Source organism: Lithobates pipiens, unplaced genomic scaffold (assembly GCF_037356315.1).
Source record: "Lithobates pipiens isolate NorthernLeopardFrog02 unplaced genomic scaffold, aLitPip1_a1.2 Scaffold_1, whole genome shotgun sequence".
NCBI classification, from domain to species: Eukaryota; Metazoa; Chordata; class Amphibia; order Anura; family Ranidae; genus Lithobates; species Lithobates pipiens.
The window spans coordinates 218,798,719-218,870,807 of NW_027507685.1; the positions used below are offsets into that span (position 1 = coordinate 218,798,719).

The 72,089-nt window shown below is 42.7% G+C and overlaps 1 protein-coding gene across 2 annotated transcripts; it reads left to right on the forward strand.

Moving 5' to 3' along the window:
- Window positions 1-14,259: 14,259 nt before the first annotated feature.
- Window positions 14,260-30,149, forward strand: LOC143983302 (uncharacterized). 2 transcript variants are annotated; one of them, XR_013274591.1, is made up of 4 exons: window positions 14,260-14,698; window positions 20,541-20,858; window positions 21,272-21,345; window positions 29,707-30,149. XR_013274591.1 is itself a non-coding variant. In XM_077482829.1 (3 exons), the coding sequence occupies exons 1-3, from the start codon at window positions 14,632-14,634 to the stop codon at window positions 29,814-29,816; spliced, it is 495 nt and encodes a 164-aa protein (XP_077338955.1). In that variant the 5' UTR covers window positions 14,260-14,631; the 3' UTR covers window positions 29,817-30,149. The 2 variants fall into 2 exon arrangements, 1 of the variants encoding a protein (XP_077338955.1); XM_077482829.1 differs by lacking the exon at window positions 21,272-21,345.
- The last annotated feature ends 41,940 nt before the right edge of the window (window positions 30,150-72,089 follow it).

Consider the following 72,089-nt stretch of genomic DNA (forward strand, 5'->3'; position numbering starts at 1 on the left):
TCTGTAAACTCTGAATGCCTGCTGCGTGGCCACGCCCCCCCTTTTCTTCTTTTTTTTATTTTTTTTTTTACATGTTTCGTCACAGACGACTTAATCATGGGATTGGCTACACGGCGTACTCCTCCCTTTATTGTCTAACTTCCTCAAAGGGGCAGAGACGTCCCGCCTGCGCACTACTGGTGTCCCCGACGTCCCCCTCTCTATTAATAATGTTAGTCCTGTCCCTATTGCTCACTCTCACATTTCTACAGCAGGCACGTTTTTCTGCAGGCATAACAGCCCTTAAAATCTATTTTAATAGTCTGCTCATGAGGTGGGTCCAAAATCTTCCTTACCACCCTATCCCCAATGTTCGGGGTTTGCCTTTAGATACATTTAGGTTGAGTCGGTAACACATCTCCCAGATGCCTATCCCTACACAAGATGTGCCAGTGTTTTTTAAAAATGGACTCCACCTCCTTATACTGACAATGAAAATCTGTTAGTAAACCTAAGTGATGTTGGTTGTTCACTATTAAACCATCCTTTTCCTTTAAGCACTGTTCTCTAGGAGTATCTCTCACTTCCCGAATGATCCTATTTAGGGCGGTCTCCTGATATCCTTTTTTGAAGGAATCTTTCTTCGAGTATATGTATCATTATAGTCACTTAATTGTGTGCAATTCCTGCGCACTCTAAGCATTTGACCTTTTAGGTATGTTTTTGATTCAGGCCGGATGATGGCTGCTTCTAAAAACGTTTCTATCCATGGTCTTGAAATATTCTTATATATATATTATTTAGTATTCAGTACATTCCTGTTCATTTCAATCATAAGATCCAAGAATTTTATTATTTAAAATTTCAAAAAATTCACTCTTGATCCCTCCCAGATGAAGATCAGGTCATCTATAAATCTCTGATAAAATTTCAATTGGGGGAGCCTTCTGCCAATCACATAATTATCTTCCCACTCTGCCATAAATAGGTTGGCGATACTGGGGACATATTTAGCCCCCATAGCCACTCCAACCCTCCGGGAAAAAAAGAGTGCATCATACCAAAAGTAGTTGTGGGTCATGCAAAAATCTAAAGCATGACCCAAAAAAACTTTCTGAGCATTAGAGATCTCATCCCTCTTACTGAGTGCCCAATTTAAGGCCAGCACCGCATCCTGATGCTGTATAATAGTATACAGCGCGGCTACATCAGCTGTTACCAAATACGTGGCAGCCGTTGGATGAATCGTTACCTTTTCCAATGCCCTTAGTAGATCGGTGGTCAAGTATGCTCTGGTATCCTTCACGCTAGGCTGTAGAAATCGATCCAAGAATTCACCTTGCTGTCACCGATCCAATGCCGTTGACAATTGGTCGTGCTGGTGGCATTTCTGCATTTTTATGAATTTTCGGTAATGTATAAATCACCGGAATTCTGCAAGCACTTGGAACCAAATATTTTTTCTCCCTCGAATTCAGAGCACCTATACTATATCCCCACTCAATAAGTGAATCCAATTGCAGATGGTACTCATTTGTGGGATCAGATCTTTGATAGGTATATTCATCCCCCAATAATTGCATAAGTTGGTCATGGTAAAAAGATGTGTCCATGACCACCGCCCCTCCTCCTTTCTCAGCAGGTCGCACAATAATATTGTTTCTCACATCCAATTACTTGATGCCCTCTTTGATATATTCTGGATTGACTCATTTTTTCGGTGTCAGTTGTTCTATATCACTTAAAACTTCTATAAAATGATTATTGGAATTTAGTGGATTGAATGTAGATTTATTTTTTAAGACACTTTCAAACCTATCTTCAACCTTATAAATAATAGGCCTAATAATTGCTGGATGGCTTAAAAATTGTTTCTTTATATTCAGAGTGCTCATAAACTTATGCACATCTATATAAACATTGAATTTATTCATGGGTTTCTTAGAGGCACATTTAAGCCCTATATTAAGAATATTTCTTTCTTTTGGATCAAGTTGTACCTTGCTTAACCACTTCCCGACCAGCGCACGACGATGTACGTCGACAGAATGGCACGGGCAGGCATATTGGCGTACATGTACGTCCAATATTCGTTGCCGCCGTGCCATCGGGAGCGCGCCGCCGGCGGCGCGCTCCCGCGCTGGTCGGGACCCCCGTGAGTCCGGTCGCGGGACCCGCGGACTCGATCGCCGCGGGCATCCCCGCGATCGTCTCACGGAGCGGCCGAATGGAGGAAATGCTGTATAAACAACATTTTTCCATTCTGCCTAGCAACTAGTGACGCTGATCTCTGCTCCATGTGATTGGAGCAGAGATCAGTGTACACTAAATGAAAGCCCAACCCCCCCACAGTTAGTAACACACCCCTAGGAACACTTAACCCCTACACTGCCACCCACTGGTTAACCCTTTCACTGCCAGTGTCATTTACACAGGAATCACTGCATTTATATAGCAGTGATTACTGTATAAATGACAATGGTCCCAAAAATGTGTCAAAAATGTCCGATGGGTCCCCCACAATGTCGCAGTCACAATAAAAATCGCAGATCGCCGCCATTACTAGTAAAAAAAAAAAATAATAAAAAATTATTAATAAAAATGCTATAAAACTATCCCTATTTTGTAAACGCTATAACTTTTGCGCAAACCAATCAATAATCGCTTATTGCGATTTTTTTTTACCAAAAATATGTAGAAGAATACGTATCGGCCTAAACTGAGGGAAAAAAATGTTTTTTATATATATTTTTGGGGGATATTTATTATTACAAAAAGTAAAAAATAATGCGTTTTTTTCAAAATTATCGCTCTATTTTTGTTTATAGCGCAAAAAATAAAAACCGCAGGGGTGATCAAATACCACCAAAAGAAAGCTCTATTTGTGGGAAAAAAAGGACGTTAATTTTGTTTGGGAGCCACGTCGCACGACCGCGCAATTGTCAGTTAAATCGACGCAGTGCCGAATCGCAAAAAGTGGTCTGGTCTTTGACCAGCAAATTGGTCCGGTCTGAAAGTGGTTAAATTGTAAATACCAGAATTTATGTGTCCCGCAGCCTTTTTCTTGGATTGTTTTCGTCTGCCGGCACTACACCTCTTGTTCTCTTGGATGAGGGTTCATATTTCTGTTTGGATTTTGTGTCATCCCATTCTTCATCCCTCCCCTGTTTGTTGGATAAGTATTCCCTTTTGTTGTCCCCCCACCCCTCCCCCCCCCCGTTGATCTAAAAAAGGCGGTGGTCCCTGTGGTGAGTAATCATTATAATACCCATTTGGGCCATCCTCTGCTAAGGGTGCATATCTGTTATACACAGGAGTTTGATTTCCTGTGTTATATTGATAATCATTGGGGGAGGGGGTGGGATTTGAATGCCCCCTCTGATTATGCTGAGATTGGTAGTTTAGTGGATAATAGTTTCTATATTGTTGAGTCTGGCGGATGGGTGTTGGTTATAATTTTGCTGCTGTTCACCTCTCCCATACTGAGGCGGTTTTGGTGAGCAAAAACCACCCTCATATTGATTTCCCCCTATTGTTGCGGTGTATCCTTCCACACAGCCTGTGATTGAGGAATATGACCTGATGTACTTTGTTCTCCTTTCCCTTTTCCACCTCTGGTTCCCCCATTCTTTCTCTGTTCTTCCATTGGTGCCGCATTGGGGATAATATCACCTTTCTTCTTTATATTATTCTCATTAGTACTTGGAACAGTCTGTTGCCAAGCATAAATTTTCATATTTTTAAAATCCACAGAGTCTCTGTTGTACTTCTTTACTTTCTTTTTTTGTGTATCCCGAGTAGTGTGCCAGCTAGTGATGTCTCGCCCACTCCTTGTTCCGTGTTCCCACTATTGAATGCGTGTGGCCATTTTTGGTTCTAATATTTTTTTCTTTATTTTTTTTTTTTTTATTTGGAATTTTATATTTTTTTCTTTTATTCTTTTTTTAAATATTTTTGAATTAATATTTAAATGTATTACCCTTTTTTCTTCACATTTTTTTCACAGAGAGTGTGTTTGTTTTTGTTTCCTTTTTTGGGTGCACTGTCTCTTGAGGTTTCTTGAGTTTTTTTCCTTTTATCAATATGATATGAGGCACTTTTAATGTCAAGAGTTTTAGTGAATGTTTTTTGAATACTTTTTGCTGCACAGTATTTAGGTGATATTTAGGGGGTCACTGTATAATCACTACACTATTGATTTGGTAATAGTAGAGTGCCGCTATTTATCCTATTGCTTTGAGAGGTATAAATTTAGATATATTACCCCGGTAAAACTCCTTCATGCCATGAATGCAAATTTGCGTACGGTTGGCATGAAGGGGTTAAAATACGTGAAAATGCATCATAATTTATCTCAATGTATGCATTAAGACGTGATTCTGATGCATGTTGATACGTCATAAGACGTATTGTTATCCTATGTAATGTAATGCATTGCAACACACATAGAAAATGTGTGACAATGCACGCTAATGTTTAGCGACACATGTTTTAACCACTTGCAGACCCATGCACATATGACTGGGCGGCCACGCTGGGCTGGATCATGCACATGTATGTGATCTGGCATTTCTGGGTAGGGGGTAGGGGGAGCACGCACGCCGCCCCATCTGTGCTCTGATTCAGTACAGCACAAGTCGGTCAGCAGGTCCAGGACATAAATCATTGGCCCTTCTGATCAACTTAGCGAATCACAGTACAGAGCCCTGTGTTTATGTTTAACAACACAGGGCTCTGCACACAGAGCAGTGACTTGTTTTTTTGTTTTTTCTCCCTGCAAAGCCACATTAATTAGTAAAAGCAGCACACATTACACATTGTTAGGGACACAGTTAACCCCTTGATTGCCCCTAGGTTTGACCCCTTCTCAGCCAGTGTCATTAGTACAGTGACAGTGTATATGATTAGCACTGATCACTGTATTGGTGTCACTGGTGATGTCAGTTTCAGTTAGTTCCCACCCAATGTAATTTAGTGTCAGATTGACTGCCGCACTATCACAGTCCCACTATAAGTTGCCACCATTGCTATTGTATAAAAATAAATAAATAAATATTCCAATATACTGTATATAATATTATTTATAGATACTATAACTTTCACGCAAACCAATCAATATACACTTATTGCAATTTTTTTTTCTTCTTTTTACCAAAGACCTGTAGCAGAATACATTTAGCCTAAATTTATGAAGAAATTAGATTTTCTTTCTTGGATATATTAGCAGAAAGTAAAAATTTCTAAATTTCCAATCTTTTTTTGTTTATATAATTAAAAAAAAACCCAGTGGTGATCAAATACCACCAATGGAAAGTAACATTTTTGTGACAAAATTGACATAAATATAATTTGTGTACAGTGTTGCATAACCGCTCAATTTCCAGTTAAAGTAGCACAGCGTGGAATAGCAAAAAAAAAAAAACCCTGGTCATGAAACCTTCCTGAGGTCAAGTGGTTAAAAGAGAAGCTCATAAATAAAATATAACAAAACAATAATCATGCTCACCTAGATGGCCGCAGAACTCATTCCAGCTGCATCTGTCCCCTGCCACTTCTACACCGAGAACTTTGCAATCAAAAAACGCTCGCTGATCGCTCAGTTCTCGGTATTCAGTCTGCAGAGAGCTGGTGACTGTGAGTCACTGGCTCTCTGCTCTGCCCTTTCAACACTCAATGGAGTGCTGGGCTGTGGAAAGGATGGGAGCGGCTGGCTCAGTGTTCCAGCAGCTACCAGTCAGGCATCATTAAAGTCAGGATCTCTCCAAAGTCTGGACTTGGGTTGCCACCTGTCTGGGATTCACCCAGACAGTCTGGGTTTTGAATCATGTCTGGGTCATGAGTCCGCTTGAAACTCAGATACAATATTCAGACAGGAATGCAGCTCAGAACAAGGCCTGACAGGAGGGTGAGAGGGCACTACATTACTCTTTGGAGCACCCAAAGGTGTCCAAGGTCTGTTATGCCCTGTACACACGGTCGGAATTTCCGATGGAAAATGTGTGATCGGATCATGTTGTCGGAAAATCCGATCGTGTGTGGGCTCCATCTGACTTTTTCCGTCTGAATTTCCGACACACAAAGTTTGAGAACAGGATATAAAATTTTCCGACAACAAAATCCAATCGTTTAAATTCCGTTCATGTGTACATAATTCCGATGGACAAAGTGCCACGCATTCTCAGAATAAATTATGAGACAAAAGCTATTGGCTACTGGCCTCTTTATAGTCCCGTCGTACGTATTGTGCGTCACCGCGTTCTGAACGATTGGATTTTCCAACAACTTTGTGTGACCGTGTGTATGCAAGACAAGTTTGGGCCAAAATCCATCTGACAAAATCTGTTTTGTAGTCGGATTGTCCGACCGTGTGTATGGGGCATAACAATCCTATATTGTATACTAAAAAACGTTGTGCTAAAGTGTAACGTCAGCCGACAGTGGACTTGTCTTGACTTGGCTGAAAGGGGTCACAAGAGTGCAGAATGAAATGCACTCCTGTGATCCCCAAGAGAAGTAGGGCCAAAAGAGCTTTTGCCCTCTCTCTCCTTTAATGCACTTCCATTGATTTCAATAGAAAATGCATCAGGCTAAAAATGCATAGGTGCATAGGTCTTATAGACCCCAGAGCTCTCCATACAGAGGACCTGTCATGCACCAAAAGTGATTAAAATTTTTTTTTTAACCACTTAACAACCGCCCATTGCCGATTAACGGCATCAGGGCGGTTGTTTAACTCTAAGAGGCCGTTAATTAACGGCCTCCCAGAATTCTGCTCTCGCGCGCCCCCTGGGGCGCGCACACGAGAGCATCCGTGACCGCTGGGTCCAGTGGACCCGGCGCATCACGAATCACGGTAAACGGCCGCTCATCGCGGCCGTTTACCACGTGATCGCTCCGTCAAATGACGGAGTGATCACTTGTAAACAAGCCGGCGTCATGTTATGACGCCGGTTCCTCCCTCCCCCTCTCTGTACCGATCGGTACAGCGGAGGGGGAAGAGATCGGTGTCAGCAGCGATGTGGGCTGCATCTGCAGTGCCCACATCGCTGCTCACCGAAAATTAACCCCTCAAATCCCTGCAAATACTCTGCATTACTCTGCAATTCCCTGCAAATACTCTGCATTACTCTGCAATTCCCTGCAAATACTCTGCATTACTCTGCAATTCCCTGAAAATACTCTGCATTACTCTGCAATTCCCTGCAAATACTCTGCAATTCCCTGCAAATACTCTGCAATGCCCTGCAACACTCTGCAATGCCCTGCAACACTCTGCAATGCCCTGCAACACTCTGCATTGCCCTGCAACACTCTGCATTGCCCTGCAACACTCTGCATTGCCCTGCAACACTCTGCATTGCCCTGCAACACTCCGCATTGCCCTGCAACACTCCGCATTGCCCTGCAACACTCCGCAATGCCCTGCAACACTCCGCAATGCCCTGCAACACTCCGCAATGCCCTGCAACACTCCGCAATGCCCTGCAACACTCCGCAACGCTCTGCAATACCCTGCAACGCTCTGCAACACCCGCCAATATCCTGCAACACTCTGCAATGCTCTGCAACCCCCGCCGATACCCTGCAACACTCTGCAATGCTCTGCAACCCCCGCCGATACCCTGCAACACTCTGCAATGCTCTGCAACCCCCGCCGATACCCTGCAACACTCTGCAATGCTCTGCAACACCCGCCAATACCCTGCAACACTCTGCAATGCTCTGCAACACCCGCCAATACCCTGCAATGCTCTGCAACGCAGTACTCTGCAACACCATGCTCTGAGATACCCAGCCATAGTCGGTGATACCCTGCAATACCCAGCCATAGACATCTCCCGCCGCCCTCCGCCCTCCGGTGCTTCTACCGAATCGCTAATACGATCAAAGCCAGAATCTTTTTTTTTTTCAGGCTTCCCAGCTTAGAGGTGAGATGTGGGTCTTATTGACCCCACATCTCACTGTAAAGAGGACCTGTCATGCCATATTCCTATTACAAGGGATGTTTACATTCCTTGTAATAGGAATAAAAGTGATCAAAAAAATTATTTTTGGGGAAAAAAATGTCAAACTAAAATAAATAAAGTAAAATGAACAATAAAAAAAAATGTTTTTTTTAAAGCGCCCCTGTCCCCATGTGCTCGCATGCAGAAGCGAACGCATGCGTAAGTCCCGCCCACATATGAAAACGGTGTTCAAACCACACATGTGAGGTATCGCTGCGAACGTTAGAGCGAGAGAAATAATTCTAGCCCTAGACCTCCTCTGTACCTCAAAACATATAACCAGTAAAAAAAATGTAAATCGTCGCCTATGGGGATTTTTAAGTAGCGACGTTTGCCGCCATTCCACGAGCGTGTGCAATTTTGAAGAGTGACATATTAGGTATCTATTTACTCAGCGTAACTTCATCTTTCACATTATGCAAAAATTGGGCTAACTTTACTGTGTTTTTTTTTTTTTTTAAGCACAAAACAGTTTTTTTTCCAAAAAAAAGCATTCGAAAAATTACTGCGCAAATACCGTGCGAGATAAAAAGTTGCAAAGACCACCATTGTATTCTCCAGGGTGTTTGCTAAAAAAACATATATAATGTTTTGGAGTTCTATGTAATTTTCTAGCAAATAAATTATGATTTTTACATGTAGGAGAGAAATGTCAGAATTGTCCTGGGTGCTCCAGAACACCTGATGGCGCTCCATGCATGTTGGGCCTCTGTATGTGGCCACGCTGTGTAAAAGTCTCACACATGTGGTATCACCATACTCGGGAGTAATAGAAGAATGTGTTTTGGGGTGTAATTTGTGGTATGCATATGCTGTGTGTGAGAAATAACCTGATAATATGACAATTTTGTGAAAAAAAAAAAAAAAGTAAAAAGAATCTTGATTTTGCAAAGAATTGTGGGAAAAAATGACAACTTCAAAAAACTCATCATGCCTCTTACTAAATACCTTGGAATGTCTTCTTTCCAAAAAGGGGTCATTTGGGGGGTATTTGTACTTTTCTGGCATGTTAGGGTCTCAAGAATTGAAATAGGCCGTCAGTCCTTCAGGTGTGATCAATTTTCAGATATTGGCACCATAGCTTGTGGACTCTATAACTTTCACAAAGACCAAATAATATCCACCAATTTGTACTTATTTTTACCAAAGATATGTAGTAGTATAAATTTTGGCCAAAATTTATGAAGAAAAAATTACTAATCTGCTAAATTTTCTAACAGAAACAAAGAAAAATTCGTTTTTTTACAGAATTTTCGGTATTTTTTCTTTTATAGCACAAAAAAAAAAAAAACCCAGCGGTGATTAAATACCACCAAAAGAAAGCTCTATTTGTGTGAAAAAAAGGACAAAAATTTCATATAGGTCCAGTGTTGCATGACTGAGTAATTGTCATTCAAAATGCGAGAGCACCGAAAGCTGAAAATTGGTCTGGTTATTAAGGGTGTTTAAGTGCCCAGTGGTCAAGTGGTTAAGAGAAAGTATCAAAAAAATAAAAACAAAAAAAAAAGTTAAATCAACAATAAGAAAAAATAAAAATAAATTCAAAGTGCCCCCCATCCCCGTCTGCTTGTGCACAGGCATACGTATTATGTATCATACGTAGTAAACACATGTGAGGTATCGCCGCGTGTGTTAGAGCGAAAGTGACAATTCTAGCCCAAGACCTCCCCTGTAACTCTAAACTGGTAACCTGTGAAAAATTTTAAAATGTCGCCTATGGAGATTTTTAAGTACCAAAATTTGGCACCATTCCACAAGCGTGTGCAATTTTAAAGTGTGACATGTTGGGTATCTATTTACTCAACGTAACATCATCTTTTTATTTTATTTTTGTTATTTTGTTTTGTTTTGTTATTTGTTATTGTTTTATTTTTTAATTCATTAAACTTTTTTTTTTTTTTTATGAGTTTGAAAAATTGTTGCACAAATACCATGTGACATAAAAAGTTGCAACGACCACCATATTATTCCCTAGGGTCTCTTCCTAAAAAACATATATAATTTTTGGCGGTTTTGAGTAATTTCCTAGCAAAAAAATACCAAATTAAACTTGTAAACAAAATGTTCCAGAAAAGGCTCAGTATGGAAACTGAATGTAAAAATATTAAATATTCATCTCAAATGCTTAACTATATTTAGAAGGTCAAGGAATAGTTTCTAACAGTTAGGCCCCTTTCATGCAGGTGGTAGCATCCATTCTGATCGGCAGGGAATACATGAACGGATCTCTTGCTGTCACTTTTGTGACATCTGTGTCTGTTCATCTTTTGATTCCTTCTTGAACACAAATCTTATAGCACCCGTGTTAGGACTATGGGCAGGCAGAAGTAAACAGATGTGCATCTGTTTACATCCTTTTACCTCCAATAATTTATCATGTTTAGGTCCAACAAACTGAAATAGGAAGAAAATGTTAGAGGCTGACAATAGATGGCAGCATTCACCTTCCAATAAAAAGTTAGTCTAGCATCAGAAGTATTCAAAAAATGTCTCAAGGCTTTTTTAAACAGCTGATCAGCTTCAATCTGTTATTTTACTTAAACAAAGCCTTTTATTCTCTGAAAAACAGTGCAATTAATAATAGCCTAGCCCTAGAGCAACCAGACATGTATGCTTAAAATTGTAATTCCACTTTTAGTGAGAAAAAGCAATCCCTTTGGATTGATCTATGTACATTGCAGGGATTTTAACAAGCTTTGTAGCAGATTCCTACGTTTTTTTTTCTTCTCTGAAGAAAAAGTTGGTTGTTTCACCATTTCCTTTGTCAGGGATGGGTTCACCTGCTGGTGGCACTGTGGCTCCCAGACCAATAGATTGTAGTTTCAGTTATCGCCAGCGGGTGGCTCTCAGTAGCCAATCATTTCTAGCAATTAGGCATCACCCGATTGCAGGTCAGACAGAATTGATGTAGAACATATCTAAGCCATCAGCGAGAAGATTACCTTTAAAGTGGTTGTAAACCCGTTACAACCACTATTAACTACAGGTAAGCCTAGATTAATGCCACATACACACAACCGTTTTTTCTGTCAGAATAAACTCTGACGGTTTTTTCCAACGGAGTTCCGCTTAAACGGACTTGCCTACACACGATTACGCCAAAGTCCGATCGTTTAGAATGTGGTGACGTACAACACACACAACGGGACTACAAAAAGGAAGTTCAATAGCCAATAGCTGCCCTTGTGTCATTTTTGGTCTGTCGGACAAGCATACAGACAAATGGTTTTCCTGATAGAAATAGATTCCGTCAGAAAGATTTAAAACATGTTCTATTTCTAGGTCCGTCAAAATTTTTCGAAAAAAAAAAAAAAGTCCTCCTGAAGCCCACACACGATCGGAATATCCAATGAAATGACTTAATCTGACTTTTTCTGCCGGAAAGTCCGACCGTGTGTACACGGCATAAGGCTTACCTGTAGGTGCTTGAAATATCTCCCAAACCTGCACGGTTTAGGAGATATTTACAAAAAAAGGGGATCGCCGATGTCTACGGCACATTTGTCGTAGACAACGGTGTAGGCGCACTTTAGACTCCTTTAGGAACAGCAAGCTCGCCTCATGACTGGTGGCTCATGCACTGGAGTGACATCATCGTGGCTCCGGCCAATCACAGCACCAGAGCCACGATACCCAGATCGAAGATGGACGCTTTGTGGAAGAGGGGACAGTGGTGACATCGTAGGCTTTGGTTTCAGGTAAGTGACACATAATGGGCTACTATGCGATGCTTAGCAGCCCATTATGCTTTACCTTTGCAGGGAAAAAAAGAGGAAGTAAAACCCATGATGGTTTACTGCCTCTTTAAGTGTGCTCTCTAAACTAAAATCTGATTTGTTCCTGCTGGTTGTAGCATTTTGCATATCATTATTTCACTTTTCTCTGCCTTGTTAAATAAGCCGTCTAATATTTTTTGTTCTGATTTCTCTAAATGGGTTAAATTCCTAGGTTAATTCACTTACACTACTTAAAGAGGGAGTCCATCTAAATTTTTTTTATTAAAAGCCAGCAGCTACAAATACTGCAGCTGCTGACTTTTAATAAATGGACACTTACCTGTCCCAGGGTCCAGCGATGTTGGCAGCCGAAGCCGAGCAATCGCTTGGCTCTCGGCTGCTGCCACCACCATTCTCATTGAGGGAATCAGGTAGTGAAGCGTTGCGGCTTCAGTCACGTTGCTCTTCGTAAGTGGTCCCCGCTATCTCCTGGGACCTGTTTGTTTCCCAGGAGACAGCGGGGGGAAGGGGCGTGACTCCCGTGGGAGTCTATTCCCAGAACTGGGTGCAGATACCTGTATTATAAAAGGTATCTGAAACCCCTCCCCCCTGAAAGGTGCCAATTGTGGCACCGGAGGGGGGAGGAATCAAATGAGCGGAAGTTCCACTTTTCAGCGGAAGTCCGCTTTAAACTAAACTTCATATAGTGCAGGCACCCACAAAGAGTTTCAAATGTCTTCATGAACACCCTGCATACCTGAAATTTGAGAAGGAGATGCTTTGTGCACTGGTGCACAGTCGTGTTGGAATAGGAAGGGGCCATCTCCAAACTGTTGCCACAAGGTTGGCAGCATGAAATTGTCCAAAATGTCTTGGTATGCTGACGACTAAGGGGCCAAGCCAACCCCTGAAAAGTAACCCTATGTAATAATCCCCCTCCACCAAATGATTTTGACTAGTGCACAAAGCAAGGTCCATAAAGACATAAACATGCACGTTTGGGGAACTTGACTGGCCTGCATAGAATCCTAACCTCAACCTGAAAGAACACCTTTGGGATGAATTGGAGTGGAGACTGCGAGCCAGGCCTTCTTGTCGGCATCAGTGCTTGACCTCACAAATGCGCTTCTGGAGATATGGTTAAACATTCCCATATACACGCTCCTAAGCCTTGTGGATAGCCTTCCCAGAAGAGTTGAAGCTGTTATAGCTGCAAAGGGTGGGCCAACTCAATATTGAACCCTACGGACTAAGACTGGGATGCCAGTAAAGTTTACATGCGTTTGACAATATAGGGTATATGAACTACACTTTCCAGTTACTGTATCAATCAATGAAGAACTGGAATTTTGAGACATAACTTGGAAGTTGTGGTCCATGGATGTAAAGTACCGCCAAGGTCTCCAAGTGGTCCTAAACTTCTCCTGAATTAGGTAAGGTGGAGGAATGATCTTCCATACAAATATTCTCATTCAATTTAGTATACCACATGGAATTAGAAAGCCGAAAGGGTAGTTTGCACAATTGGGTCACACAGTCTTTGGCCACATATAATGGAATGTCCCACACTCTGCTTGAGTGCTTCCGTCATATACCGCTTCCTGCAGTCTGAATATAGATATTAGATGTTATAGCCACATTTTACAACCAAGAACAGGGCAGGACTTGTTTGGCTGCAAAGCTGGAACTGTTTATTTGAACAAGTATACAGGCTTTTATACACTTCAGAAGGAGGTTCCCCATGCTCATATTACTCGAACAATACAAACTGTAACCAGAAACATAAATGAACATGAGCTAATTGACCAGTCATTTAACCAGTCTAGGTGACTCAGAGCTCTGACCTTCCAGGTCAGACTTGTCGTCTCCTAGCTCACAAACTACAATACACATTATCATAAGTATAAACACAGAACTCCTTCACACAATAACAGGAGACCACCAGTAGCAGACTATCCGTCTCCTACATTGTACAGAGGCCAATGTGATTAGATCTTTCAATTAACACGTATAGTTCAGAATATAAAAAAAACAGGAATAGTCTTTGTATATTTCCTGTTGTATAGTTCCTATTGTGGATAAATATTACTGTCCCATTTGCTTGGCCACCCTGTGCACCTAAAACACAGGTGGTCACATATACATAAGAGGGACATGGGGACTGAAACAAAGGTTACCAAGTTCTCTCCAAAAGCCCCTGTCCCGGGTAGCTCTGTCACAGGCAGGTGTCCCAATACTTTTGACAATATAGTGTATATTTGGGGCATACAGTCTGTGGCCACATATAACATATGCATAATAAGGGAAGTCTTGTATTTTGAGATAGGACTCTCCATGAGGTGGAGAAGACATTCCTAATTTATATATCATGACAAAACCTTCCCAGACTCTCAGTCTTCCATTGCAGCCCATAAAAATGGATGGTGTGCAGCAGGTCTGTGAAATATTTCTGTTCCTTGACTGTGAAATAATAAAGTGTTGTTGCATTTGTGTGTGCTAACAATGCTTTATTAATTTGCTTTGATATAGAATTGTTAGGATTTTAAAGAATTCTCATGGAATGTAAAACATCTATGGTTTTAATTTAGATTTTTATTTTAATGTTGAAGCAATTTTCCACTTCCAGAAGGCATGTAGTTAGCAAACTTTTAAGTCTTTCGTGTGTGTCTGTATACGTGAAAAAATAAGTGCTGGTATGCGGTCATCATAACTGAAGTTAAGCCACTGCAGGAAAGGTGTGAAAAGAAAAAAAAAGAAAAAAAACTTTAGTTAATTGTTAGTCCAGCCAGATATGATGGTCTAACCACAGGTTCCATGATGTCACTTTCAGAAGTGGGAGGGCCTTAGCAGGGGATCTGCCAATTTACTTCAATAGAAAAAGTTTAATAGACTAAAAATGAAAGTACATTCTCAATGCTCTGACTGCCAAAATGAAGAATTCTCTGCATGTCTACAAACGTTCTTTACTCACCCTCTTCTGTATTGTCCTGCAGGCTGGTAAGGAAGTATGTAAGATTGTTTATTACCAGGTGTATTTTTTTAAAACATAAATTCAGATTTGATACTTGTATATTTTTAAGTGTTCCAGGACACTGAAGGTAACCGTAGACGTAAAGATATTAATATGCCAGTTAAATGCTCTTTTGTTTTTTCATTTGGTCTCAAATACTATAGGGTATACGTTGTCCATTATTATTATCTGTCTTACTAGCAATTGCAAACAGCATCTCTGCCCATTTGTGCACAGCAGAGAGAATAGGCGAGAGAACCTAGCATGATCTACACTTTTCCTTCAATTTCAACCCAAACTATTTAAACATACCCAGCTCTTCAAAAAGGTCAGACTTGTCCACATTGAGTGACTTTTCTTTGCATATTTAATTATGAATTTCTTTTGAATTCTCTGGGTGATATGCATTGAGAATCATTTGCAGAAAGTTTTTTTTTTAATCAAATTATATAAATTGTGTTTCAGTCAGCAATCTAGCAAGTTATGTTTTCCCATCGATTACTGATCTATTTAAGCGACCGCCAAAGCATCATTTGAGAAAAACTCAGGCTTTTCCATCCATAATTAGTTTTTTCGTATTTATCCAACAATATGTTTTTTGACATGGAGTTAAAGATGTGAGGAAGACAAGTGGTTTAGAGTAGCATAGTCCTATGCAGAAACGGACTTGACACCTACTTTACCAAAAGCTTGGGCAGAAGCTCCAGCAAAATGTGCTGTATGGTTTGGTAAGTGTGGAATATGGGGCAGAAGAGTTTGGTTTCAAATCAGGGACAATCAGTGAGGAGGCCCGCTAAAATGTAAGCTTTAGAGAAAAAAAAAAGGTATCACCAGACAAATTTTTTTGGATGGAATGCTTAAAACTCCTGTCAGGTTTTTGTTTTTTTATTTTGCTTTTTGTTTTGTCCCTTTTGAAAAATATATTTTCATTCTTATCCCAGAAACACAACACAAAAAGGATATCCCTTCAAATAAGGAGACATTTTTCTGAACTATAAGCTGTATATACTGTATACCACTATTTTTAAAGCACATTTTATACAGTGCTATTTATTGTTGATGTTTAAGCTAAGTGGATGGGTTTTTTTCTTTGATGAATTTTATTAGTGTTTGGATTTCTTATGACACATGCAGATTTTTCTTCGCAAATTAAGAACATAGCCTTTTTCTTTTTTTTTTTACTCATTAAAAGGAGGTTGATGGTTGGGTATTAAACAAGACCTAAAGTCATTTGTAACCAACTTCTATAGATAAAAAATAAATAAAAATTAGAGAATAAAATAACTATTTTTATGCACTTTTCTTGCAGCTAATACAGGGCTTCACAGAAAACAATAAGATCTTTATGTTGATTTGCTCCAATATATGACTGGGTTTCTGTGTGTTCTAGAAGAAATGTGCAAGCATCTCTAAATGCTTCAATTTCATCTACAGGACAAGTTCAATTTCTTTACATTAAGCAACTAAGTATAGACCGAAGTGGATAAATACAGATAGGAGTTAGTACAGTTGTAATAATTTAAGACCAGCTTCACCCCCTCCTTGGGTACCCCAAGGCAGGATTTTTGGCTTTTTTGTATACTTTTGTATACTTTACTCACAAGATGTACTCAGTCCTTTTAAGTTGAATTACTTTCAGTTCAATTTAACCACTTCCCGACCGCCGCACGACGATGTACGTCGACAGAATGGCACGGGCAGGCATAAGGGCTTACATGTACGTCCTTGCCTTCCCGCGGGTCGGGGGCCCGATCGGGCCCCCGCCCGGTGCCTGCGGCGGTTGGTATTCGTTCGGGAGCGATCCCGGATGAGGGGACGGCCATTCATTCATGGCCACCCCCTCACGATCGCTCCCGACGAATAGAAATCCTTCGTCACATCACTTCCTCTCCTGTAATGTAAACACAGGAGAGGAAGTGATGTAATCTCTCCTCCGTGTCGGTATTTTTCGTTCCGACAACGAGGAGAGAGGATCGGTGAGTTGCACCAACACGACACTACACAGTAGAACATGCCAGGCACACTCACACCCCCCTGATCACCCCCCCAATTACCCCTGCCCCCCAGTCACAGTGACACCAATGTCATTTTTTTTTTTTTTTTTGCATTGGTGTCATTTGTGACTGTAATAACTGTTAGGGCAGTTAGGGTTAGCCCCCTTTAGTTCTAATGTACCCCCCTAACCCCCCCAATAAAGGTTTAACCCCGTGATCACCCCCCCGTCGCCAGTGTCACTAAGGCTGGGTTCACATTGCAGCGGTTTATGAGAACGAATGCGATTCGCACCGCACTGCAGTGCAAATCACATCCGATCTCTGTGCGATTCGAGTTCAGCCATACAGATAGTATGGCTGAATTCGCATCGCACCCGCCGCACCCGCCGCAAATTCGCACGGGACCCTTTTTTTGGCCCGCAGCAGAATCGAATCGCATGGGTGTTCACACCATGCGATCCGAGTTTGCAGATCGCACTGCGATATGCGAACTGATCTGGGGGTGTCATTAACATTTCACTGACACTCCCAGCAGTTCGCATAGGGCAGTGTGAACTGCCGCTGGGAGGCATGCGATGCGGGAACCCGCCGCGGATTCGTGGCGTTCCCGCATCGCTCCAGTGTGAACCCAGCCTAATAAGCGATCGTTTTTCTGATCGCTGTATTAGTGTCACAGGTGACGCTAGTTAGGCAGGTAGGTATTTAGGTTCGCCGCAGCTTTTTATAGCGCCAGGGACCCCCATATACTACCGCATAAAGCCCCCTGATTGCCCCCTAGTTAACCCTTTCACCAGTGATCACCATATAACTGTTACAGGTGACGCTGGTTGGTTAGTTATTTTTTTATAGTTTCAGGGCACCCGCCATTTATTACCTAATAAAGGTTTAACCCCCTGATCACCCGGCGGGTGTCATTTGTGACTGTAATAACTGTTAGGGCAGTTAGGGTTAGCCCCCTTTAGTTCTAAGGTACCCCCCTAACCCCCCCAATAAAGGTTTAACCCCGTGATCACCCCCCGTCGCCAGTGTCACTAAGGCTGGGTTCACATTGCAGCGGTTTATGAGAACGGATGTGATTCGCACCGCACTGCAGTGCAAATCACATCCGATCTCTGTGCGATTCGAGTTCAGCCATACAGATAGTATGGCTGAATTCGTGTCGCACCCGCCGCAAACTCGCACGGGACCCTTTTTTTGGTCCGCAGCAGAATCGGATCGCATGGGTGTTCACACCATGCGATCCGAGTTTGCAGATCGCACTGCGATATGCGAACTGATCTGGGGGTGTCATTAACATTTCACTGACACTCCCAGCAGTTCGCATAGGGCAGTGTGAACTGCCGCCGGGAGGCATGTGATGCGGGAACCCGCCGCGGATTCGTGGCGTTCCCGCATCGCTCCAGTGTGAACCCAGCCTAATAAGCGATCGTTTTTCTGATCGCTGTATTAGTGTCACAGGTGACGCTAGTTAGGCAGGTAGGTATTTAGGTTCGCCGCAGCTTTTTATAGCGCCAGGGACCCCCATATACTACCGCATAAAGCCCCCTGATTGCCCCCTAGTTAACCCTTTCACCAGTGATCACCATATAACTGTTACAGGTGACGCTGGTTGGTTAGTTATTTTTTTATAGTTTCAGGGCACCCGCCATTTATTACCTAGTCTCACTAGTGTACCCCTAAATTTAGGGGTGTCTACTTTCCAAAATGGGGTCATTTGGGGGGGTTTGTGCCATCTTGGCATTTTATGGCCTTCAAAACTGTAACGCCCTTAGAAGGCCTGAAGGCGGTGCTTGGTTTTCGGGGCCCCGTACGCGGCTAGGCTCCCAAAAAGTCCCACATATGTGGTATCCCCGTACTCAGGAGAAGCAGCAGAATTTATTTTGGGGTGTCATTTCACATATGCCCATGGCATGTGTGAGCAATATATCATTTAGTGACAACTTTGTGAAAAAAAAAAAAATATATATTTTTTTGTCATTATTCAATCGCTTGAGGCAAAAAAATAAAATATTCAATGGGCTCAACATGCCACTTATCAATTTCCTTAGGGGGTCTACTTTCCAAAATGGGGTCATTTGGGGGGGTTTTGTGCTGCCCTGCCATTTTGGCACCTCAAGAAATGAGATAGGCAGTCGTAAACTAAAAGCTGCGTAAATTCCAGAAAACGTACCTTAGTTTGTAGATACAATTATTGACTTTTTTTTTACCAAAGACATGTGGCTGAATACATTTTGGCCTAAATGTATGACTAAAATTGAGTTTATTGGATTTTTCTAATAACAAAAAGTAGAAAATATCATTTTTTTTCAAAATTTGTGGTCTTTTTACGTTTATATCGCAAAAAATAAAAATCGCAGAGGCAATCAAATACCATCAAAAGAAAGCTCTATTTGTGGGAAGAAAAGGACGCAAATTTTGTTTGGGTACAACATTGCATGACCGCGCAATTACCAGTTAAAGCAGCGCAGTGCCAAATTGTAAAAAGACCTCTGGTCATTTACCAGCAAAATGGTCCGGTCTGAAAGTGGTTAAAGTGAATGTAAACCCAAAAATCTATTTTTAGTATGTTTGGCATCATATCTCACTGAGTACAGTTTACTGCAAATATTTTTTTTATGAAACTATTGCAAAATATATTATACATCCTGCCAATAACATCACTTCCTGTTCACAGATGCCAACGCTTAGCTGTCTGTGTGAGCTCCTTCAATTGGCATTTATATAGTGTGAGTTTTCTGTCTCCCGGTTTGTTTTCCTGCCTGATCTCTGCTTTTATCTTGGATTCCCTTGTTGATGACCTTTGAATTATTCATTGGATTGACATCTGAACTTGACCTTACATTTTTATTGGACTATGCCTGCTTGCTACTAGCCTCAATCTCAGAATTGTTTTTGGACTATGCTTGCTCGCTACCCCATCTGATCTTGGACTGTCCCAGGATTCTGCTACCAGCTGCTGCCTACTGCCTGACCAGCCTTGTTACTATAGGTAGCCTTCCTTGTCTCAGTCACTTAGTTCTGGGGGCGCGTTGAGCCAGGAGCTATAGCATTGTATTTGTAGGCTTGGGGGCAACCAAGTACTGGTAAACCTGCTTGCCTTAAGGGCACAGGGCTGCTATAGGCAGAAGGAACATCAGCCAGTTATAGTTCCTGGGCTAGGAATCAGGTTTTGCATTACAGTCAGCCTGGAGCCGGAATCTTCAGATAAGAAACTTTGCAACAGGCTCACAAATAATTATTAGCTTAAAGTGGAGGGCCACCCTAAAAAAAAAAATAATTAGATTAACATTCACAGAAAAATAAAAAAAAATAAAAATGTGAATTTTTTTTTTTACCTTACCAGAAACCCCTGTTGCTAGGCAATCTTCCTAATCTGCCTCTTCCTATTCCGCAACACTTCCTCCTCTTCTGTGAGCTGCCCCGTTGTCTTCTGGGACATGTGTGTCCCAGAAAACAATGGGGCCATCCACAAAACGCTGCATGACTCGTGCATGCGCTGTAGGAAACTACTTCACTGCCTGTTTTCCTTCATTAAGATGGCGGTGCTGGCACCCGATCTGATGGATGGATCGGCCTCGGGTTGAGGTTGCTGGCACGCTGGACAGGTAAGTGTCCTTATTAAAAGTCAGCAGCTACATTGTTTGTAGCTGTTGACTTTAAAAAAAAAAAATTGCGCCTGGAACACCGCTTTAAGAAAACTGTATGCAGTGAAGCATGATGCCACACATACTGCAAAATAAATTTTAGGGTTTACATATACTTAAAGGTTTAAAATGACATCTTGTTTATGGAGGTACACTTTGAAATTATTTTTTATTTTGTTCTTCTGCAACAGATGGACAGAACATTGTGGTAGAGACCCAACATATTAAAGGTGAAATTGGGCAGTCTGTGACATTAAGCTGTGGAGAGCCGGAGCTCAGCACTTTTTTTGCGACATGGATCGTGTCTCCTGAGAATGAGAATCTTGAATCTAACACGCATTACAAGGACAGAGTGGAGTTCACCAAAAGCAAGCTATATGTCACAATTAGAAACCTGACAAAGGAAGACTCTAGAACTTACTGTTGTACCGTGGAGACTGTCAATAAAAGAGTAAAGCAGCAGATAATGCTTGAAGTTGGACAAGCATTAGTTTCGAAAGGTTCTAAAGGTACATTATAGCAAATCCTATGTACATTAAGGCCAGTCCTTTGGAACCTGTAACACTGGCAGGGGTACTGGAGTAATTGCAGGAGTATTTTTTAACATCTAAAGTAAAGCATATGAATAAAAGTTTACCAATGTAAGTATGTAAGTATCCCCAGCAGTGGTACAGGTAGCCCTAAGCACTGTCACTTTTCTAGAAAGCTTTGTCTTCATGGCAAAAAAATAAATGTAGGTATGAGGAAAAAAAACATACCTAATTCTATCATTACGTGTAGTAACCCCATACAGTTAAATTTTTTCCCAAACAAAGATTCTTTGAAGTTTAATTCCAGTCTTTTTTTTAGTTTGTGTAAGTGGGGGAGATTACATTTCTGTCTGTGTTTTGTTTCTCTTGGTGTGATTTTCCCAACCTTCCAGTTGTCGTGAGACCTTGACAAAAAGATGAAGAAAGAGACAAAGAAAAATATGTGTGGACTTCATCAGGGAGAAAGGTACAGGTAACAATACAATTATTGTAAGAGGTTTTAACCCTTCCCCACTTTACCTAATCAGTTTTTTAGTCTGTATCATCATTGGAGAGGATTCCCAGCACTTTCTGTCCTGGAAATTTCCTCAATACGGACGTTAATAAAGACCTGAATGAGCATCTCCAGCCTTTTCCCCCCATTTATAAACCACTAAATAAAACATTTGGGCTGAGCTTTATGAATTGAAAATAGAGCAACAATGAATTTTGAACAAATATGACTCTCTCATTACCAATTATTACAGATTTGGTGCAAGTAATTTACAGTGGTCATTTTTCTTGCCGATTCTTTTGGAAAAAAACATAGTTATTCCACTATCATCTGTATACTTAAACTCCATACAAAGGCTATTGACAACTTTGTATGGGATGACAAACATCCACCCATAATGATGAAGCATACATACTTTGGGGGTTCCTAAACATCCAACATTTTTATAGAGCCTGTGAACACCATAAACTCTGGTCTCTTATAAAATTTTCTCTTTTGCCTGAATAACCACAACTTCTCATAACCATTACGATTATCAATAATGAGGGCAGAAACACCAAACTAGACACCACATCCCAAGTACAGAAACAAGACAGAAAGGGACTTTGGGGTAAACCAAGCCCGGGACTTTAAAGGTGTCTTTAAACAAAATATATAAATATTAACAAATATCCATAAAAATGTATTTTATTGCACAAATTTACAGTAGATAAAAAGTTAAAAATACATATCCAGATCAGATGTTGTAGACAGAAGAACAGTTGATAGAAGCGAAGACTAACTTTTTACATATACCACTCAACATGTTTCACTCATCTGAGAGCTTCCTCAGGAGTTTAGGTACAATGTACATGGAGTCTTACCAGTATTGCCACAAAATTGCTTGAGTGAATATGGAGCAACAATAATGATTATAAAACCAGCAAGGCTTGAATAGCGTTAGTACAACATCGATGGGGTTTCCCTTGCCAAAATGAAATCACGTCCAACAATTAAGGCCACAGGAGGGTATAGAGTAAAAAGCTCCCACTCTAGGAATAGAGAAATTAAATTAATATATTATATTAATAAATTAATATTATTATTGGTATTAATGTTATTGGTATTATTATTGTTACTGGCCAAATCCATGGCACAGAAACAAAAGTGTTAATAATATTTGAACAAGTGTTCCAATTAGAAAAGAGTTGAATCAACATATGAACAACATAGTAAGGAAACAATTTCCTCACCTCAATGAAATCTGTGCAGCCATTAAATAGCCCAGCAAAAACATATGGCTATTGATATTGTAGCAAGCCACAGGAACAAACATCTGAAATATAGACCAAAAAGTAACTAAGGTTGAAGGAAATGATACAAAGTACAAACGCAGATGAAAATACTTTGAGGTGAGCAGAAGTGCTGAAAGTGGGATAATATTTACCAATATAGATGAAGACAATCAGGAGGCAAGTTGGTATGGAGCACAACCCAGACCCCCACTCATGGGGATAGATGCCTGCATCAGACGGTGGAGGTGCACCCTGCACTCTTATAAACCTCCCAACCCGGTGGCGTCTTACATCACCACTGGGTTGCGAACAGATAGTGAGGGATTCCCATCGGGGCATGTCAAGAACTGCCGAATAGGCGTGCGCTATTGAATGACTCTGTACATGTCATAAAACACAGGGCGCATGTGTCTTATACAGAAGGGAGCCACAACGTGCCGACAAGGCACGTGTTGAAACCAGCACCATCATGTTGGCTGAGGAATGCACCAGGGAAATACCCACCAAGCAAACCTAACTATATTTAGCCAATTGGGGATAATCGTAGAATGAAGGCAGCAAAAAACAACACCCATAACACAGTGGAAATAAATTCCTCTGGGGCTCCAAGCAGACATGGGGTTGATTAGCTGCATAGTCGCTGGGTGCCCCGGGCGTCCATGTGACCAACAAAGTAGGACCAAAGAACATTAAAAAAAGGCAAATGGGGACCCATAACTTATCTAACCACATATTGGTAAATAAATGCTGGTATTAGATCTTAATATAAATATATGAATAGAAAGAAAATGTTTTTTTTTTTTATTCAACATTAAATTTAATTAAAAAATAATTCACCTGCTAATAGACTAACCATGTGGACAAGGAATGGTGTGAATTTACAGATTTTTTTTTTTAAAACATTTAAAACTAAATGCATCATTAGGGCCAGGATATTTTAACGCTGATAAATCATGTATCCGTCTAGCCTCACGTTGTAAGAGCAATTTGTCATAACCCCCCCCCATACCAGGCGCAATATGTTCTAAGGCATAGAAATGCATCTTAGTACTGTTGAAATTATGGTGCATGCCAATGTGGCGACTAATGGGAGTTTAAATACGTTTCTTATATATTAATGATACACGATCCCGAACTCGACAGAAGAAGGGTCTTTTGGTTTTCCCAATGTAGAACGCATCGCATTCACATTGCATAAGGTAAACAATGCCCACTGATTGACAAGTAGTGCAAAAAGTTGGTTTAAAAAGGCGACCATTAGGTAAAACAATGGAGCGAGCAGTCCATATAAATTTGCAGAAACTAAATTTGTGACAGGGTCTAGTACCTTTCTTGGATTCATTTACAGTCACCCCTTGAGGGGTATAATGGCTACATACAAGACTGTCCCTCAAAGATCGTCAACACCTAAAAGTAATTTCGGGATATGGTTTAAGGTGCTTGGAAATCTTTTCATCACCCATTAGAAGATACCAGTATTTATTTAAAATACTTCTAAACTGTTGATGTTGTCCCGAAAAAGTAATAATTAAGCGTACACCGGATATAGATTTTGGAGTTTTTGGATCATGAATAAGGGGGACTCTAGTTTGATTTTTGGCCTTTAAATAGGCTTTTTTCAAACACTTATGACTGTAGCCCTGTTGCCACAAACGTGATCGTAGCAGCTGGGCTTGAATTTCAAAATCGGAGTCAGAACTGCAATTGCGTTTTATGCGCATATATTGGCCATAAGGCACACTTCCTACAAGTGGTGCAGGATGAGAGGTGGTTGCATGCAGTAAAGAATTCCCTGCAGAGGTTTTTCGATATAAAGTAGTGCCGATACTTCCATCCTTATTGACCAAAATCTGCACATCAAGAAAAATTAATCTCTGCTGGCTCAGTTCATAAGTGAATTTAAGGTTGTATTTATTCATTTTTAAGTTGTCAAGAAACAAAAGGAGAGTTTCCTTTGTTCCCAACCAAACAAAAAAAATGTCATCAATAAATCATCTCCAGATAGGTATAGACTCAAAAAATGGTTGCATGTCATCACTGAAAAAAAGATTGCGTTCCCACCCCCCCCCAGGTACAGGTTGGCGTAGGAGGGGGCACACTTGGTCCTTATAGCCACCCCCTGCACCAGGAGGCAGTGGGAATCACCAAAAAGAAAAAGATTGTTGGATAAAATTAATCCAAGTACAGTAGGTCTAAAATGAATTGGTTGTATTGCCTGGATACTTCAGGGTTCTCTCTAATTAATTCCCCTACAACAACCACCCCCAAGTCATGGGGGATGGAGTTGTAGAGGGCCTCAACATCCAAGGTGACCAACCAGGATCCCTCGGGAATGACAATTCCATCAAGGACCCTGAGCATGTCCCCCGTATCCTGCAAATAAGATGCAAGGCCATCCACATGAGGTCTTAAAAAGTCGTTGACCAACTGGCCTTCTCAGTGAGGCAACCGTTTCAGGAAACAATTGGACGACCAGGAGGTTTATGCAGATTTTTGTGTATCTTTGGGAGTGCATAGATAGTTGGTGTCCGGGGAGAGGTGACATTCAAAAATTCCCAAGTAGTTTTATTAATAAGGCCAGAATGATAGGCTGAAGCTATAAGATGTTGAGAACGAGTGGTGGTTAGGGCAACATGACTCGGACAGTACCACTCACGGTTCGATAGAAAAATGTCCATGACCATGGCCTCATATTGGTAATTGCCCATAATCACCAATTCCCTCTTTGTCGGAGAGTTTGATGACTGTCTTTATTTTGTTGCAAAGACTTAAGGCTTTGGTTTGGGAGAGAGTCAAATTAGATCTGGACATGTCTTTCCATTTTGTGTTCGTGATTTCTTTGGTCACCTGACTGGTAAAAGCCCAGACATTAGGGTTACCTTGTAAAGTGGGAAAATTACGGGATTTGGGTTTGTAATCTTTAGGTATCGAGATAATGGGCAGCGGGGAAGTGTAAGGAGGAGAAGATGGGGCAGGGAGGAGGGGGGACTAGGCACCAAGGCAAGATGGTCGGCCTCCATATATTCAGTTGCATCTATGCCACCCTCATCCCATAGCTCCATCAACTCCTCCAAGGCCTTAATGTCCTCAATTGTCATTTGCCTTCAAAGAGGATTATCTAGCGTTTGTGTCTGAGTCAATGGTTCTGGTCTATCATATAAAATTTTAAACATCAATTTCCGTGAAAACAAATTGAGATCCTTTATATGCTCAAACTGGTCCACCCTTTGCGTAGGGAAAAAAGTGAGACCCAGTTTGAGAACCGAGATTTGTTCAGTTGAAAGGGGATAAGAGGATAAATTAATCACTTCAAATAGATTTTCGTTAATTTGTGACTCTGTTCTTTTGTGATCCAGCACCGGCTGGGAGAAAATAGGTGCCCGACGAAAATCCGGTTGTGAATAGGTGATAAGGTTCGCATTGCTTACCTGTGTGCTCGAAAAGATTGGTGCGACAGAAAATGAACCATTTGAAATACCTGGTTCAGAGTGACCCGGTGCGTTAGTAGCTAAAGTTTTAGAAGTGCATGCCCGAATATTCATAGGTGCTTTAGTGCTAGGAGTGTGCCTTGTAGTGCCCGTATTTGTGTTCTACTTGGAATTTTTTGGGACCGATGATCCCAAGGCTTTAGTAATTTTAAAGGTGATCCTGTACCTGTAAAGAAGAAACAGAGGACATGGATGAATCAGAGTCAGTATGTTCATTCACAGAGTTTCCAGGTTTATAGGTTTTATTGAGACGCCTTCTATTTTTATTCTTAGGCTGAATCCAATTATATGCCTGATTGTTATCATAGGATAACTAATCCCTGATGAATTTCTTTTCCTTAGTTTTTAGAATTTCGGCCACATAGCTCTCTAAATTCGTTTTTAGTGTGCTTTCCCTCTGTGGGAAAAGCTCATCTCGGGTGATGGATTTATTGTCTTCATATAATTTTTCTATTTCTTTATCAACGGCAGTCAATTCCAGAGAGTAATGCTTACACAATAACTCCATCCTTTTCCTAGCGCAACACTGAAGATTAGCCTCCCATTTTTAAACTCAGGTTCCACGTGAGTAATGGTGGGGAAGATTTGGATCCTTAACCCCCAGGGTGAGATGTTATCCTCAGTGTACTTGGAAAAATACAATTTGTTCCAGAACAATCTAGTCTCAAGAAGAAACGATCCATAGATAAACCGCCACCAGCGTTTTTTGTGATCTATGGATTTCATTCATGAGGCCATCGAAGGCATTGCCACAGTAATTGGTCATATTGGAGGAAGAAAGAAGAAAAAAAATACCAAAAAAAAAACACTTTTGCTCTGAAACACAACACTGCCTTATGAGTGTGCATAAAGTAGGTTTGATAGTGTATCGGACCTCGAGCTAGGGCGGGTGGATGACACCCAAAGTGTATACAATAATCAATAATGAGGGCAGAAACACCAAACTAGACACCACATCCCAAATACAGAAACAAGACAGAAAGGAACTTTAGGGTAAACCCATGTGGACACATGTATTATATATCCTTGTGATAATTTGACTGTTATGCTCGTTTGTATATATGTAGATGATGATACATATATATATTTTTGATATTTGGTGTTATATATATTTTTTTGATTTGCTATGAATTCTTATCCATTTCATATTTATTATTATTTCTAGCCTAATATACATTGTACCTAAACTCCTGAGGAAGCTCAGATGAGCAAAACATGTTGAGTAGTATATGTAAAAAGCTAGTCTTCGCTTCTATCAACTGTTCTTCTGTCTACAACATCTGATCTGGATATGTATTTTTTACTTTTTATCTACTGTAAATTTGTGCTTTTTATGGATATTTGTTAATATTTATATATTTTGTTTAAAGACACCTTTAAAGTCTCGGGCTTGGTTTACCCCAAAGTCCCTTTCTGTCTTGAACCATTACGATTAGGTTATCCATCCAAGCAACCCTTAAGATATGAAAGGATATACCACTTTACTCCCAGTCTTATCACTCAATCACCTCCTTTAGAAATACTCAAACTCTATATCCCTTATTCATACCTGCAGCATTACAATGTACTTGGTATTTATTACTAGCCTTCAACAGATCTTTTTCCAAAACTCCTTAAAACCCTTTTCTACCCTGCATAAAAAATATGTTATAGCACTGATCTTTACCTATATCATAGACTATAATTGAATGTAGGTTTTTATATCTATTCCACCTAAGACATTATTGAACATCTCTATTTTTCAATTCCTTACCAACCCCTTTATTCAATTAAAGAGAATTCCTTTTTACTATTGGTAGAATTGTAACCATATTTTCCTTAAATATCCTGTGATGGAAAAGTAGGAAGTGAAGTTGTGTAACCAATTTCCTGAGACTTCCTGGAGGAAGATCCTTCATCTTCCTCCATTTTTTACTACAAATTACCCATTGGTGGTATATCACATTGTATAGGCTGTACAAGTTCAACAATAAGCACTATCACTTATTCAATTACTTTGTACTGTCATTAGTTCCCTATTGTATATACGTTTGCAACTATAAATGTCTTTGCTCCTATTGGAATTAAATATTCCTCCATACCTAGGGAGAGGTCAGTTTCCCTCCAATACTAAAACTATTATTATTACTTCTAGCTGCAAAATAAAAAAAATCACCAGACTATGGAACAGATTGCAACTCCCAGGCCTACTAGATGTGGTCAACGACTTTAACCCTCAATGCTCTTTTGCCAGAATAATAGCCCTCACAGACAATGGTTATGCATAGTTTTCTTTTGTTTGGTCCATATAGTTAAGTAATCCAAGAAGCCACGACTAATGCACATCGGGGTGGATTTACTAAAGTCAAAAAACTTTGAAAGGGAAGCTCAATTTTGCAGGCTAGACAGGCTGAGGGTGAAGACATTTGGTTTGATGTATTTAAGGCAAACAGACTGTTTACTTTGCACAGGAATTTCCCCCAGAGTTTATTGAATGTGGTGTAATTTCCCTTTGCAAAGAATGCCAAATCAAATGAAAGGAAAAAAACAGCATTTTTGCTTCCAAGTAATTGGATGACGGAAGTAACAAATAGAACTTTAACACATTCACTAATCTCTGAGGAAAATTCCCCTTGCAAAGTACAACTTCTCTTGCAAGGGGAACAGTCTATTTGCCTTTAGCACATCAACTCAAATGTCTTCTACCCTCAATGTCTAGCCTGACTGGTAACTTTTGTTATTGTTCTGAAGTTTATATTTTGGGAAAACGGGTGTGTAGGTGCTAACGTCCGAAACATGTAGGCGGTTTTTACAGCATCGTATGTAATTTCAATAAAGGAATACCATTTTTTGGGTGTCATCCTGAGTGTGGACCATCCCTTTCCTTACTCTGAAGTTTATATTTTGGTCCCTTTTATTCCTTTCACCTTCTCCCATCCCCCATCCCTCTCTGCCTCCTTATTTCCATATTCTGCTTCCGAGCTCCATCTAATCCTCTCTTTTTTCAGTTTGCAAGCTTAATTTGGGAAAATTATACCTATAGAGAATTGATAAACATACTGTTAGACCCCTTTCACACTGGAGGCATTTTTCAGGTGCTAAAGGGCTAAAAATAGCACCTGTAAAGCGCCTTAAAAATGCCTCCGCTGCAGCCCCAGTGTGAAAGCCTGAGTGCTTTCACACTGGAGCAGTGCACTTGCAGGAAGTTAGAAAAAGTCCTGCAAGCAGCATCTTAGGAGTGGCTTAGGGGCGGTGTATACACCGCTCCTCCTCCGTCCCTGCCCATTGAAATTTACCACTGACACGCCCCACTGGCTGTGTGAAAGGGCTCTTATGCTTTTGTATTATCCTTTGTGTGATTCACAAAATACAATAAATCAATGATTCACCATTTGTATACATTGTAATGCAACTCCTTGTACAAATACAGTAAAGAATTATTGAATACTTCACAGCTTCACTTCATTCACTGAGCTAAATGGAAAATAAAAATTGTTAAGTGAACATGCTCGACACCTTTAGTAAATCAACTCTGTTGTCTTTACTCCAGGCCAGCACTTACTAGTGGCTGATCTCTCTCTCTCTTTCTGCAGATAATAGCTGTAATCTGGATATTCTGTATTTTGTGATGGAGATCCTTCGTATTATCTGCCTCTTTACCTTAAGCATCCTGCTGGGCATTGCAGTAAAGACATCTTGTTGAGGAGAATTTGCTTTCCTGTCCTCCAAGAGTCAAGAGTTCTCCATACAGAGAAAGTGGACAACATACATAGACAAAAAGGAGCAGACTGATAAAGAGCAATGGAAGGAAGAGTATTTGCCTGGACTTCTGTTTTTATGACCTCTGGTCCTACGTCTACATTCATTAAAGTGCTGGTCTATCTCTCGCTTATTCTCTCTCTTGCTTGTCTATCTCTCGCTTATTCTCTATCTTGCTTGTCTATCTCTCGCCTATTCTCTCTCTTGCTTTCTCAAGGTATGGATTGCTTCTGCAGTCCGAGGGTTTATTCTAATAAAGAAAATTGGTTTAAAGTAATAGTTTTAAGTTCATATTTCTTTATGACTTCCCTGTTCCCTAATAAAGATATCACATAGGGGGTGATTTGCAAAAGCCATACGCCATCAGTAGAGGCACAACGCACATTTCCATATTTACGAAATGGTGCGCCGGTAACAGAGCGCAAATTCCCCATTTACTATAGCGATCTTAGCACACGGGAGAATGTAATCTGTGCGCCACGATGGACGTGGCGCACGGCATCTCTAATTCAATATTGAGAAAGATGAAGGTGCCAATATTATGGGGTGATGTGAGGACGTTTAGTGACAACTGCCCAAGTAACAAATATGCCCAAAATAGAATGAGAAGGTAATGTTTTCAAAGAAAGCCTGTTGTGCCTGCAAGTACGTTTAGAACTGAGTGAGATCATGTAAGCAGTGTGCACGCGCAATCGGCTATTGCGCTCGTTCACATGAGTTTGTTCACTGCACTGAACGGGCGCAACTCTAAACTTGACAATTATTTTTTTTACGCTGGTTCACACCTTTATGTATTTGTTTAAGGAGATTTGCACACAGGTCATGTTAGCATGTTGCCAATGTGTGACATGCACCTTGTTAAAATTATGTAAAAAGGCTCTCACTCCTCTAGCTCCTCCTAAAAGGGCATTTAACCTTCCCCCTCTAATCCCTTGGAATTCCTTGGGCTAACTTTTGCTTTTAAAGGGGAACTCCACACTCCATTCTATTTAGATTGACCTGTGTCCCCTCAAGGAAAGACATTGGTAGGGTTTTACCCCCACTTCCTGTTTGGCTATGTGACAGGAAGTGAATAAATTTGAAGGAGAAACTGGCAAAATTTGGGAGATGTCTTCACCCTATTAAGGGTGCAGACATTCTCAAAAACTGACAAGACTTCTAATCCCTCTGCACTCTATCTCCAAGCAAAAATAACAGAGGATTTAATTTAGTTTAACTTTGCAAAGACACGTTCCTAAGTTCAACTGTGATGCATGTCAATGGCCCATTTAGACCTTGTTTAATAAAAAACCCCAGTTGCCTTTCACTATAAATATTTGTTAGTCCAGTTTTGGAAATCTGCATCTGCTTTACTATTAATTTCCCTAAAAATTGGGTTTCTGCAGCTAGATGCACCAAATGCATCTAGATGCGCGACCACTGTGTATGTAAGATGCACAACTGCTGTGTGTGTACCGTGGCGCATATCTGGTTCCTGGAAGCGGTGGCCAGCACACAGGAATGACATCACACCCCTCCAGGAAGTTGCTTGTACTGCTGCTTATTTCTTCCCACCACCATGCCCCGCTCACTATTCTCTGAAGAAGAGATGATCCTTATTTGCAAATTAAGATCATTTTTTATTTATTTTTACATGGGGTGGTGTTTGTGTGGGTCATGTGTGTATGTCTAAATGATTTGGCCTCAAAAAACACACCTACTTCCTGTGTAGCGATTCACTTCCGGGCCAATGTATATTGCTTCCTGCTTCAGTGTGTGTGTATATATAGATATATACATATCTATATATGTAGGTTCTTGTGTCCACCAGCAGAGAGAAGTTGGGTAGATGCCACACTCCAAATTCTGGAGGCACAATAATGGTCTAGCACAGAGTTTTCAAACTACAGCCCCCCAGTTGTTCGGGAACTACAATTCCCATCATGCCTAGTCATGTCTGTGAATGTCTGTGAGTTTTACAATGGCTCATGGGATGTGTAGTTCCGCAACAGCTGGAGAGCCGTAGTTTGAACATTCCTGATCATTCTAGCATGTCTTGAAAAAAGGTGTTTTTCCATGTGCCTTGTATAATGCCCAAGAAATATCGTTAGGAAAATAGAAGTAGGTCATGGCACATCTACATTCAGAATTTAACACTTAAGATGGTCATGCACTATGCAATCTGGTTGGCCAATCTATGTACAAATCGATATAAAATAGGTAATAGGAAGACGCACTTGAACAATTAATTTAATTATAGAAAATCATTCAGGCTCTTGCATTAAATCTAATTTATTTAAGTTCTAACTGATTGCAGTGTATGGTCACCTTTAACCACTTCAATACCAGGCACTTAGACACCTTCCTGGCCAGGCCAATTTTCAGCTTTCAGCGCTGTCGCAATTTGAATGACAATTGCGCGGCCATACAACACTGTACCCAAACAGATTTTTTATCATTTTGTTCCCACAAATAGATCTTTCTTTTGGTGGTATGTGATCACCTCTGCGGTTTGTATTTTTTGTGCAACAAATATAAAAAACACAAAAATTTTGAAAAAATAAAAGTTTTTCTTTATTTCTGTAAAAATTTTTGCAAATAAGTCATTTTTTTCTTCAATGACAGGCACTGATAAGGCGGCACTGATGGGCACCAATGAGGTGGCACAGATAGGTGGCACTGATGGGCACTGATAGGTGGCACTGGAATGCGGCACTGATGGGCACTCATAGGTGGCACTGATGGGCACTCATAGACGGCACTGATGGGTACTTATGGGTGGCACTGATCGACACTAATGGGTGGCACTGATGACACTGATTGGTGGCACTGATGACACTAGCATTGCTGGGCATCATATGTTATATAATGATGCCAGTCAGTGCCCATTTGTGGGCACTGATTGGCACAGATTGGGCATAATTTGCACATGTGGATGACCATGAGGTACATACCTGGCCATCTATATGTTGCCCCCTTCCCTGGTGGTCCTGGCGGCTCTCCTGGTCTAGTGTGGGCATCCGAGAGGGAGCTGCACTATCAGACACGAGTAAGGAAAAGGATGGATTTTCCTGTTGACATCGTGATCAGCCCTGATTGGACACGGCTGATCATGTGGTAAAGAGCCTCTGTCAGAGGCTCTTTACCAAGATCGGTGGAGCGGTGTGTCAGACTGACACACCGCTCCACCGATCGCCACGATGCGCACCCCCAGGGGCGCGTGGCGGCTGTTATCCTGAAGAACGTCATATGGCGGCCCGTCAGGATAACTGAACCACCGCCCGGCCGTCATTTTGCTATAGGCCGGGCGGGAAGTGGTGTAATGTATTAAAAGATTTGGGTAAAAAAAAAAACACATTTCAAAGCTATATTAGAAGTGATAGGAATGAGATTATCAAAAGGGTTAATTAACTGATTTGCCTAACAAGACACATCCAATGAGATGAAATTAACCAATTGTATTGGGCGTGCGCAATTATCAATGAGAAAACCGCAGTTACCCTAGCAACAGTGGCAGTTTACATATGGGGGTCGTTTTTATCGCTATTTGCGCTTCAATGTGCACCAGTTTGCATGTTTGATTAATTACTTTCCGGCGCACCAATTAATGTATGAACCGGTGCAGTGCCTTCTTCTTAGTAAATCACCCCCATAGAGTGTTTTAACTACTGTCATGATAAAGTTACTGCAATCATATACACTAAATAGTAATACAAACAAACATTGTATTTACATATAGACCTTCTTCTTATGATGCTTCATGTTTGCAGTGGGCATGTTAGATTACTACTGTGGAAGTAAAAGTAAAGACAAAACAGTGGTGCTACTAGGGTTGGTGTCACCCGGTGCGGTAAAACATGGTGTCATCCCCCCTCCACCAACTATAGTCCCCCTCAGTATAGACCCCCTCTCTCAGTACAGATCCCCATCTCTACTAAGTATAGAGCCCCCTTTCTCAGCACAGACCCCCTCTCCACTAAGTATAGACCCTCCTCTGTTAGTGCAGACCCCCCTCTACACTAAGTATAGACCCCCCTCTGTTAGTACAGACCCCCCTCTACACTAAGTATAGATCCCCCTCCCACAATACAGACCCCATCTGTCAGTACAGACCCCCCCCTCTCCAGTAAGTATAGACCACCCTCCCTCATTACAAATCCCCTCTCTACCAAGCATAGTCCTCCCTCAGTACAGACCTCCTCCATCAAGTATAGCCCCCCCTCAGTACAGACCTCCCCCCTCACTAAGTATAGATCCCCTTCCTCAGTATAGACCCCTCTATCAAGTATAGTCCTCCTCAATACAGAGCCCCCTCCCTCAAAATAGACCCCCTCCCTCAGTACAGACCCCCCTCCACCAAGTATAATCCCCCCTCAGTACAGACCCCCCCTATCAGTATAGCCCCCACTCAGTATAGACCCCCCTCTCCACTTGTGCTAGTAAGGAGGTGGGGGCAGTGGCGTAACTAGAACCTTCAGGGCCCCGATGCAAGAAACCATGAAGGGCCCCCCTTAACCCCAGCCAGGGCCCTTCCCTCCGAGTCCGGCGGTGGAACTCCAGGGCGTCGTCACAGGTATGACCTTTGTGAGCCCTGTAGTTCCACCACTGGCATCAGTAGTTTTTTTTTATTATTATTTTTTTTATTTTTAGGTGCCCCATTGGGGGACTGTCCCTAGGCAGGATAGGGTCCCCGTCCCCAGAAGAGATGAGGTCCTTTTCTCCAGGGCAGATAAAGTTACTGACCCAGGTGAGAAGGGGTCCCTGTCCCCAGGGGAGATGGGGGTCCCTGTCCCCATGTGAGAAGGGGCCCCTGTCCCCAAGGGGAGATGGAGGGGGTATGTAATGGTGTGTGGGGTCCTCTCACTCACCATGACCAAGCTGTAGGTCGCGCACTCATTCATGTTGGCCTGGGCTCCATCCAGTGTGCTGGACGGGCGATCAGCATATCTCCCAGAAAGACCTTTCATCATCTGTGTATGACGGGGGAGGAGTGGGGCTGGCAGACAAGCCTGCAGTGTCCTCCGGGGAGCCGTCTCTCATAGGGCTGCACTGCATCTGTGTGCTGGACTCTGGCAGGGGAGAACAGACAACGGACTGAGCGGCAATGCATGGAGCAGGAGTGGGGTACTCTGAGGAGCCAGCCGAGGACACAGGTCATGCGGGGAATGCACAACTAAAGAGCAGCCAGTGCGATAGTCGAGCATGGAGCTCTGCTAGTCACCCTCCACCTCCAGCCCCCCGTGTGCATGGTGCACTGGTTCCCCTAGCTGCCTATGCTGCTGCCAGCTATATGTAGAGGGGGCTGCATGGGCCCCCTGCAGCACAGGGCCCAGTTGCGGTCGCGACTGCTGCACCCCCTATAGTTACGCCCCTGGGTGGGGGGGTCCCATATGCCGGGGGGAGGGCTTGTGCTCTTGTGGGGAGTTGGATTTCAAATCCAACCCCCACATCTCTCCTCCCAAAGTGCCCCTCCAGCATATATCCTCTTAGCCCCCCCCCCCCAATCACTCCTCTGTCTTTTTTAATCCCCCCCCCCACCCCTGTCCATCTATATTTATTATAATAAACTTAGTACAGACCTCAGATCAGTGCAGAACTCCTCCTGTGTAGATGTAAACAGCCGAAGAGGGGGAGGCAGCTTCGGTCCGCTCTGCCGTATGAGACAGCCAACTAGAGATGCAGATCAGTGTCAGTGGTGTGGTGTCAGCTGCTGACAGGCGATCCACATCCCCCACAACCCCCATAGTGACGCCACTGAAAAAAAAAAATCTGTTAATTCTATGTAAAAAAAAAAAATATAAAAAATATTTAAAACCACGTGGAACAACTCTGCTTGAGGGGATTGTATTCGAATTAGGCACTTGCAGCAAAAAAAATTGGGCACTGTCCATGATACTTTTTGTATTTGCACTAATATTCAAAATTTAGGACAAGCTTTTTCAAGGTGCAAGCAGTAGTTGTAGACAGTTTTAGCAGAATATTAGGTAAGACAAAACCACAAACAAACATACACAGCAATGGTAATTAAACTTGGAGAGTTGGTGATATAAGGAAAGGAAAGGGCTATAGGCTGGGAGGGGGAAAGAGTCACAGAGGTGAGAGTGGTCATAAAGTTGTTGGATAGTGATTTAGAAACCTGAGGTCTGCATTTATTCAATATAGAATTAGCCCACCCTTGCCACTATAACAGCTTCAACTCTTTTGGGAAGGCTGTCCACAAGGTTTAGGAGTGTGTCTATGTTTGACTATTCTTCCAGAATCGCATTTGTGAGGTCAGGCACTGATGTTGGAAGAAAAGGCCTGGCTCGCAGTCTCCGTTCTACCCAAAGGTGTTCTATCAGGTTGAGATCAGGACTCTGTGCAGGCCAGTCAACTTCCTCCACCCCACACTTGCTCACCCATGTCTTTATGGACCTGGCTTTGTGCACTGATGCACAGTCATGTTGGAACAGGAAGGGGCCATCCCCAATCTGTTCCTACAAAGTTGAGAGCATGAAATTGTCCAAAATGTCATGGTATGGTGATGTCTTAATAGTTCTCTGCACTGGAACTAAGAGGTCAAGCTCATCCCTGAAAAACCAACCCCACACCATAAACCCCTCCACCAAATGATTTGGACCAGTGCACAAAGCAAAGTCCATAAAGACTTGGATGAGAGAGTTTTTGGTGGATAACCTTGACTGGCCTGCACAGAGTGCTGAACCCTATGGACTAAGACTGGGATGCCAATAAAGTTCATGTGTGTTTTAAGGCAGGTGTCCCAATACTTTTGGTAATATAGTGTACATGTTGCACATTTACATAAGATCCTTGGTTGCATTTTTTTTGTATTGGATGTGGAACACAACATTACTGTAGGTATAAATGATAGTGTTTTATTCCTGCCCTACCACTGGTGATCTATCAAATGTCAGGGGCTGCTGCTACTACCGGAACGGATCACGCCGTATCCACTTAATATGAAACTAAAGATATATTGGTATTGCGCTGTCCCTATATTAAATAACCCTCCGAGGGTGATAAGTATAATGCCTAGTTACATAAATCAATAGTGTAATATAAAAATATATATCTATAAATGTCTACTGAATAATATCAAAAAGTGCAAAGTGCTACATTAACCACTTGCTTACTGGGCACTTAAACCCCCCTCAGTCCCAGACCAATTTTCAGCTTTCAGCGCTGATGCACTTTGAATGACAATTGCGCGGGCATACAACACTGTACCCAAATGAAATTTTTATCATTTTTTTCCCACAAATAGAGCTTTCTTTTGGTGGTATTTAGTTACAGCTCGGAGTTTTATTTTTTGCTAAACAAACAAAAAAAGATGCAAAAAAAAAAAAAAAAAATCACGTTTTAATAGTTTGTTATAAAATTTTGCAAACGGGTCATTTTTCTCCTTCATTGAAGTGCGCTGATTAGGCGGCACTGATAGGCTGCATTGGTGGGCACTGATGGGCTGCATTGGTGGGCACTGATAGGCTGCATTGGTGGGCACTGATGGGCTGCATTGGTGGGCACTGATAGGCTGCATTGGTGGGCACTGATAGGCTGCACTGGTGGGCACTGATAGGCATAGTTAAGGCGGCACTAATAGGCACAGATAAGGCGGCACCGATGGGCACAGATAAGGCGGCACTGATGGGCAAAGATGGGCACAGATAAGATGGCATGGATGGGTGGCACGGATAAGTGGCACGGATGGGTGGCACGGATGGGCACTGATAGGTACCACTGATAGATGGGACTGATGGGCACTGATAGGTGGCACTGATAGGTGGCTCTGATAGGTGGCACTGCTGGGCACTGATGGGCGGCACTGCTGGGCACTGATGGGCGGCACTGGGGTGCAGCACCTTTGAGGCACATTGTGAGCACATTGTGGGCACTGTGGGTGGCACTGTTGGTGGCACTGCTGGATGGCACTGTGGGTGGCACTGTGGGCACTATGGGCACTGCTGGGTGGCACTGCTGGGGGGCACTTACTTTTATTCAGGATGGCACTGCGGTGGGCAGGTGGGCACTGGCAGGGGGCAGGTGGTCAGCTGTATTGCTGGCCGTGATCGGGACTGATGTCCCGATCACGGCCGCCGGTGATCGGCTTTTTTTTTCTCTTCTCGCGCTGTCAGCGCGAGGAGGAATAATAGCCGATTACCGGCTCCGTTCTATCACATGATCAGCTGTCATTGGCTGACAGCTGATCACGTGATAAGGGGTCGGGATCGACCCCTTGCACGGATCGGTGATCAGGCGAGTCTCACGGACTCGCCGATCACAGAGCGCGCCGCGCGCGCCCCTCAGGGCGCGCGCAGGCCGCTCGTACCCGGGACGACGTCAATAGACGTAGTCCCGGAAAAGTAGATCCGCGCTAATGCCGTCATTTGGCAATAGCGCGGATCCCAAGTGGTTAAATAAAATAAAATAAACACACCACAAAGGTAATAGAATCCAAATAAATGAAAATCAAGTGAACACAGGTAAGTAACTAAAAACAGTCTCTTAAAAAATTACTATTTTGATAAAGTGCAGAAAAAATGCAAAAAAAAAAAAAAAAAAAAAGTAAACGCACTGCAGAGTCAATTGAAAACCTCCACGGAAACACAACTGCTTCAATTGAGTGCAAAGCCAAAAAACAGTGAATTGATCATAAAGTGCCAAGTGCGTCTTATAAATGTGCAAATAAGTAAACACTCTCCAGAGGTGATATAAGTGAACCACCCTAATAATAAACAAATGATATACAAGAAAATAAGAAAGAGTATACCTAGACCAAAAAGAGGGTACCCTCTACTGATCACATGGGAATAAACTTTAGAATAAACAAAAAATATATATAGTAGTAAACGCACTACAGAGCCGGGTGTAACATACGTTATATCAGAATGAATCCGGCCTCTATAGATTAAATATACATATTGAAATCCACCAAAAAGAAAAAGATATAAATATTCAAGTCCAAAAATAAACAACAGTCTCCTTTAAGTGCAAGTGCTTTGTGCAAACTTGTGCAAATTCAACTGAGGTGTGGATCTCCCAATGCTTAATCCCGCTGTGATCACACTTTAGTGGACAGTGGCCCCTTACCTATAGCAAGGGGGGATTCGCATAGAGGTATATAGATTTCTTTATATGTCTTCTCTCCTGGTAAATTCATTCACCTTCTCCTTTGAATTTTATTCTTATTGCTCCATAGGACCCAATAGATTAATAGAGAGGGAATACCATAGTGTAGTATTTCACAGATAGCATTTATTAAAAATGTTCATACACAGGGTACTCACACATTAATAGATAGAAAAAAGCCTTTTTCTAGTAATCAGCAGCAAGTGCATCCACAGTCAGCTTCCTTCCCGTCCCTTACGTGGATGCACTTGCTGCTGATTACTAGAAAAAGGCTTTTATCAGTGTAGGGACTGAGGGACTGTCTGCAAATCACTAGCTACTAGCAGGGCGGTCTTTAACCCTTTCATGACTAAGCCTATTTTTGGAATTTGGTGTTTACAAGTTAAAATCCATATTTTTTGCTAGAAAATTACTTGGAACCCCCAAACATTATATATATTTTTTTAGCAGAGACTCTAGAGAATAAAACGGCGATTGTTGCAATATTTTATGTCACACGGTATTTGCGCAGTGGTGTTTTAAACGCAACTTTTTGGGAAAAGGGACACTTTCATGAATAAAAAAAAACCAAAACAGTAAAATTAGCCCAATTTTTTTGCGTAATGTGAAAGATAATGTTACGCCGAGTAAATAGATACCAAACATGTCACACTTTATAATTGCGCGCACTTGTAGATTGACGACAAAGTACAGTACCTAAAAATCTCAATAGGCGACACTTTAAAAAAAAATTACGGTTACCAGGTTAGCGTTACAGAGGAGGTCTAGTGCTAGAATTATTGCTCTCGCTCTGACGATCGCGGCGATACCTCACATGTGTGATTTGAACACCGTTTACATACGTGGGCGCGACTTCCGTATGCGTTTTCTTTGCTTCGCGAGCTCGCGGGGACGGCGGGCGCTTTAAAAAAATGTTTTTTATTTTTTTTTATTTTATTTATTTTAAAATAACTAAATTGTTTAAAAAAAAAAAAAAAAATTGATCACTTTTATTGCTGTCACAAGGAATGTAAACATCCCTTGTGACAGTAAGAGGTGGTGACAGGTCCTCTTTATGGAGGGATCGGGGGTCTAAAAGACCCCCCACCCCTCCTTTACACTTCAATGTATTCAGATCGCCGAAAACGGTGATTCTGAATACCGGATATTTTTTTAAAACCGGCGCCATTGGCAGCCGAGTAAACGGGAAGTGACGTCATGACGTTGCTTCCGTGTTTACGATGAGGAGACTGGAACGAAGCCAATTACGGCTTCGTTCCAGTTCCTCCGCAGCAGCCGGAGCCATCGGACACGGAATCGGTGCTCCCGATTGAGCGGGAGCACCGGTAGCAGCGGCGAGAGGCGGCGGGAGGGGGGGACGTCCCCTCCCGCTCCTCCGGCATAACAGCCGAGCGGCTTTTAGCCGCATCGGTTGTTATACCTGGATAGCCAATCGCCTGCTGCAAAAAACGGTACCGGGATGATGCCTGCAGGTGCGGGCATCATCCCCGTATAACCCCCGGAAGCCGAGTACGCATATCTGTGTACGCTCGGCGGGAAAGGGTTAATATTGATTGAGCCCTGGGCAAAAAAAATCTTAGAGCCACCTCCCCCCATGCAATTTCGCTCTCTACCTTCTCTGAGACATACAATAAATAGCAGCTAGACGTAAAATCAGTTTACTGTATCAGATCAGGCAGCGATTGCGATTGGTTGCCAGAGGTTACAGCATATCATTACTGCTTACTGACTCTCTTGCTAGAGGTTACAGCACTCCATAAGGCTCACTGATTAGTTGCTAGAGGTTACAGCACATGATTTCTGCTTGTTGATTGGCTCCTAGAGATTACTGTACAGTAATACTGCTCACTGGTTGCTGTAGATTATAGCACATCCTCTCCTCACGGCAGGGGGGCATGATATACATACGAATGCTGCCTTATTTACATATCAATGCCATTGGCCTCAGCTATTTACATATGCATGTCACTGCTATTTACATATGAATGCCAGTTATTTACATGTAAACACAGGGTCTGCAGGTGAGTCACCTGTACACAACAATAGGTCAGAGCTGGGCAGCATTAGTAGCAGCACTTCACACTGAGATATCAGGACACAGCACAGGACTAAAACCTCAAGGGTCAAGGGAATGTAAACTGGGATAGTTGGCAAGTATGAGGCAGCTGCTTTGGGCCCCACAACAATGACAGGGCCCAGGGCAGCTGCCCCTTTTGCCCTGCCTTAAAGACAGCCCTGGCTACTAGGTCCACAATGGTCCTTTTAAGGACTGGTATAAGTGTACAATATATAGGGTGCTGGTGCACTGCTGTGCTGCAGATTACTGCTCGTTTCTGCAGCTGTCTTTTATCAGTGTAGGGACTGAGGGACAGTCTGCAAATCACTAGCTTCTAGGTCCACAAAGGTCCTTTTAAGGACTGGTATAGGTGTACTATTTGGTGTGCAGTATATAGGTGTGTAATACACGTATAAAACTTGCACATATAGAAAGCATAGTATAGTGCATTTCCACTGTGCAGCATTGTGACTGCTGAGTGGTTCTGCAGCGATACTACAAAGAGTGACAAACGCAATAAAAAAAAAGTATTATAACTGGTGTGATGGTCCAGTGGCCCCCAAAAACGACAGTTGGAAGCGGGGTGTTATATACCTTCTTTTACATACATACTGCACTTCTCTAGAGACTTTTGTCACAGGGTCATTTAAAAAATGACAGGCAAAGGAAGAGGCAGGCCCTTCCGCAGGGGTGGTAGGGGTAGGGCAGGAGCAACAGGCTTGAACCAAAGTGGCAAATTGCAGAAGGTGCGTGAGATTACGTCAAAGGACGCACCAGACTTGGTTGAGTGGCTCACTCAGCCTTACTGGTGTCAGTGCTCTATATCACGGTGCTGGTGTCAGTGCTCTCTATCACAGTGCTGGTGTCAGTGCTCTCTATCACGGTACTGGTGATCATCTCCTGCACCCTCTTCATAGCCTACCCTGACCTTTCCTCTCCTCCATTGCCTTCATGCGCTCCTGAGTCCTGAATTGTCAAAATTGCACAGATAAAAAAAGAATGCTTGTCGTTGTCGATCCCAGATTCACTTCATACATTTGTTATGTCAGTGGCCATGTGGTGGGACTATGTGTGCACAGCTAGTAAGTATTTTGTGGCTGAAAATATGACCTGTAGGTTTTTAAGGTTCGCTTGCCATTGAAGTCAATGGGGCCTGCCGCGAACTTTGCGGTTCGCAAACTTTTGGCCGCGGTTCGCGTTCGCAAAACGCTCCGTCGGAAGTTCGTCCATCTCTATCTGCAGGAGTTAAAGTGGGTGTTGTGTGCCTCCAGCACAGTATACACCTGAAGTTATCCCTTATTGCTGGTGTTGTCTGTTGCATATCTTGCATATTAAATTTTAAAATTAGCACTTTTTATTTCAAACGTTCGAGTCCCATAGACTTTAATAGGGTTCTAAAGTTTGTATGAATTTTTGGTCCGTTCAAAGGTTCTGGTGCGAACAGAACCGGGGGGTGTTCGGCTCATCCCTAATGCTGACTAGATGCAACTCAGTGCCCTTTTAAGTGAATGACATGTGTGGGTTTTACCAGGGCCGTCTTAAATATTGATTGGACCCTGGGCAAAAAAATTCTTGGGGCCCCCCCCGCCATGTAATTTCACTCTCCACCTGCTCTGAGACATACAATAAATAGCTACTGGACTCAAAATCAGTTTACTGTATCAGATCAGGGAGCAATTGTGATTGGTTGCCAGAGGTTACAGTATATCATTACCGCTTATTGACTGGTTGCTAGAGGTTACAGCACACATATGGCTCACTGATTAGTTGCTAGAGGTTACAACACATGATTTCTGCTTGTTGATTGGTTGCTAGAGATTACTTTACAGTAATACTGCCCACTGATTGGTTGCTAGAGGTTACAGCACACCATCTCCTCACTGCCTGCACACCATGGACTGGGGTGGTGAATGGATCCATCAATAGACAGAAAACTCCAAGGGATCCTAGAACTCCGCAGATCAGTGGCAGTACTGGGGGAGGGAAGGGTGTGACCAATGGCAATGCTGATTTTTTTTTTAATGACTACCAATATAAAGAGGAGTTTCAACACTGGCCACCAATGTAATAGGGGTGTACACTGACCACTAATGTAATAGAAGCATTCACAGTAACCACCAGTGTAAGGAGGGATTTACACTGACCACTAATGTAAGGGGAGCATTCACACTGGCCAAGAGTGTGAATGAAAGTATTCTACACCAAGCCTCAATGTAATGAGAAGATTTAGCCTGCTTGCACCCCCAAACCTCCCCCATCCTCTCCACTCCAACCATCCCCCCTTTAACTCTACCTGCCTCCTCTGCTCATCTTTGCACCCACCTTCCTTATCTCCATAAATCCCCTCCTTGCTCATCTGTGCACCCCAAGCTGTAATTCCTTCTCTACCTTCCTCTACACACCCCACACTACCCCCCCCACCACCTACAATTTGCTTACCTTTGCAGAACAGGCTGATGGTAGGCTTAATGACCACAGTTGCAGGCAGGACTTTCAAGTATGCCCCTCCCCAGTGGGCAGCATTCAGTATAGGTGATGGTGGATATGACCTCTGCAGAGCATGATATGCATAAGAATGCCACCTTCATTTACATATCAATGCTGCAGGAAGCTGCTATTTACATATAAATGCCGGTTATTTACATGTAAACACAGGGTCTGCAGGTGAGTCATCCATACACAACAATAGGGCAGAGCTGGGCAGCCTTAGTAGCAGCACTTTGCACTGAGATATCAGGACACAGCACAGGACTAAAACTTCAAGGGACAAGGGAATTTAAACCAGGATCGTTGGCAAGTATGAGGCAGCTGCTTTGGGCCCCCCAACAATGCAGGGCCCAGGGCAGCTGCCCCTTTTGCCCTGCCTTAAAGACGGCTCTGGGTTTTACAATGCTGCAACACACCACACTGTTATAACACAAATATTAATGTCCTCATTCCTCATTTTGGCTATATATCCATTGCACCATGCATAGCAAAGGATGTCATTGTTGCCAGAGGCTCCTAGTGGTATGAGGTGGCATGAAGTCATTGTATAGCTCAGATTGTGACCAATAAACATAAAGCAGTGGAGATTGAGGATGAGAGCAGCACAAGTGTAATATGAGTTCAGCAAGTCTCTATTAACCTCTTGCCATCCACCTATGTGCAACAGAAAAGATAGTGGGCTTTAATGTCCAAATGCTACACATATGCACCCCCGTGGACGACTGGGGTCTCTGTGCCGAGAATGTGCTCACTGTGCGCTCCTAGCACAATGACCGAGCTGTCAGACTCTTCTCTCTCACAATGATTGGGAGTCAGTGGGATCGGCTCTCAATCATGTGACCACTGTGACAGCCAATCACAGTGATCAAGTGATCAGGCAGACCATCCTGGACTGCTGAGCCCCCCCCCAGAAATACATTGGCTATAATTGTGACCTCCTATTGTGATTAATAACTTCTTGAACGCATACTACAATTGTGTCATTCTGGTCCTTCACCTACACTGCTGGCTTATTCCACTGACCCCTTCTTCACCCAGGTTGAAAAAGTGCTGCCTCCACATTGGAACCAACATTGAATTTGTTTTTGGGGGGCCAAGCACTCCACCAACACATTTAACTGCGCAATGAAAAGAAGGAGACGATATAGGCATGGATGAGGACCCATAGATTGAAATTATATAGAATTTTGCTAAAAACTTGGATGGGCGCTCTCCCGTTTCTAGCAGGTATCACATGAACGTCTCCTTTAGCAGAAATAGAGAAACAAAGGGACCCACCAGTTTACTGTCCAGGCAGTTCCTTTGCATACAAGACTTCCTGTTAATTCCCTAGAAAATACGATGATATAGCATTACCTTTCCAAGTGCAGGATAGAATACAAGATTTTTTTTTATAGAATGGGCCCTGAAATAGTATTCAGATTTTAATGAATTGAATTTTTCTTGTGTGGGATGTCTCAACCCTGAGTTTTTAATGAGGAATACCCCACTAATCCCAGACGTGTGTCTCAATATCATACCACAATTGAACCAAAAACTACAGTTGATCAGAATACAGATGAGGGGTCACTGAAGAGAGATGGATCAAATGAGCAGTTCCCATATTGCTGGTTATAAACAGAGAATCCCAAACCTCAGTCCTTTATCAACTGCCTGCTGTGATTACACCGTTTAAAATTTCCAAGGACCTAGGAATCTCAACATTGAGCAGAAAATACTATCTACACTAAATGATACTACTGCATTTTGCCTAATGCAATGTAAACACCAACCATAAAAAATTTTCAACACTCCTTTGTCCTTATTTAACATAAAACACCTTTTTTAACAGTGGGAACTCCGCTTTAACAAAATTTAGGTCATGAACCCTAACTTTCTGAATAAAGGACCAGTTTCTTGTTCTTCGGAATTTAGGGGGCCTAACTGTAGCCAGTGGGATTAGAAAATGCCCCGATATCAGTGGGAGTAGACCAGTCTCAGGTCTGATTTGTCATACTTTACAAAATCACTTTCAACTGGATTAAATTTGTACACTGGCTATAATCTGCTATCTGTGTGTAATATAGAGAAAAATGAGTACTGTCTGTGATACTTTTTTTATTTGCACTAACATACCATTTTTCAGGACAAGCTTTCGGGGTATGTCCCCTTCTTCAACGTCCAAGCAGTACCTTGAAAAAGTTCCTGAAAAATTGTATATTAGTGCAAATAAAAAAAGTATCACGGGCAGTACTCAATTTTCTCTGTCGCAATTGCACTAATACGGCTACAATCACCTCAAATTTGTGTGTAATATCTGCTGCTGGAAATTTTTTTCCCAGTAAAAGCTTCCTAAATGAGGTTGGGGCAGCCTAAGCCCACGTACACACGGTCGGAGATTTTGCCAACCAAATCCGTCGGATTTTTCCTGTCGGATTTAGTCCAAAACTGTTGCATACACATGGTCGGGCCAAGGTGGCGAAAAATCCGATCTTTCAGAACGTGATGACGTAATTTCGTTATGATGGGACTACATTCAGGCTAGTAGCCAAAAGCTTTGATGTAGGAATTTGATCTGAGCATGCGTGGCACTTGGTCCGATGAAAATGCTCTACACATGAGCGGATTAGGTCCGTCCGGCCCAGTTGGTCGGGAAATCTTTCCAACATGTTGGAAAATTGGGTCGGACGGAGATTCGGACGGAATCAGTCTGATGCATACCACACACAGTCGGATTATCTGACGACACGGTCCGATAAAACTCATTCCGACAGATTCTCCGACCGTGTGTACAAGGGCTAATACATTAGCTGTGTTACTGGCCAGTTCACCAGGTGAAGACTGAACAAAAAAAGCTAAACAAATAAAACAAGTGTGTCCACCACATCTAATAATTAGTAAGCTGCAATAAATTCCATTTTTGGTTTTGGGTTTAATACCACTTTAAAATCGGTGCTGTAAAGCCTGCCCATTTTTAGATTGTCACACAACGTTACTTCTTGGTTATTACTGAGATATGTACTTGGTTGCTGCTGTGTTACACCTTACTTCTATTTTTGGACACACACTGTATTGCTTGCTTCTTTGTGGGTTTTTTTTTTATTTTTAGAATTCATGTTTGCTGCAGATATTATGTTTTTCATGACAAAGTATAACAGATGCTACATAATAATCTTCTCTGCCAGACAAATACCCAGCTATGCCTTTAGCTTACACTTACCCATGAATCACTGATGAAACCACATCAAGCTGCAGTAAATATTGTCCGTAGCAACCATTTTTATTAACACTCAAGTACATTTACATAACTTTATAAAACAACTGTTAAACTACCACCCATCAGCAGGGGAGGACTGACCACTGGGCCACTCGAGCACTGCCCGAGGGCCCCGAGCCACTAGGGGGCCCCATCAGGGTTGCCAGCCTCAGTAAAACCAGGAACAGTATGTAAAAATCTGTGTTTTTTTTACATCTGTCTCTGAAATGTCCCTTACCGACATCCTTTTGGTCTAAAAATCCCAAGATTATAGCTGCCCCACCTCTCCAGTACCTTCTCAGCCAATATAAACATATCTGTGTATACTGTGTGTACATGTATGTGTATACTGTGTGATTGTATACTCTGTGTGTGTATACTGTGTGGCCCCATAATCTCGGATTGCCTGGGGGCCTCATAATCTCATATTGCCCCGGGGCCCCATGAGTTGTCAGTCCACCCCTGCCCATCAGTCATATACTTGCATTGGTCTTTGTAGGAAAACCCCAAGCTTGCCACATGATCCAATCCGGCACTGCAGTACCTTTAACTTAAATAGGCCTCCAGCTGACATGCTAGCTTGGAGATAACCAAACACTGACCGCAGTGCACCCAAATTCCAGCTAAACCACCATTAGCTGGAATACCACCATCGGGACCCATACCATCTAAGGGTATTGAACTCTTCTGTATCCGAGGTTTCTTCTTTCACCCGCAAAGACCAGCAACCCATCACAGCACAAAAGGGGAAAACCTTACCCTTGTGTGCGCCGTCACACCCTCTAGGCGCTCAGTATCCCATCCTGCAAACCTAGAGCCCACATATCAATCCCCACATCATTGATGTGCACCCTGTCACCACAAAGGTAACGACAGTTATCAACTTCCAGCTCCAAGTGTCTGATCGGCAACCCTCCCTTCTGAACCACAAATCTGCTGAACTCCCTGTTTACTTTCTTCCTGGCCTTGTTAATCCGCTCCACTGACCTCACTAATCTTTAAATCATCCATGCCACAATGTCAGACTACACTATTAACATCTCTGGAAAGGCCATATGGAGCAACAAGAAATCAGATTTAAAATCTCGCACTATATCCAACATGGACTTTAGCCCCAAATCATGTAAAACTAGAATGTCAGGAGGCCTGTCCAAACGTGCAAATCTGTGCACTTCTGGAATGGTCCTGTTCCATAGCATCCCGGGGACCCCCAGCCACCTAGTACAAGCCTCACTTCTTGGAGTGCCCATTTGTCTACCATTGGGCCGCACATCTGCCCTCCTTGACCCCCAAAAGACATATGAATGGCCCAATATCCAGACCAGTCCTTGGATTCCTCCTGAAAGAGAAGAAAAGACAACCCGCATAACAATAATTGCTCGCCTGAGCAGGTACAGTGCTTTGCGAAAGTATTCGGCCCCCTTGAACTTTTCAACCTTTTGCCACATTTCAGGCTTCAAACATAAAGATATAAAATTTTTATTTTTTGTGAAGAATCACCAACAAGTGGGACACAATTGTGAAGTGGAACGAAATCTATTGGATTTTTGAAACTTTTTTAACTAATAAAAAAATGAAAAATGGTGCGTGCAAAATTATTCGGCCCCCTTGCGTTAATACTTTGTAGAGCCACCTTTTGCTGCGATTACAGCTGAAAGTCACTTGGGGTATGTCTCTATCAGTTTTGCACATCGAGAGATTGAAATTCTTGCCCATTCTTCCTTGCAAAACAGCTTGAGCTCAGTGAGGTTGGATGGAGAGCGTTTGTGAACAGCAGTTTTCAGCTCTTTCCACAGATTCTCGATTGGATTCAGGTCTGGACTTTGACTTGGCCATTCTAACACCTGGATACGTTTATTTGTGAACCATTCCTTTGTAGATTTTGCTGTATGTTTGGGATCATTGTCTTGTTGGAAGATAAATCTCCGTCCCAGTTTCAGGTCTTTTGCAGACTCCAACAGGTTTTCATCCAGAATGGTCCTGTATTTGGCTGCATCCATCTTCCCCTCAATTTTAACCATCTTCCCTGTCCCTGCTGAAGAAAAGCAGGCCCAAACCATGATGCTGCCACCACCATGTTTGACAGTGGGGATGGTGTGTTGAGGGTGATGAGCTGTGTTGCTTTTACGCCAAACATATCGTTTTGCATTGTGGGCAAAAAGTTGGATTTTGGTTTCATCTGACCAGAGCACCTTCTTCCACATGTTTGGTGTGTCTCCCAGGTGGCTTGTGGCAAACTTTAGACTAGACTTTTTATGGATATCTTTGAGAAATGGTTTTCTTCTTGCCACTCTTCCATAAAGGCCAGATTTGTGCAGTGTACGACTGATTGTTGTCCTATGGACAGACTCTCCCATCTCAGCTGTAGTTCTCTGCAGTTCATCCAGAGTGATCATGGGCCTCTTGGCTGCATCTCTGATCAGTCTTCTCCTTGTCTGAGCTGAAAGTTTAGAGGGACGGCCAGGTCTTGGTAGATTTGCAGTGGTCTGATACTCCTTCCATTTCAAAATGATCGCTTGCACAGTGCTCCTTGGGATGTTTAAAGCTTGGGAAATCTTTTTGTATCCAAATCCGGCTTTAAACTTCTCCCCAACAGTATTACGGACATGCCTGGTGTGTTCCTTGGTCTTCATGATGCTCTCTGCGCTTTCAGCAGAATCCTGAGACTATCACAGAGCAGGTGCATTTATACAGAGACTTGATTACACACAGGTGGATTCTATTTATCACCATCAGTCATTTAGGACAACATTGGATCATTCAGAGATCCTCGCTGAACTTCTGGAGTGAGTTTGCTGCACTGAAAGTAAAGGGGCCGAATAATTTTGCACGCACCACTTTTCAGTTTTTTATTTGCTAAAAAAGTTTAAATTATCCAATAGATTTCATTCCACTTCACATTTGTTACCCACTTGTTGGTGATTGTTCACAAAAAATTAAAATTTTATATCTTTATGTTTGAGGCCTGAAATGTGGCAAAAGGTTGAAAAGTTCAAGGGGGCCAAATACTTTCGCAAGGCGCTGTATATATCAAAGACCCACACATCCCATGCACCCTCACTACCCAGCTAAACTGTCAACAGGTGCGGTCTAACGTATGACTTAAACCGCCTAGACTCCCATCCCCCAACGCGTTTTACCGCTGCCTTATCCAAACCCCATCTGACCACCTTTGTAGCAGCTCCAATGAGGAATGAATGGGATGAAAACTTCTGATCGCCCAACCCCAGGGCCCCCAAACATTTTTTAAAAACTGCAATAAACTGAAATCTTGATAACCAGTTGCCGTGCCTATGTACCAAGAATGACCCCGCAAGGAATCCCTTCACAAAAGGCACAAGGGCAAACCCGGTATTGAAAATACCTGCACTTTCTTGCTCTTGCCCAGTAATCCGCTTTTGGTCTGCACATTCATATAGACAACCGATTATCACCACAGATGACCTTGGTTGCCCCCAAACCCCCCTTTAACTTCTTGGAAGAGCTAACCTACTCGCTAATCCGGAAAGCCCAAAAAAACAGCAGAGAGAATGACACTTTAAACAACACCACCTCATATTTGAAAGAACACATATGAACCACCCTACCCAATTGCGCAAAAGAAACGGGTCGCCGGGCATCCCTACTTGGCATAGATCGCCGGTATGCCTTCATTGCTTGCCTTACCCAAAATCTTTCGTAAAATCTGGCCATCCCTGAAATTCAAACCAAAAAGCCAGCCCCGCCAACTTCTTTTCCAACCCTGAAACCGACTCCCCATCTTCCAAATTATGCAAAACAAAGTCCAGCACCATGAATCTCAAGTCCTGTTCCTCCCGACCACTCTTAACATGCTGCAACAGGCACAACCATTCTAGCCATACCCTATTATAAGCCACCCACATTGCCGAGCTCACCGACTGCCTTATCCATCCATATACTCTTCCAAGGCAACTTTCCACAGTCCTTTTGTGGACAAGGAACCCCTCATTGCTCCACCTCTGGTGCCAACTCCCAGAAATTGTCCCACTGAAAGCGAGACAAAGCATCAGCAATGACGTTTTCCACTCCCGGGAGGTGGACAGCATCAATACAAACATTCAGCTGTAGCCAACGCAAAACTACGTGTCTGAGCAGACAGAAAACCAGCGAGGATGCAGCCGATACTTTGATGATGACCTGCACCACCCCCAGATTATCCCTGTAAAAACACACTTTCAAGTTCCTGAATGACTCCCCCATAACCCCATTGCCAATACTACTGGAAACAGCTCCAGCAACAACATGTTCTTCAACAAACCTGCCTCTTCCACGAATCCGGCCAGGGTCCCGCACTCCACTTACCTTGAAAGAAGGCCCCAAAACCCGCCGATCCAGCCGCATCTGTGTACAGTTTCAGATCAAAAGTGCTAACCGGCCTTGACATCCATAGTGCCCTTCTATTGAAATAGTCCAGAAACACGTGCCAAATCCTCAAATCTACCCTATGCTCCTGTCACAGTCGCACATAATGAGTGGGGGCTGTAATGCCCGCCGTACTTGCCGACAGCCGACTGCAAAACACTCTCCCCATCAGCAGTATGAGTCACGCAAAATTCAACTTACCCAACAGTGACCGCAGAGTCCAAAGTTGCACCTTGTGTAATCCCATTATCCCCCGAATTATAGCCTGCAGCGGCAACAGCTTATCCTCTTGTAGTCTGCACTCCATGGCATCCGAGTCCAGGACAATGCCCAAAAAACTCAGCACCGTCGTCGGCCCCTCCATCTTCTCAGGGTCCAAGGGGATCCTGAAACGAGCATCAACGTGTTCCAGCGTAGCCAACAGGACTGCATAAACTCCTGATGAGGCCAGGCCCACACACAGAAAGTCATCCAGGTAGTATATAATCAAATTCACTCCTGCAACATCTCGAACCACCCATTCCACAAATGAACTAAATTGTTCAAACAAAGCACAAGAAATAGAGCAACCCATAGGCAAGCAGCGGTCTACATAGAGCTCCTCCTTTCAATGACAACCTAGCAACCAAAAATTTTCTGGGTGCACAGGAAGAAGTCTAAAAGCTGATTCTATGTCGGCCTTTGCCATATGGCCCCCCACCCAAACTTGCGGATTTAAAACACAGACGTACGATACCGCATTTCTGGGTTATTCGCATCATTGACAGATCCCCCGTTTGGGAAAGGAAAGTTGGTGGATCAGCCTAAATTTATTTGGCTCCTTTTTTGCCACTTAGATTTAAAAATTATAAAAAACACTACGCTATCTCCAGCAAACCAGCCGCTGACACACTAAAAGTGGAAATCTTAGTAGGATCAAATTTAGGGAAAAGTGCCGCGCTAAGTGAAATAATAAATGTGCAAACATAGACCTCTACACAAAAATTGCAAACATATATAATTATCAGGTGACCCCTGTATCAATTGAATATGTTTATATACGTTACACGTGAAAAAACACAATACAAAGAAAAATAGATTGACAAAGTCCTTCTAATAAAGATTAGTGCAATGTCTATACAAGGGACGAACAACAGTCCCCCCTTTTGCGTGAAAAATAAATGACAAAAGTCTTTCAGGAAATCCAAAAAGTGCACAATACACCCTTGTGTGAATGCCACCACTTGGAACAAATTCAAGGCTTACCAGATGCCTTTGATCCAAACGGACGTATGCCTGAAGGGTCAAAACAGCTTTGATATGAAATCGATTAGATGGTCTCTGGGAAACTGAGGTATGGAACTGGTTGGTATAGAAACTCCTCCAAAACAAAACTCGATGTCAAATGTCCTCCAATTAGAAAAGCAGATCATAATCCACCGTGCCCACTACTCCCGAGTGTCTACGCAATAGTGTATCAGCGCTTGTGTTTATACAGATTATAGACGCAGGGCATGAGAGTATAAAAAATTTTTGGACTAATATTCTATTGATGAACTTTAATGACTATTATATGAATTTGGTATTTTTATTTTTGCTTAGTTGCACAATCGTTTGCAACACTGGTGGGTTGGATACACCACCCAGTAGGGTTATTATGATAGAACTTATGTTTTTATGTAATTTATATATGCAATTGCTTATTTGCATAGTTGTCGACCCTTATGTAGCTCCGGATATTTGGATTCATTACCCTGAGGAGAAAATCCACTTATTATTTATATGTATGATTTAAAATATGTTTTAAAGTAGATGTAAACCTGAATTATTTTTTTTATGTCATAATGTAGAGTATAAGATTTCCTATCATTTGAGCCCAGTCTTGCCACAAAGAGTTAATCCAGCTCTGAGCAATCCTCTTTTATTGTTAGGTGAGATAAATCTAGACAAACAGAGAAAAACTTTGTCAAATCCTCCCCCTTGCTGTGAGTGACAGGTGATTTACATGTCCGATGTAGCCCACATGCGGTCGGATTATCCGACAACATGGTCCAATCGGACATTTTTCATTGGAATGTCCGAACGTGTGTACAAGGGTTTAGAGACATGCATTATTTTTTAATTCCCTCCCACTTCTGCTGCTCTGCCAGGATTGGATGTTCCAGACCTCAGCATAATTGGGCATGCTGAAGTCATGTGGTTACTTTCCACTGGATGTTAGAGATCATAGCAGAAGTTCAGTGTAAGAAATACACAGGAGAAAATGCATATTGACAAGGGGAGTGGAGAGGTGGGTGGGGAGTCTACTGACATCACGACTCCACCCACCGAGCTCCGGACAACAGACCCACCCACAGAATCTGCAGTTTTAGGGTCTCATAACAGAGAGAGGGGAGACATTTGACAGGTAAAGATACATGCAGGAGGCATGTATATCCTTATAGATAACCCCTATGGCAGTAATTTAGAAAGGATAACATTGGGTTTACATCCACTTTAAGGTTTTACACATTCACTTAGAGACAGTTCAAATAAGTATTGGTTGTATGCTATTAAATTAATTGATGGAAAATGTACACATAAGGACACATTACATTTTTTTTTTGATTTATTGAACATAATATACAGTACACAAGTATAATTTATAAGGATTGGCTAACTAGTGGAATATATAATTATATAAAATTACAAGCTCATTTATTACTATTTAACAACAGGCATTACAAGTAAAGTGCAACATCAGATTTGTTACAATTGTGACTGACGATTATTTTTTGATAAAGGAGTTCGCAAAAACTTGTGCTGTGTTTTTATTTACTTTCTACACTTTTTGTTCTGAATGAGTAGGGGTACTTCAGTTCGTACCCCATGCTCATTCACATGGGGGGTGGATCTTTGTTAAAGGGGGCTTCCAGATTGTGATAAGACCCCCACCTACAGACCCCCACCGCCACCAGCCAGGGTTGTGGAGAAGGGGCCCTTGTCCCCATCAACCCCCCATATTTGAGGGCATGGGGCCTGGTATGGTGCAGCCCCCTTTTCCTGCCCTGCAAGGCTAAATGCTCAGATAAGGATCTGGATTTTGGGGGGGCCCCATGCTGTTTTTTTCATTTATTTTACATTGCCGGCATTCTATTGTTCACATTCAGCTGTCAGTCATAGGTTGTTAGGGATGTAGTGGCCAACTTCCCTGCCTGCTCCTTAATAACCAGCTATTCTTCACACAGAATTCAAATTGGTCTAGAAAAGTGGAATTTTTAAAAAAAAATAAAGAAACCAATTGAAACTAAACAAATTTGCTGAAGATTTTTTAGCACAACAGAGACACAAAGTTGGCAGCTAAAATGGGGATTTTAGGTGCTCACTGGATTTCTGGCAGAGTCAGCAGGTATTCAATGTTCAATATGTTGGTTGATGGTATATCCTGGACCAACTGGAACTTCATCAATGCAATGCAGGTCAAGGACCAGGCTTTACTGTCTCATAGGTGTGTCCATATCACAAGGCTGATTGAACTGATTGATCACAAATTATTGCAGGTAAGACAGATGTACTGTATGTATTTCATGTGCCTTTAGTAGCTTGCATTGAGCTCAGTATTCAATTATTTTCATTAAACTGACCCTAAAGGCTTGGTGTTACATTATCTTTACCACACTTTCCATGATGTCACCAGCGTAGCAAAGGATGAGTGTAGAAGCGGAAGGGTTCAGGGTGGGGGGTTGTCAAGAAACAAAGAAAATGAGACTAGAGTAAAAAGCTAACAGTTTTCAACACTCTGTCTGGGAAAATGAAGCTCCTTCTGTTCGCCTGCATATTTCCTTTACTCTTCAGATGCCTTGTCCTACAAAAAGGTAGGAAATTATACACATTTCACTATTAAGAATGTATATTAGGATTATTGGTTCAGGTTGGGTACTGGTATATTCTGTAAGGGCCCCAGGGCACAAGGCACCGGGGCATAGATACCTAAACAGGAGAGATAATTAATCCTTCGGTGATTCCTTTATTTTCCATATTGAATGACATTTCACAATTGTTTAGGGCAGAGTTTCTCAACCAGAGTGACTTGGTTCTTTCAGAGGCTGCTAAGGGTTCATTGAGAAGTGAGCAATTTCTGCCTCTTGGATAGGTAACCACTGACACCAATGATCTTTTTGGCTATATGTAAAAGGAGCTTAAAATAGTCTTTCTCCCGCTGACCACCACGTTGAGCAAACCTTCTCCACTGATCACCGCACTATGGAAAGAACACTACAATTTTCACTCTCTGCATTTCTTTTCTTGCCATCATTAACACTTGTTTTCTTTCATTATTACTACTGAAAATTAATTTGTTATATAGAGCTTACTTGGTTGTTTTAATATTTCACATTATTTGTGTGTTCATGGCAATAACATGATAATATTAAAGAGGATGTAAACCTCAGAACAAAAAAAAAACAAAAAAAACAAAAAAAAAAACTGCAAGACAAAGGCATAATGAGCTAGTATGCAGTGCATACTAGCTCATTATGAAATACCTTAGAACGATGCCCTGAATTAACAACGACACACCGAGTACACGGCCGACATCTTTCACCGGAGTTACTTCCGCATGTGCGTGGGAGCCGCTGGTCACACCCTGGCCCTGAAAAAACAGAACCAGCGGGCTGTTTCTTCAGTGCGCATGTGCCAATGCATATATCCTAAACTGTGTAAATTTAGGAGACATTTACAGTACCTACAGGTAAGCCTTATTACAGGCTTACCTGTAGGTACAAGTGGTGTAACAGAGTTTACAACCACTTTAATTATCAGTAGGAGTTTCCTACAACCCAAAAAATATTTCAAGCAAAGGTTTGTAAAAAAGGTTGGAAAGGCTGGTCTAGGGGGTACCTTAAATTTAATCTATTACAGCTTACCACTTATCACTTTATTTTCAGCTAGGGATCCTGTGAATAAAACACTCGTCCCTGTGTGGCTACAATTTTTCCTCCATTATATCTATGGAGGCAGCCATGGTTGTTGCTAATACCAGGAGTAAAACGTTGTTTTGCTATCTGTTAAGTTCACTGGAAGTGACAAGGACTTGGCATTTCTGTAAAGTTCAACAGGTATTTTCTCTACTTAAAACTGTACTTAGAAAACCAATGCAGCTATCACATCTAAGGACTGTAATATATTATTAAAAAAATTGTAATAGTGCAACCACTATATCTAAGGACTGGAAATATAATAAGATACACTATATTGTCAAAAGTATTGAGATGCCTGAACTTTAATGGCATCCCAGTCTTAGTCCGTAGGGTTCAATATGGAGTTGGCCCCAGTGGTCAACAACAGATATTGGGTGGGAGATAGATAGATAGATAGATAGATAGATAGATAGATAGATAGATAGATAGATAGATAGATAGATAGATAGATAGATAAATAGATGACATATATTCCTATATACTGATCTCCATGTATATACCGCTGGGATCTATAGTAGGATTTTATATAAACCCATGTATTTCATATTATTCATATTTATTTTCATGTGTTATTAATATCAGTAGTAGTAGTATCAATAGTAGTACTAGCAATAGTAGTAGTATCAATAGTAGTAGTAGTATCTGTAGTAGTATCAGTAGTAGTAGTAGAATCAATATCAATAGTAGTAGTAGTATCAATAGTAGTATCAATATCGATAGTAGTAGTATCAATATCAGTAGTAGTAGTATCAATAGTAGTAGTATCAATATCAATAGTAGTAATAGTATCAATTTCAATAGTAGTAGTATCAATAGAGGTATCAATATCAATAGTAGTAGTAATATCAATAGTAGTAGTAGTATCAATATCAATAGTAGTATCAATATCAATAGTAGTAGTAATATCAATATTATTTACAGCCAGACATTACCTTTCCATCTCCCCATCATCAAAGAAATCTCTGCTCCTCAGTCGTGTTGTCTCTCCTATGGAGACCAGCACTCACCTGGCAGACAGACTAGGACAGCCCAGCACAGCAGTGAGCCCGGCTCCATCCTTCTCCCTGTACATGGCTGAGATGGCTCCATTCATTGGCACTCTGCGGACATACTCCGTCTCTCTCATGGCTCCGAGGCAGCATTGTCTTCTCTCGGTGTGACTGTGTAGTCACACAGCAGTAGAGGAGTCCGCTCTGTACACTTCCTCTGCTTGGGCGCACTGGGAGATAAAAGCAGAAGTGACATCATAACTCGAATGTCACTCAAAGCCCCGGCCATCGTAATGCATACCATATAATATGCGGAAGCTACTCCTCGGCGTGATGGATCGCGTGATTGCATAGATGTGGTGCTTCCCATAGTGCACTGCATCCGGCTCCTGAACACAGTGCACTTATGGAATCGATTTTTTTTTCTTTTTTTTAAGGGCCAGTTTAAAAAAAAATGTTGTGACTGTGCAGTTGTGGGTGGGGGGGGGGGGGGATGTGCGGCGCCCGGGCGCCCCCTATGGACGGGCCGCCACTGGTTGGCCCACTCTTCGCAGCTATAACAATTTAAACTCTTCGGTGAAGGCTGTCTGCAAGGTTTAGGAGTATGTCTATGGGAATGTTTGACCATTCTTTCAGAAGCGCATTTGGGAGCTCAGGCACTGATGTTGGACGAGAAGGCACTCATCCGTGTCTTTATGGACCAGGTTGGAAAATGCACAACGGCCAATGGCCCAAAGTGATGGTAGCATCTTCTCTTTCAATATAGAGCAGTACATCTGTGAATTTATGATACTATCATTGAAATGCAACTCCCCGACACCAGCAGAACTTATGCAGTACCACAGAGGGACACTGCCATCACCATGTTTCACTGTAGGCACCATGCATTTTACTTTGTACTCCTCACTTTTGTGACGCCAGTTTTGAATGGGTTCCAAAAACATTTATCTAGGTCTCATCATTCCAGAGTACAGAGTCCCAGTAGTCTTCTTTTTTCAGCATGGACCCTGGCAAATTCTAGGCAGGCTTTTTGTGCATGGGCTTTTGGAGAGGCTTCTTTAATGGACGATACCCATGCATGCCAATCCTCTGCAGTTTACGCTGTATTGTGTCATGGGACACCCCAGTTTGGCTTTCTACTTCTTTAGCTAAGTGCATTGAATTTGCATGGTGATTTTCTTCAACCCTTCTCATCAGAAGACGCTCCTGTCGAGGTGTTACTTTCCATGGATGGCATGGACATCTCTATGAGATGATTGCAGTTCCATATTTGTTAAATTTTTGTATTACTTTTGTTACAGTATTCTCTCTGATAAGTAAAGCTTTGCTGATCTTCTTGTAGCCTTCACCTTTTTTGTGTAAAGAAATTATTTTCTTTCTTAGGCCTTGTGACATTTCTCTTTCATGTGGTGCCATTGCTGACAGCATGAAATGGGAAGGGGTTTTCTTTGCTAAGTAACTCCCTTTTATAATCAACTGTCTGCTATACACCTGTTTAATGAATAATTACACTCACCTGTAGTTGAATTTGTGTTAATTAGGACTTTGTTGTTGTTTAAAATGTAGCTTTGCTCCTACTTTCATTGGGGTGTATTCATTTTTGCAACATGGTCTTGAATTCATTTGTTAGGAAAAATACTTTTTTTTGTGTGTGAAAATTAACAAATCTTGGTTACTTACAATTAATAGCTCACATTTGTGGGAGTATTTTGTAGTATAGTGTCCTCTAGAAAATATTGATTCTAAAGGGAAAGTAAAGGTTTTATGACAAATCTGTTGGGGTGTACTCATTTATGGACAAAAAGACGTGAAATATGGTGCTATGCCAAAAATAAAAAATATGGTAAACAGCAGCTACTAAAAGTGGGATACACACGCAATAACACAGTCCAAGTTCATAAAAACAGTGCTGGTTGAGCTTGCTATTTGGTAAGCTTCCATTTCACATGGTGGTCACAGTTTTGGTTGCTGTGGTGGTTTTGTCACGGAATCAACGATAATCCAATACTTTTTGAACGCTGTTTTTATGAACTTGGGCTGTGTGACGGTGTGAGGACCCAATCTCTACCTTTTAATTCAAGATTCTTTATCCGCACGATTTTGTCACGTTAATCATTTATTTGTCCTTTCTTTATATGTTCATTTTCATGTATTCATTTTGCTAACACCTTTTATTTAAAGCGGTTCTGCACACATAATAATACATTTTCCCATTCTGTTGCCTCTAGACCGTACATTTGATAATGCCACATTTTTTTTATTTTTTATTAATCTACCTTTTGTAATTTGTAGTATTTGATTTTCCTCCCCTGTGGCGATGGGCGGTCTCTTGCGGGGATCAGCATCACTTCCTACTGAACCCCGCACTGTCTCCTGGGATCTCGTCCAAGTAATCCCAGGAGACATTGCGGCTAATGCCGCCGAAATCTCGCGAGATTTCGGCTAATATATATCCTACAATATATCCCCCACCACAAGGAATTAACACTTTTGGTACCATAAAAGCCCTACTCTCACCTAGGACTCTATTTATTAAGTGAACAGGTTTAAGACTTTAAAGGGGTTGTAAACCCTCATGTTTTTTCACCTTAATGCATCCTATGCATTAAGGTGAAAAAACTTCTGTCACTGAGCAGCAGCAGCCCCCCCCCCCCCCTATTTTACTCACCTAAACCCATTCGTTCCCATGCTGGAAACATGTGTGCCCTCTCTGGCTGTGGTCTCGGCTCTTGATTGGATAGATTGATAGCAGCGCAGCCATTGGCGTCTGCTACTGTCAATCAAAATCCAATGATACGTGGGGCGGGGCCGAGTCCGGCTTTCTGTGTCTATGGACCCAAAAGCTGGACTCAGGTGTGCTCCCGCACGGGTACCCCCAAGTAGAGTGCTTCTCCCAGGTGGGGAGGAGCTACTAGTGCCACTGGGGGACCCCAGAAGAGGAGGTTCAGAGCCACTCTGTGCAAAATGAACTGCACAGTCGTGGTACGTATGACATGTTTGTTATTTTATTTTTTAAAACACAAGGGTTTAGTAAACCTTTAAGGTTAAGTTGGTTACGTTGAATACAGTGTTATACCTTTTGTGGACCTGTGGTGTCCGGTGTATAGAAGGGAGTGGTCAGACACGAGTGGGTCATTCCCCTGCCCTCTACCTGCCTGGATCCATAGAACCCAATTCAAGCAGATTCTGTTGATCTTGTGTAGGTATATTTCAATCAATTATTGTTCCTTTTGCCTGTTTTCTCTGCCATCAGGGTTATTTGTCATAGTAGTCATGGTGATAGGTGTCCTAAGCCTCGTTATCCCCTTTTGGGCTGTATAAAAGTCTCAGTGTTTATATCCCGCACGAGTCTCATATCCTCAGACGACACTGCTTACAGAGAAACGGGTGTGCGTTGGGAGGGGCCTCACACGTGATGTTATTTCCCAAGTCAGCCTGACCGCTTGGACCTGCTGGTTGTTTGTAACACATGCTGTGTAATCCCTTAAAAATTGTAAGTGGGATTTTATATTTTTATTAAAATGTTGGTGGAATACTATGTGGATTTTCCTCTGTACTTTAACTTCCTCCTGTATTGGCTTAGGTAACAGCGTGCTATCCCGCGGCTCTCCTCTTCCTCCCCGGGGCGATCGCTGGGAGAACGGCTACCGATCAACCCCGCCGGCGGTGCCCTCCCTCCCTCTCCCAAGCAGGCAGCCCAACTCGCAAGCCCTCATTTTCCACTCACAAAATGCGAGCAGGCGAGTGGAAAATTTGGGGGCTGTATATAGAGATTGTAAAGTTGGGGGTTGTTTAGCTCTCGTATTAGATGCTATTGCCAGTGATTTAAACCAGTCATGAACTATATTTTAGGGCATGGTAGCCCATTTTTATTAAAAAGGCAAAAAATAAATGCATAACATAAAGGTTTCCCATGCAGGGGTTCTTCTCCAGCAAAAACACACAACAGAAAATGCTAGCCCACCTGGCTCTCTGTAGCAGTACTTCTGCTCTTTATTCTGGTCACACAGACCACTGGATCTTTCAATGTGGACAGCTTTACTTTAGTGCCCACATCTCTGCTCTGGCCTTAGTCCTTAGGCTGTTTCACTGCCTCTTGCAGTCACAATGTTCTGGCTGCCTCCTGTAGTCCCTCTGACTCCTGGAGACCTCCTGTCTCTTGGTGTGGAGCCCTGAGGTATTCCCATAAACTCATTATAAGGGCCCTGCTGGTCATCTACAAAATCTGGACACAGGGTTGGAGATCCTGTCCCACCCAAGACACTGTGGAACCTCCAAACTACAGAGCCACATGCCTGAATACCAAAACCTGGAGAAAGCTGTGAAAGCAGTTTTTTCCAGTCCACATCTATGCTCTGCAGTCTTGCACCAAGCAAATGCGCACACCCTGTGTCCCCCAAACTACCAATTTAGGGTGGCACAGTGGTGTAGTGGTTAGCACTCTCGCCTAGCAGTAAAGAGGGTCGCTGGTTCAAATACCAACCACGGCACTACCTGCCTGGAGTTTGCATGTTCTCCCTGTACCTGTGTGGGTTTCCTCCGGGTACTCTGGTTTCCTCCCACACTTCAAGAACATACTGGTAGGTTAATTGGCTTCTGTCCAAAATTGGCCCTAGTATATGAATGGGGACCTTGGATTGTGGGCTCCTTGAGGGTAGGGACTGATGGGAGTGTACAGGGATAGGGGCAATTGTAGACACTCACTGGTGTCTTTATTCAACCTTACTAACTATGTACCTATATATATATATATATTGTATATCTTGCTTAACTGACTGACACTGACATCAACAGTGACACTAATATAATGATCAGCAAAGGGAGAGGAGTGCAGAGTATATGGCAGTGGCTTGTATGTGCAGGAGAACAGTGTGAAGTATATGGTGGTGGGTAGTATGTGCAGGAGGGTGTCCGTAGAGCAATAGACAGTGTCAATTTTATTTTTGTATTCTTTTTTTACAAACATTTTGTGAGGGCAGTAAATGGTGTCAGTGTTTTTTTTTTTTTTTCATTATTTTTACAATTTAATTTAAAAATATTTATTTATTACAATTCTTTTTTTCCAGCCCTGTTGGGGGGGGGGAGACTTGGTGAAATATCAGTTTAAACAGACCCCTGACATCTCCTCTTTGAAACAGAGAAAGGATGTGAGGACAGAGATTCCCCACTCCCTTTTTCAACTGCACTGAAGATGAATGGACAGGAGACAGAGAGGGAGACCAGAGGGGGAGCCTGGAATAAGCACAGAGGGGGAGACTGGAGGAGCACAGAGGGGGGGGGCCTGGAAGAAGCACAGAGGGGGATACTAGAGGAGCACAGAGGGGGAGACTGGAGGAGCACACATGGGGAGCCTGGAAGAAACACAGAGGGGGAGACTGGAAGAGCACAGAGGGGGAGCCTGGAAGAAGCACAGAGGGGGAGTCTGGAGGAGCACAGAGGGGGGGCCTGAAAGAAGCACAGAGGGGGAGACGGGAGGAGCACAGAAGGGGAGCCTGGAAGAAGCACAGAGGGGGAGACTGGAGGAGCACAGAGGGGGAGCCTGGAAAAAGCCCAGAGGGGGAGACTGTAAGAGCACAGAGGGGGAGCCTGGAAGAAGCACAGAGGGGGAGCCTGGAGGAGCACAGAGGGGGAGCCTGGAGGAGCACAGAGGGGGAGCCTGGAAGAAGCACAGAGGGGGAGCCTGGAAGAAGCACAGAGAGGGAGTAGGGAGGAGGGCACGGGGCACAGAGATTAGGGACATTTTGATGGACAGTCGGGGGTGATCAATGCAGCAGTGGGAGCAGTTACAAGCACCGATCTCCCTGTGTGGCTTTCAATAAAGCAGCTGACAGCTTGGGAAGGGAGAGGAGGAGAAGCAGCTGTCAGCTGCTTCATTGGAAGCCACACAGGGAGATTGGTACTTGTAACTGACCCCACTGCCGCCCCTGAATCCTGGGAAAAAAACAGGGAAAGTCTTGGTCCGGCGACAGTGTCCTCAGTCCAATAATGTCTGGTCACCCTACTTAAGCCTTAAGACTACTTAATATGAGATTATTTACACTCATTTGATCTTGTGTTCATATAAAAAGAACTGTAGTATAATGCAGTTATCTTTTGAGGTTTGAAGTTACAGCTTGTTTATGAAACTTTACATTGAAGCGTCTTTTGAAGTTTGCTCTTTTACAACAGATACCTTTGAGGAAGAGTTACAGAAAATTAAAGCTGAAGTCGGGAAGTCTGTGACTTTAAACTGCAGTAAGCCGGAAGTTGGTTCTTTCTCTACGGCATGGTCCTTGTTCCCTCAGAATGAGAACCTCACCTCCCGCAAGCATTACAAAGATAGATTGGAGTTCACCAACAATGGCCTGAATGTCACTATTACAAACCTGACAAAGGAAGATTCTGGCGTTTACTGTTGCGCTGTGAAGACTGTTAAGAAGGCATTAAAGCGTTTCATAATGCTTGAGGTTATAGAGCCATGTAGTCCTGAAGGTAATGTATCAATACTTGTTCAGCACCTTTTAACTGAGCAATTAGTTTGATTCTAATTGCAATCTGTAAATGAACATCTCTTGTCACAGTGTCCTGTGCATAAAGACCATTCATTTACATAACAATCATTTAATGTGGAACTAGGAGCGCACTGTGGTTAACAGACACATACTGACGCTGCTAAATTTAGTCTTGACATCTAGATTTCAGTGATTTCTTTGTGGGCTGAGCCAGTTGATTGGAAACCAAGATGGAGTAAAGGCACACAGTGGCATCACGGGGGGTGCGGGCCACACGGGGTGACACATGTGAGCAGCGGCACCACTAATGCTGCACCGTCCTCACCCTGAAACTGGTGTCTCACACAGTGGAGCGGACTGAAGTCACCTTCCCCTCCTCTCTGTTTACATCTAAGGCTGGGTTCACACTGCTGCGGGGGGAGATCCGGATGTGATTCGCACCGCAAATCACATCCGATCTCCGTAGCGATGCGAGTTCAGCCATACAGATAGTATGGCTGAATTCGCATCGCTCCCGCAGCAAACTCGCACGGGACCCTTTTTTTGGTCCGCAACAGAATCGGATCGCATGGGGGTTCACACCATGCGATTCGATTCCTGTGCGAGTCGGCAGATCGCACTGCGATATGCGGACGGATCTGGGGGTGTCATTAACATATCATTGACACTCCCAGCCGTCCGCATAGGGCAGTGTGAACTGCCGGCGGGAGTAATGCGATGCGGGAAAACGCAGCGGATTCGCAGCGTTCCCGCATCGCAGCGGTGTGAGCCCGGCCTAAAAGAGGGGAGGTGGCTTCAGTCCACTCCACTATGTGAGAGGGAGGAGGGAGTCCAAGGGACACAACGCTGTATCCAGCGCTGTTCTGAGGTCTGTACAGTTTAATATAATTGCAAATGGACATGTGCTGGGGGGCACTATGGGAGGGGAAAGGGGGGTCTGCACTGATGGAGGGGGGTCTGCACTGATAAAGGGGGTCTGCACTGAGGGGGGTCTGCACTGATGAAGGGGCATCTGCACTCAGGGGGGGTTTGCACTGATGTTGGGATGGTCTTCACTGAGGGGGATCTGCACTGATACAGGGAGGGTGGTCTACACTGAGGGGGGTCTTCACTGATGGGGGGTTGTCTGCACTGAGGTGGGTCTGCACTGATAGAGGGAGGGTGGTCTGCACTGAGGGGGGTCTGCACTGATGAAGAGGGGGTCTGCACTGATGGAGGGAAGGTGGTCTGCACTGAGGGGATCTGGACTGATGAAGGGGGGGTCTGCACTGAGGGGGTCTGCACTGATGGAGGGGGAGTGGTCTGCATTGAGGGGGATCTGCACTGATGAAGGGGGTCTGCACTGAGGGGGGTTTGCACTGATGAAGGGGGGTCTGCACTGAGGGGAATCTGCACTGATGGAGGGGGGTGTTCTGCACTGAGGGGGGTCTGCTCTGATAAAAGGGGGGTCTGCTTTGATGAAGGGGAGTCTGTACTGAGGGGGGTCTATACTGTGGGAGTGGGATCTATACTGCGGGAGGGGGATCTATACTGTGGGAGGGGGGTCTGTACTTAGTGGGCGGGTCTTTACTGATGGAGGGGGTCTCTACTTGGTGAGGTGGGTCTGTACTGAGGGAGGGGATCTATGCTGTGGGGGGGGATCTGTGCTTAGTGGAGGGGTCTATACTGAGAGAGGGGGGTCTGTACATAATGGCGGGGGTCTGTAGTTTGTGGAGGGGGGTCTGTACTGAGGGTGGACTTTTTTCCGCACCGGGTGACACCAACCCTAGTGACGCCACTAGACTGTTAGGAGGATCCTTGTCCCAACTCTCTAGGATCCCCAGATAGTGGAGCCACAAATGGTATCCCTGCTCTGCCCCTCCTCAACAGGAACCTCTCCTAAAGTATTACATACTGCCCCTAACCAGTGGGGATCTTGTCCCTACTCTATCCAATCTGCAAATGCATGACAACTGCAGTGGGATAGTGCTATTTATTAGCATTGCCTTCACTAAAGATGGATGTGGAGGGCAAACAGTGTTACAGTGTCCAATCCAACAGCCCCTGATGACACCTACAGAGGCTGAAGAAGAACAAAGCTTCTTACAACCTCCATTCCCTCTGTACAGCGACCAGCAAAACAGTGCCACCTACAGAGGAGAGAATAAACTGCATCTGCCTACATCTTTTTGAGGACAGCAGTGGCAAGACATAAATATCTAATCTGTTCAACTGTAATGGTGTTTTCTATCTGTAGGGTGGTCCTACCAGTGGCGGCTGGTGTTTTTTTGGGGGGGGGGGCAGCCAGCTACACCCCCCCCGCGGTGCGGCACTAACACCCCCCTCCACCACCTGCTGTCCTTACCGTAGATGTGGGCAGTGAGAGCCGCGGTCGGAGTTGTTGTGGCCATCATCCAGCATGGCGGGCTCTCCTGGAGTCCTCTCCACAGTGCGTCTCCTCTCTGCTCCTCCCCGTGCTAGGCATCCAATAGGATCAGATGACGTTTTGGCCAATCAGGAAACGGATTTCATACCTGCTTCCCAGGTGTGGTGGGGATAACACCTTTTCTTGTAAATAACTGCAGCATCCCAAACACATTGCACTTCACTTTTCAGCTTTTAAAAATAAATAAAGTGCCCCTTTTTTTATTTCATACCCATAGTCTATATGCACAACCTGTCTGCAAAAACTCAGGGAGAGAATTCATGCACTGAGCGGTCTTTGAATGAGCCGCATGCTTGATACTCAACATCCTCCCATTTACGCAGTATAAAGGAGAGGGTTTGTGGGAAGGCCATGCATTGCCCACAGATATGGAATGACAAGGAAGAACTTTTTGTAAAAGCTGAAAAATTGATTGTAATGTGCTTGGGACACCCTCAGTGCGTAGGGCTTTGTGGATAATGTTTCTAAAAATGAACTAGCTCTGTAAGGGTCCAAAATTACCTATTGCATTTGAAGGAGAAAAACTATTTCACCAACATATATGTAAAATATTTGACATTTAGTAAAATAAGAATTTTTTTTTTTCATGACAGGTGTGTGTGGACACAAAAATCAAACAGATATAACATCAACATCATACATCCTATATGGTGTTATAGGGCTTCAGACTTGTATCATCTTTATCCTTCTTGTAATGGCTTTTAGGCGTCTGCATGCAGGTATGTCTATTTTACATTGAAGAATTATATATCTAATTAAGGGAAGAATTATCCAAAGCTTCATATCAAACATTGTTCAAATCACCCTGGGAGTACATTTCATTAGCCTACATATTGATTTTGCACTTAAACTTTTTTCTTCATTTTGGATAGAGTAAGGGAGGGTCATAACCCCTGTAAGGTTTATTTTTGCCATTCTTGTCCCATTGGGGAGATTTACCTTCACTTCCTGTCCTATAGCCAATACAGAAAATGAGAGAAAATACCCGCAAATTAAGAAAATTCATCGAATAGTATAGTAGTCCATTGTGTGTCACTTACCTGACACAGGAGCCAGCAAAGTCGCCGCTGTCCCCTGTAGTCTGCCGCATCCATCTTCTTGGTGGGGTCTCGCAGCTCCACCGCTGTCATTCGGCGAAGCCGCGATGACGTCACTCCCGCGCATGCGCACGGGAGCCGACACGCGCGGCAGCTCCATCGTTGAGAATGCCGTGCTCAGTGCGGCTGCGCGCCGTTGTCTACGGCTCATGCGCCGTAGACAGCGGTGCCTGTTTTCAGGCAAATATCTCCTAAACCATATAGGTTTAGGAGATATTTCTTGGACCTACAGGTAAGCCTTAATCTAGGCTTACCTGTAGGTCAAAGTGGTTTGTAAGGGTTTACAACCACTTTAAGAAGACATTATTACAATGGACCTCATACATAAATGAAAATAGAGAGTATAAAATGTTTTTGGCAAAAGCAACCAATCAAATAGTCATCAATTTTCAAAACGTTAACAGTAACTTAAAGAGCAAGTCCAAGCATTATCCAAATTTACCCCAAGCTTCTCAACTACCTCTAGAGCACGGATCTCCAAACGAAGGCCCAAGGGACAGATCTGGCATGCTACAAGATTTTATCCTGCCGAAATCTGATGTGCACAGACTGAGGATCCCGTTCAGTTGGTCACCGCTGATGGGAATCCTGATGTAAGGGGGCTCTGTTTGGGGACCCAGATGTAAGGGGGGTTGTAAAAGAAGACCCTGATGTAAGCCAGACACTGATGAAGATCCTGATGTAAGTGGGAACTCTGATGGGAATACTGATGTAAGGGAGGACACTGATGGGGGTCCTGATATTAAGGGGTACTCTGATGAGAACCATAAATGTAAGAGTGACCCTGATGGAAACCATGATGTAAAGTTGGACTCTCATGAGGATCTTGATGTAAAGGGGGAACCTGATGGGGACACTAATGTGAGGGAGTTCTGATGGGGGGCCCTGATGTAAGGGGGGACTTTGCTTTGTTCATAAGTTCTCTCTCTTAAGTTCTGAATCACATTATGCTGATTCCTAAAAGTAAAAACAAAATAATTAATTGGTTGATATTTGTAAAATATATGATGTGCTCTTTGTACAACATTTTTTTTACTGTTCGGTAAGCACCAGAACTTTCAAACTCCGCAAAAGTTTGGACCCGATTAAGGAACCCTATTAAAGTCAAAGGGACCTGAACGTCAAAAATCAAAAGTGCCCATTTTGAAGGCTTATATGCAAGTAATTGGGCATAGAATGGTTATAGAATCCTCATTGTGCAAAATATTGTTCCAAAACGTTTATTAAAAGCATTTAAAAATAAAAAGTATCACTTGCATGTTGCCTGAACATTTTGGTACCAGGCGTGTGTAACAGGTGATTTTTTGGGGAAAAATCAGCCCACAATGGTGGTAGTTACTGCTAATTGCGGTGCTGCTCGATTCTCTGTGTTTGGGCGGAAGTGTGTCGCAGTGACGCGGTAATACCTAGACGCGTTTCAGCCAATCAGCGATCCATCATCAGGAAGCTTATTATGTTTCATATCCATTGGTGCTTGCTTTTTTTAATTTTTACATCGGTCAGTATTGACTGGCTTAACAGAAACCAGGCAACATTTGGACCGTGTGTACAACAGCCTGTCCAACAGAAGCCAGCCTAATGTCCGGCTTCTGTCAAACGGCCACGCTGTAAAACCAGCAGCCGACCGGCATCAGATCAGCACTTTCAGCCAATGGCCAGTGTGTTCTGGTGGGGAAGGGCAGTCTCCCTTTCAGAACACAATAGCTCACCAGGAAGATTGCCGTACTAGCATCTAGCATCTAACAACTAGTTAGTACAGCGAGCTCTTTCGTTATTTTTTTGTTCAGTGCAATTAGTTGAATGAAACAAAAACCACCTCTGTGTACCAGGCTTTAGGCAAAACCAAGAACTACATCTAGGAGCTCTTTTTCTACATTTTGTGTGCAGGCTCTTGGTACTCCAGGTAGCAGAAAGGTTTTGCTAGGTAAGAAATAAAACTATGCATGTGGAGGGGGACAAAGAGTGGTGGGTAATAGGGGGAGTTCTATAGTCCAGCAAGCAGCTCTGACAACACTGCTAAGGATTTCACTGAAGCAGAGTTGTCAGTCTTAATAGAAAATCTCTTTGTTGTCATCCTACACAGAAGGATTTGTAGCAGATGAACAAGTAAAATATAGGGAATTGAGCACATATTGAAAAAATAAGTATCCTGAATATGTTTTTTATTTATGTATATCGTTTTGCCCTGATTTTTACTTTAATGGTTCTCATTTTTGGCTTTACAGCTTCAACATCTGGCTTTCAAAGACAAGTCACTGGACACATTGTATGTATTTTTTTTATTTTATTTCACACAATGTTTCAAATTGATTGAAAAAATTTAATTTTAGATGTAACCCATTTATTAAATAAAACCTGCAGTAATAAGATGCAATTCCCTAATTTGAACAATTCACATATTTAATAATATTTTTATATATATTTAATAATAATAAACCCATATATAGTGTAGTTGCTTCTAGAAGCAGCAATACATGTAGAAATCTGTGTAAATAAGAGGAAATACAGCGCCTAGGATATTAATGGGAAATAAAGGGAACATTTTTAAAACCGCTGCCAAAAAGTTGTGGTGCTTGTCTATAATCCCTTCTGTAATCATTCTGGCTTATACCAGTAGTGAAAATATAGATGAAAGTAATTCTAATCAAACATTTGACATGTGCAACAATAAACATAAAAATATATATCACGTAATGAATAATAGATTAATTAAATACAATGTATATCAATACTATAAACAGTGACCTTCTAGTAACAATGTGTAAACAATGCTTATTATTAATGCTTAGCAATAAAGTGCAAACTCTGCAAAAAAGTGCAAAATATTGTGCTACAAATGCAAATGCAAAGTGCAAAAATAAATGTCCAATCAGAAAACAAAGTTAATTTGTGATCCAGAAGGAAGAATCCCAGAAAACCTCTGAAAATCTTTTTAAAAGTATTATTCAAATCGATATAGGCGACATCCAGTGCGAATCCTTCACCATCCACACTATATTGACCCACCAGAATTAATGTCAACCAGTTACTGTACTCCACAATGTCCCCTAAAGGGGTTAATCTCCACGATCCTGGTTGCCAATATGGTCCCTCACATTTGCGCCCGCTCAAGCAAGTCCCGGTCACACATGAAATCAAGATAAAGGAAGCAAGGATTCCATAGAGTAAAAATGTTTTTAGGACCAAACTTTTATTTAAAAATTTGACACACTCACATGCATTAAGTTTCTCCCCAACACTAGGGTAATAGCGCTTATTAGTGTTTGCCTATTGCCTCTGGCCATAATCCCAAAGCCACGAGTGTGATACAGGCGTGCGCAACGATGTTAGCATCCTTGCCCCGCCCTCCGCGTTTCATCATTTGACGTCCTTTCAGGACACACTTGTTGCATGTGATAAATATAAATATAAGCCTTTAGTAATAAATCTGTTTCCAAGAAACTCCAGTGATCTCAACTTTTCATATACAGATAACCAGGGTAATATGGTGCTGGTGCCTGTAAGACACCAATGGTCCCTTTATAACTCCACTGCATACGCTCAGCAACATGTTAGAATAAAGCCTCCCATAGTGTAAAACCGTATGTACAACACTTTATTAAAATAGGAAAGACAAAAGTGCATGTAATGATGTGTACACTCTGCAAATCACGGTGTCTCACATCACTTCCAGTCACGGGGCTCTACCCGTTGCATAGTGTCACATGACTCCATCATGAAAATCATATTGTAAATGTATGGTAAACTGGCTAAGAGACAGAATTCAGAGTGTATTAGTTAATTTTTCTTACTCTAAATGTTCTAAGGTTATCAGTGGTGTACCCCAAGTTTCAGTGCTGGGGCCCTTATTTTTTAATATCTTTATAAATGATATAGTGTCTGGGATTAAAAGTACCATTTCAGTCTTTGCAGATAACACCAAGCTATGCAGTGGAATAACGTCCTTACAGGATGTCTCTAACTTACAAGCCGGCCTCAATGCTCTATTTAATTGGGCGACTGGGTGGCAGATGAGGTTTAATGTTGATAAATGTAAAGTTATGCACTTGGGGGCTATAAATATGCATGCATCATAGGTACTGGGGAGTGGGGGTACAACTGGGGGAATCAATAGTGAAGAAGGATCTGGGTGTTCTGCTAGTTCGTAGTCTTAATAATAGCATGCAATGCCAAGCAGCAATTGCGCAATGCAATGCAAAGCAAGTAAAGTCCTTTCTTATATTATGAGAGGTATGGACTCCAGAGTGAGAGATATAATTTTAAAGCGACTATTACTGTATAATTTTGCCCCTGTACAATCATTAATATTTTTTATAACCTAACCCTGACTTGTACTTCTCAACAACAGTGTCCCTTACAACGATCCTGTGTGAGAAGGAGATTGCAGTAACATCATGTTATCGCTTACAGTGTACACCAATCACACTGATTGCCCCCCCAATAAAGAGGACCTGTCACCACCCATCAAAGTACCTGTCACAGTTCATCTGAGTACCTGTCAGTCCATATGAGTACCTGTCACAGTTCATCTGAGTACTCGAGTACCTGTAAGAGTCCATATGAGTACCTGAGTACCTGTCACAGTCCATATGAGTACCTGTCACAGTCCATATGAGTACCGAGTACCTGGGTACCTGTCACTGCCCTACAGAGTACCCGAATGCCAGTCACCAGCCCATCAGAGTACCCCAGAACCTATCTGTAGCCCATCAGAGTACCTGAGTACCTGTCACGAAGCCATCAGAGTACCCGAGTACCTGTCACCAACCCATCAGAGTAGCCGAGTACCTATCAGCAGCCCATCAGAGTACCCGAGTAACTGTCACCAGCCCATTGGAGTAACCGAGTACCTGTCACCAGCCCATCAGAGTAACCAAGTATCTGTCACCAGCCCATCTGAGTACTCGAGCACCTGTCTGCAGCTCATCAAGTTACCCGAGTACCTGTCTCCAGCCCATCAAAGTACCCGAGTACCTATCTGCAGCCCATCAGAGTACCCAAGTACCTATGTG

Excerpts from the sequence above, each read along its gene's own strand:
- LOC143983302 (XM_077482829.1), top strand. The coding sequence starts at position 14,632 with ATGAAGAATTCTCTGCATGTCTACAAACGTTCTTTACTCACCCTCTTC. Across the intron at positions 14,699-20,540 it reads CTGTATTGTCCTGCAGGCTG|ATGGACAGAACATTGTGGTA; the intron begins GTAAGGAAGTAT and ends CTTCTGCAACAG. Across the intron at positions 20,859-29,706 it reads AGTTTCGAAAGGTTCTAAAG|ATAATAGCTGTAATCTGGAT; the intron begins GTACATTATAGC and ends CTCTTTCTGCAG.